Consider the following 72089-nt stretch of genomic DNA (forward strand, 5'->3'; position numbering starts at 1 on the left):
AAAGAGAAAAGTTTGTCAGGGACATCTTTGTTTGTTTCACTCTTTGATTATTGGCTTAACTGCTGCCAAACTTGTGTTTTGAGCCTCCAAGCTTTCATGCTTCAAAATCAGCATCACTGGCTTCATCTCATACTTTTTCAACATTACAAGTAAACAACTCCAGTTTTCAAACTAAGCAGAAACAGCATAAAAAAAGAGAGAAAGAATCTAAACTACGATGATAATCTGCTGACACAAACTGCTTTCCTCTTCAGGAACAAAGACAAAGCTTTAATTGCATGCTGTACATTTCAGGCATTATATTTTTTATGGGTTTTGCCAGAATAATTACCAAGAAGGGCAAAGCTCAAAACCGCACTCAGACAAAAGATGTGACTAATATTCTTGCGCCCTGAAGATGTCCAAGCTTAAAGTTCTTTATAAGAATTCATCACATTCCTACACTCCCACATTAATAAACTGTTTTAGCTTAAAAAACACATGAAACTGAAGTGTAAAAATGCACAGGGAGAGAGAGAACAAACTGTGTGTCCTTACACATTTTGCACTATAGAAAGTGTGAAACACAATGTGGGTGTGAAACCCAAGTGCGTTGTATTTACTAAATTACTAACCGCCTTTCTAGAGAACATTTACTGCATGTTTTTCCACCATGAGGTGATTTGTTTCTTGCTGTTTTGTCTTTATTTTTGACAGGACTGGTGAACAGTGAAGGCACGCAGCAAAGGCCCTCGGGTTGAATCTGAACCGTTGCAGTTATCATCAGTCATCCTCAGGAAAGGATGGATTTTAACTGAGGTTGGATCAGAGCGTTGGACGCATCCGACCCTGAACTCTGGAAAAACAAGGCCTTGTTTTCCTGCTGAGAGCACTCATTACAAGACAGTATGAGAGCTTCCCACAAGCAAGCACAACTCCTTGACCTCAGATGGGAGTGAATGGAGGACCAGAACTCGAGCCAAGCCACAGAGGCAGACTCTGAACCTCGCCAACAAGCACCAGCCCCGTGAGTGTCAGCTTGGGACACAGATGTATGTTGTTTTTTCTCCTTTCTCCATCCACAGCACACGGGCCCTCAATACAAAGAGAGCCGCCACAGCTGCTCTGCTGTGGAGTCTTACTTTATGGTGAACACAACAAATTTAGAAGAAATCTTTACATAACTACATAAAGAGTGTCTCTCTTGTGTACTCATCACCGCTCTGGGAATCACACAACAGGACATAAAAAGGTAACAGAAGTACTTTTCTTTTGCGAGGTCTCTGTAAAGCTGCAGGTGGTGAACAGAGCATCAGCTGTCTTTACTTTTGCAGGTATTCGGTTGTAGTATTGGTGAAATTTTAACCTGATAATTGCGGTAAAATAAAAGTCAAAGGCATGAGAGTGCACCATGACTGCCTGCACCAAGTTTCATGACAATAAATCCAGTAGTCGTGGAGAAATTGCACTCAAAACCCCAAATGTCTCGTGGTGGCCAGAGAAAAAGTCAGGGGACTCACCATAGCCATGAGTCTTGTTGCAGGTCAAATTTAAAACAACTATGCAACCTTGGGACTTTTGTTCAGGGATTACATTAATTCAGTACACTTAGTGCAGAGTTTGGGTTTAATTTGGCTTAATTTCAAAACAAGAGGGTCCCCATCAGCAGCGGTGCTCAAACAGGGACGTGAAGTTTGAACAACCAGTAAACAAGGTTTATTTTTGATCAGTGGGTTATCTTTAACATCAACATTATGGAGATTCATTTTTAATGACACATAGTATGTGACCATGAAAATATCAGGCGATTTACATGTGTTGCAGTGCATCAGCGAACAGGTACGTACTTATCAGTATATTTCTCTGAACTGGTGCTTGCAGCTCCATTTTTTGCCACACGTCATGTCACTAAATGAACACATTTCGGTATTTGAGTTAAACTCTAAGCTTGCATGCTTTACATCTTAATTTCATTTTGACTCTACATCGCCCCATTCTGCAGCATCTCCAGTGGCAAACATGCAGTTAAGCAGTCACTGAGGTATGCTGAATTGCCATTGAGTGTATAATCTCTGAGACATTTGGGGTTAACCTTTGTCTGCTGAGGTTATATACAACAGACATGACTGCGGTGGACCAGTGCACTTTGTCAAGTGAGCACCTAACACTAAACTGAGTAATGACACAGGCAGGGAGGGCAGGAAGAAACCATGGAAATGTATGGTCCTCGTTTAACTTTCTGTCTTTTGACAGCTGTGGAAGACGCAATGTTCCGCGATGGAAAATTTCTCGGTCAAGACTCAAAGAGTGTCTCTTTTGTCTCTCAAACTGCTTAAAGAATACTAACTATACTGCTTATTAAATATAACGCGTTTCTGAAAACCTTTTCTGGCTCCTTTTGTAAGGTTTCACATCCCAGTCGTCAAAATAAAATGTCGGCGCTGAACATTTCTGCAAACCACGGATACGTTCAGTTTGGTTTTGTGTATATTTTATCAGCATTTCTACACTTTGTATCCTATCAGACGTATGAGCTGTCCTCCATGTCAGGAGGAGGGTGGCATTGTGGTGATGTGTGTGTGTGTGTGTGTGTGATATGCAAGGCAGCTGACATTTCAACATTTGTAAGAGTGAGTCCACTGGTTGAGACGAAATTTCAGCCTCCCCTCTTTGTATCAACAACACAGGATATTTTTAACGAGACACTGGGACATGTTGCAGCCCTGTTTGTGTGCAAAAAACATGATCTTTTCCAAACCATAACCAAGCCTTTTTTCGTGTCCAACCAGCCCTCAACCACTGTGTCGTCACAACAGAAAGTTTCACTATATCCGTATGATACATACTGTAGAAATGTTATGAAATGTACAAATGTAACTTATCCATGGTTTGCAGAAAGATACAATGCCAACATGTGTTCTGGCTATTGGGTTGCTCTTTTGCTTGTTAGATAAGTTCATAGCTCTTCCCTCTTTAGGTCAAAAAATATTGTTCTACGTTGATCTAAAAAATCATACATTTTGCAGTCAAAAGGCTGCATCACTTCATCTGATTCTACTTTAAGGAGTAAAAAAAAAAAAACTCCCAGAAATCCTGTGTTTGATATTTGAATTGAAAGTAGTCATGGAATTGTTTAATTGCCCTCACTTGTAGAGTGAGTCACACGAAAGACAGAAACCCAGTGACGAGAGCAGTGTGGAGAGACAAATCCTGCACCCCTGACTGCCTGTTTTTCAGCTTTTGTTGAGTCACTGCTGATAACTGGGCTGTGGACTCTCACACTTCCAGTTATAGTCCTTGTGGTTGGATTAATACGGACTTTATATGAAACTCCAGCTGATGGAGCTTCCAGTAGACCTCATATTTACGGGAATTACAGTGACAAGTACGTTTTTTCTTGAGTCATCTTCAGTGATTAAACTGTAGTCTCAGGAATGTTTGCTCAGCCTTTCATAGTCCTTCCTCACCTATCAGAAACAAAGGAGCCATCTTAACTTTTTGTGGCTGGAGAGTCACAAAAAAATTCTGGGGAAGGAAAGAGGAAGATGTTAAATCTCAATCCAGCATGTATTGTTGGAGCGAAATTACATAGTGATGAAAAGAGATTTGGACCTGGTGTGTTTTTAGTACGGATTTAACAGTCAAATTATGACTGAGATTTAAAGTATTAAATGTTGACTGCAATTTGTCATCACGCCCCAGACTTTAATCTTGCATGAGGAATCCAACTTTCAACAGTTCTAATGATACACCACAGTTTGAAGTGTTGCCCAATGGACCAAACTTTCAAAACTCTGCTGTCAAAAACCACATCAAAGAGCGTTTGCTCAGAAAATAACTTCTTCACAGCCACACTGAATGTTCTCAAGCAGCAAGAAGAACAAATGACACACCCTGTTATATATATATACACACACACACACACACACACGCACACGCCACATCACTCACACAAGCGTGTTTCCCAATCAGTAATCAGGAGGTGAGACACACTCAGCACAATTATTGCTCCCACCAGGTGTGTCAGATTCCACCTATTCAGCCTTGAATGCAATGCTGTAAATAAGTGATTCTGAAATGAACAAACGAGTGCTTAAAGGTGCCAATACACGGGATCCTATCAATAAAACTGATGAGGTGTGTCGCCTGCGGTACGCATGAGGTAAAGCAGGCGGCAATGCGAACGGTAACATTATAAAACCTGACTCACGCTACTGTGTGCTTGTCGAGACGCTGAGCAGGACGTGACCTCAGGTTGCTGCAGCACTCACCTCTGCTGGTTTAAGCATGATGAAGCTTCTCTGATTACGGCTGCAGGAAAACAACGCGGAAAGACAGCAGGACGATCACTCATTCATACACATTTTTACTAATGGAAAATCAAAAATATCCCACAATTTTAAAGACAGGTTATGGTGATAATAAAGGGAATAGATGTCAAGGGAAAAGATTTATTTTAAACCCAAGTGCAGACTTTTCATACACACTCTTACTTTGTTTAACAAAGTATAAATCAAAGTATACAGAAGTATAAAAGGCTTTCTTTTCTTAAAAAAAAAAGGCACATCTCACTAGAGCTTAGCGTATTTTTCAAATTAAATCTAAATCACAAGCAGAATGAACGAATAAATAAAGAAAGAAAGAATTGCTCAAAATCACAGCTCGGTTTGTGTATTTTCTAAGATTTCTGAAGTACCTGGGGTAATAGTATACCGAGAACGTAGTGCAGTTAATGGACAAAGGTTTGTTGGAACAGAAGGCTTATTTGGACACAGTATCTCCCACACCCAGACAGGTGTTTTCACTTGCTGGAGCTCATTAGGTCTCTGCTCAGGTCAACACTGGGTGCAGCCTTTCTGGGAGTTTCGAAGGTTCCTGTCCCAGCAGGTGCAGGAAAACTGAAAGGTGGTCAGGACAAAGAGCAAAACAAATTGCTCACTGTTATTGATCACTGTCTGACATAGTTCCTCCTGCTTCTACCACCTCATGCCATCTGCCTCCATGCACCTACACACACCTGTACTCCTTCCTCTGACTCCTGGCCACCCGGGAGGCTGAACTTGTAGATTTCCTCAGAACTGTGACCCCAATTGAAATATCAGCGTGAAATTGACAAACCTCATCTGTTCCTGCCAGTACGCAGGAACCAGACCCTATCGAGGCTGTTTTCAGCGTATCTAGTAAATCTGTCCTGATACTGTACACATGGATTCAGTTTGAATTCATTTAATCACACAATCATGAAAGTGAATGACATGGATTAAGCAAACTACTTTCTCATATCATGTCAGGCATCTGTTCAGTTTGACTCCAGCCTGATGTGCGCTGAAAGGAACTGGATTAGTTTTTTGTTTTCAGAAAGCTTACGAAACGGTTACACACACACACACACACACACAGAGTGTTGTATAAAGCTTCTGTCAAACAAATAGATAATACTGTGATGCAGTTGTTGTACAAGTACAAAATTCATTTAAATCTTGAATTCACAGTTAAACACCAGTCTGACAATTTATATATAAAGACTATTTTCATATTCCACGTTTTCCAAACTCTTCAAGAGGATTGTTAAACTGACTGCACTCCTATCACCTTTACCTTGGCTCCTGAGGATTTACTTCTCTCTGAAACCGGGATAGATTATTGTGATTTTGGGCTGAAAACCGATCCAGCTGGGTGAAAAGAGGGCAGCGCGGACATCTGGGAGCGATATGGATGGGGTCTGTGCTAATCATCTCTCACTGCTGTTTTTACCTGAGCCTGTATTTACATGATCCTATCAACCTCACTAAGTCTAAGTTGGTGGGCGCTTCCTTTTAAGTACCTATTCAGAAGTGGAGATTCATGATATGTTTTATGACTGTAATCTGGAATTATTTAAAGGCCTGCTGATGTATGGAGGTAGCAAAGATCAGAAGGTATTTATTCACCCCTTTAATAAGTAGGTTTTGCTTTGGTGGAATGAGGTTCATTGTCTTCTCAAAAGCATTAAAATAGATAAATTAAGTATGGGTTGAATAGGCAAGACATCATACTGAGCAACAAATGACCACAAGCAGTAGCTGCATGTCTGACTTGACCTTAAACCCATAAATCCTCTAAGATGGTGTCTGTGTGAACCATACAGCAAATATAAGTATTTTATTTATAATTTGATATTATTAAATTTAAGTCTCGATTAGGATAAAGTGAAGTTCCACTTTGTGATTCCAGCTGATGAGATCAATTTTACATAACGGCGTTAGGTTTCGCATGTGAAGCTTTGATTAAACTGAGCTGTTATTAGTGTGCAAGCCACACCCGAGTCTCTTCATGGGGAAGTTGTAAATGACATTACTGGGCAAACAGCTTAACATCCTCAATCAGCTATAGATGGCTGAATGAGTCCTGTTAGGTCTACTGGTGTTAGTCTTGTCATGTTCGAGCCCAAGTAAAAGTCACACTGTTCCTTTTTACATCGAGCATGGACATTTTAGGCCCGGCGGTAAAATAGTGAGCCTAATATCTTTTGTGTGAAGTGACAAGCCTCTTGCAAGAGAGTGTGAGAAGCCAGCTGTGCAGCTGTTTGCACACTTCAGGCCAAGGGAAAGGCCATACTCTCTCAGACATGTCCTGTCTTTCAGGAACTTCTGTTGCTCAGACTGGATTCTGGGCGACAGTGATAACAGAGACGTGGGACAGACAACACACTGTTGCTGAAAATACAGACTGTGAGACAGCTTCTCAGATCTATAAGTACGTTTCCGTTCTCACTGGTCATAACTGTTAAGGCTGGACCTGTTCATAGGGTGCATGTACCATGTGATACACTAAACATCGCAGCAGGTCTTAGTTTGACCCTCGCCGCTGGCCATCACTTCCCTGCCCGTCGCCTCCGTCCAATAAATCCAGAAGGGTCCATGACCCCTGAGTGAAAGTGCCATGGAGCAGCTCCAGATGTGAACGTCCTCCCTCTCTTTCTCTCTCCCACAGTCTTTTCTCTCCCACTTCCACCACCAGTCATCCCACTCCCTCCCTCCCTCCCCCATGCAGCTACGAGTTTTCCATTTCCTTTTTTGGTGAAAAAATCTCAAACGGGCGTGAGAGAGAGAGAGAGAGAAAGAGAGAGAGGACATTTCACCAGTGCCGACAGGAGAGTGTATTTGGCAGTCTGTGCATGTGTGTTTCATCAAGGCGATGAAACAGTCAACTCAGCATAAACAACAGTGTATACACAGCATATACACATTCAGGCACACACACACACGTGAGCTTACTCTCTCTTTTACTCTCACAAACACAAAAATATGTGAGACCTACAGAAACACACACACAGTTTTGACGCTCTTTTATTATCCACGCATGGTTTCTCTCTCTAACACTTTCTCACACTCACACACACTTTCATGCCCTTCACCCTGTGCACTCACTCAGTCGCTCTCACACACACTAATCTTTCCTAGAAAGACTTTTTAAACACACCAGAAGGGTTTTCTTTGGCTTAGCCAGTAAACACAAGTCCACAGAAAGTTATGACCTCATAAATAAGTAATGGATATTTCACTATAACCACAGACACACACAGAATATAAAAACTGCCCAGCAAAGATCAGTCAGTGTAAATTTATTTAATAAGCCTTCACAAATAAAACTAAACATGTAGCAATTACCTTTTATTTTCTTTTTACAGTCAGTTCATACTGTTATTGCCTCATCTTTAAAGGTATATTTGCCAACTCTGACTCACCAGCATCAAAGCTGAAATAATGAAAAATAAGTATTTGTCTCATGATTTTTTGACATATACGTTACAACCTAACAATGCAAAACAAAACGCTAACAGCGTTAACAGCAACAAAACAACAACAACATGCATGCTCTCCCAATACACAACAGTATTACATTGCATTTCAGCTTCTTTTGGGTTATAAATGCTGGCTCTTTGAGCAATGGTGATAAAAGGATTCATTACAACAAATGAAAAAAAGACATAGAAATAAGGAGAAACTTTACGTAAAAAATAAGTGTCATTGCAAAGTTCAACAAAAGCAGATACATGACAGAAAAAAGTGGTCTGTGTGCCATGGTTTTTAAATTGTGTCATCATGTGCATATAATGTTGTAGTAAAAGAATATCTTATCCAAAGTGCAAACGACTTTTTTTTTTTAAATCCGAACTACCATAAACTGACTACCTCATTTTTTTTTGTTTTTTACTTTCTGACATATTGTAATTAAGATGCTTAAAACTGCAGCTGTAAGAACATTACAACAGCATAAGATACCGTATCAGTGTTCTGTGCCTTCTAATCAGAGACTGAACCCTACCTGCAGCTTTTTAATATAAAATATGAAGGAATTATTTTGCAAAGTGACTAGCATTTTGCATTTCTTTGGTTCAATAGCACATAACATATCAGTGATGTTATTTTTTAAGGCACTCCATTCACAAAATCCTTAGCATTTTTGGCTAAAGAGGAAATTTATTTTCATTCAAACAATGCAGCATTTAAAATAAAAAAAAGGATTTAGCGCATTATCTCCTGGATGAAAATCTGACCCAGACAGGAATCACGAGGAACTGATTTCCTAATACAAAAACAACCTGAGAGGCAGCGTCTGTTATCCTGCGCTACCTTCCTCGCCAATGACTCGGGCTTCTTGAAATGACGAAGGGTGGAAGGTAAAGTCAAGGGAAGGGTGAGAATCTGGCGAACGACTGCTCTATAGGTTGCTGTTGCAGTCGCGGCACAGGATCCTGTCACCGTCGGGGAAAAAGCCGGCACCTACCAGTGAAACAGAGCACTGGGAGCAGGTGAAGCACGGCTGATGCCACTGACGATCCTCAAATGAGATGTACTTTCCTCCCCCGAAACCTGGGACAAGAAGAGCAATGAAGGATGAAACTCTGACTTTGAATTCAGCACGACTCAAGTTGCAACTCACGTCTAATTCGGACAAAAAAATGTGTGAATCAATATTATCATGTACAACAAATTGACGTGATCTTGCCTGTGATTGGTTTGCTGCAGGCCTCGCACTTTTTGGCATACAGGTTTCCAAAGCACTTGAGGCAGTAAGGGCTGTCGTCTCTGGAGGTGAAGTGCTGACCCGCCAGCTGCGTCTTACAGTTGGTGCACACAAAACACTCCTTATGCCACGGCTCATCACGATAGGTCACACCGCCTTTGGCCAGGGTCTGGAGAAAGGTCATGCAGAGGTCCTTATAATTCACTTCCTAAATCTATACTGATGCATGTTCCTGCAGACGAAGGATTCCTCATGCTGCCCATGTGTTTGCATGTAGCATGCAAGGTGGACTTCAACTAACAACTCTGGCAGTTACCTGATAACTTCACTGACCTTTTTACAACGTGTGCAGCGTGGAGCGAACTTGTCCTCATAGCAGGACACACAGTAGTGTTCATCCTTGTCGGGGATGAAGGACTTGGAGCCAATTGGCTGCTCGCAGCTGTGACAGATGAAACAGCCTTCGTGCCATGTAGAGCCTGCGTACTCCAACTTCCTCGTGCCTAACAGAAAGAAAGTGACATGACAAGAGAAAAGATGAAGAGAACGACAGAGAGCAGAGGGTGACATAACTTTTTTTGTGCGTGGAATGAATATTTTACCATTCTCCCAAGGGACTGTTATGGCCATTTTTGGTGGTGATTATACTGAACTATAAAATAATACATTTTCTTTGCATGAAGGCATATAAAACTCATATTGTTTCACAAAAATTTGTTCTATTTTAAAACAAAATACCACAGGCCCCACACTTCTTTCCTACTGCTGGAAACTGGCAGCAGGCCGTACAGAAAGGAATAATGCCATTTTCCCCCTCTGTGTCCCCGACCATCCATCTTCAGTCCCTTGGCTGTTGAGTTTTTTATTATACTGGTAGGTTTATCCTATGTTGACAAAGCGGTTAGTGCGGGGTCGGCGTTTTGTAATACTGCTGTCTGCAGGATGTTTCTCTGCTTCAGGCTCTATGCTGTGGTGTTCTTTAATCAAAACCGCAAAAATCTGCTGCAAAAACATTCCAGGTTAGAAGCGTACAGGAATTACAGCGGCTCAAGGGGGACAACAGCAGCATTTAGTTATGAATATTTGACAAATAAGAGTACACAATTTGAAATTCTTATGTTTAACTTTTGGGGCAGTTTTACTCAAATTCAGACAAGTTTAAACATCTTTGACAGTAATTTGAAATTATTAAACAGGTGTAAAACAAAGAAGGATGTCAACAAAACAAAATCTCTGCAGGGACAGCAGAGCCTTTGCACATTTATTCTGCTCACAAATTTATTTCATCAAATCCATCTGCTAGATGCTTCAGTCCTGAAATTGTAAATCCCTCTACTACAGTTTGCATATAATCTGCTGTCAAAATGCTTTTGAACTGTCTCTGTCTCCTACAGGTCCTCTTGTCCTGGCACCGCATGCCACTATGTAATCCGTTGCTACAGCATGTATTGGAGGTTTGCCTTTTAATCAATAGATTACTTATATATATGTACACTTGGCAAATAAACTGTTTCAGACTTCAAAGGAAGCTAAAACAAGATGCTGAAACTCAATAACAGACATGTTGTTGTAAACCTGAGAGACAAAGACAAGACCATCCTGCAAGACCATTTCTGGCAATGAGAACATCGCTGCAGTTTTATCAGACAAATCTTTTTAACCAAATCATCTCCAGAAATCCGTTTACATGGTGTTGCGATGAAGCTTCTTCTCTAACGCACTTAAAGCCAAGCATCCAGTTGTTTAAACAAAGACAAGTCTCCATTTTTGAGGGTGCACATACTTGAGGCTGTCAGTTCCTTTGTTGGAGCAGAGGAAACACGATGCAGACTTGCAGTTATGTTCAAGAGTCTGCGCACTGTGTACAACTAAGTCACTTGGGCTTCCCTGGTTTCCTTCTCAGGATGACTCACTTGAGCATAACGTATGCTAAACGCTATAATGCAAATATGATTTTAATAAGAAGGCTCGATGTTGCCTGCAGTAAAAATACTCTCTCTGCAATCATTTGCTGCTTCATGAGGAGTGTGTAAAAGTTGCTACAGGGCCGCTGGAATTACTGACTTGCTTATCTCTTCATTTCATCAGCCTGCTGGCAGCCCACCAGTCCCGGGGATCTGGCTTACAGACAACAAGTCGAGCAGACTGTCAATTACTGTGTCACATTCAGCTCTGGCTGCTGCTCAGTGGCGGACCTCCGCTTTTGTGTGTCTCTCTCTCATCTCCTTCTTATTTTCTAAAACCTCTTTCCTTTCTGTGTCTGCTCACTCCATTACATCATTTGTCCCTTCCTCCTGGAGTTTATTAACACGTCGTCATTTTCCAAAGTCACGTGCGTATCTGTCTGGAAATTTGAATTTGCATACTACATGGAAAACAAAATGTGGGGCTGTGAAATGTTTAGCGAGTACAGTGAAGTAGTGAAGCACGATAATATATGGCAGTGTCGAATGCGTCACGTGCCACATACAGTATTTCACAAGTCACTCCCTCTCTCTTCTTGGATTTCAAGTTAAGTTGTTCAAGGTACAAAAAGGTGAGTGGTGGAATGAGTGCTGAATCTCAGCACCTAAACCCGTCCACCTTTACCTGGCATGACGATCTTGTCGCAGGCTACACACTTGGAGGAGAACTCATTACAGTAGCAGTCGTTGCAGAGCAACGCGTCATCCTGGCTGGTGAAAGGCTCATCCGCCAGCGAGCGATCGCAGCGGAAACAGCGGAAGCAGTGCTCGTGATAATGCCGGTCCTCATAGAAGAGCTCCTGTGGGCGGAAGAGGAACTGGAGGTCATTTTACAAATACATCACAAAAAGAGTCTCTACCAAATTTATTTTCATGTTTTACAGTTTCAGAATTGCGACAATTCTATGGAAAGAAAATAAAGAAAAGACTACATGGCTAAACACCAACAACAGTTTCTGGTTACGACAGGAGCAGAGAGGAGAGTACAACTGACAAATGTAATGTCTGTTAGGCAGTAAGGAGTATGTGGTTGCTCTGTATGTGTACATACAGTACTGTACTTGCACACTTCTGTTTAAAAAAGCTCTCACGAGGATGTTGAACTGATTGTCTACAGGGCAACGAGCCAAGGAAATGCAGGCTTTATTTATCATCCACTGCCCACAAAGGTGTTGATAATTCATTGGCCTTCTTAGCTAAACAAACTACTAAGCACCGTGGCCTGCCCCATTCTGTAAACTCCGCTAAGTAGCATATGTCAGTCTTAAATGATCCACTTCATGTCAGTGTTTTCCATTAAGGGCAGATTAAATTTTAACTTGATTGTGGACAAGAGGGAGACATTCCCTCATGCTGCATTTTTTACAGTCTTAGACAAAATTAGCCCACTGGCACGTGTGGACTTTGTGGAAATTGCCTGTATAATTGTATGTTAAATTAGGCTTTACTGTGTCTTGCCACATGAAATATATAGAACACGCCTCATTTAGCATGAATTATGCATCATTCGCATGACATAACCCCTGGTTTAACCATCCAAGGCCATGTCAAAACATGGTAAAAAATGACTTAAAGTTAATTAGGGCAGATGTTTGATGTGCTTTGTCTTTGTTTTAACTGTTAATGTGTAGCTCAGAGTGTGGAAAGACTACAGTCACATGTGGGATTCATTCTCATGCATGTATCACAGAAAATAAATGTGACCAGAAGTATTTTGGTATCTTTTTTCTTTTAATCAAATCTAAAAATGATGTTTCAATTGAAATGATGTACTGTTGTGCGGCAGAGAGCTGATTGCATGTCTGATCATGTTAAAGTGGAGGCCTCACCCTTGCATCATGGCCGATCAGCTCTTTGCACTCATCGCACGTGTTTGAGAAAAGGCTGTCGTAGCAGGGGATGCAGTAGGGGCTGTCATCTGATTGGATGTACTTGCGGCCATACAAGGACTCCTTGCAGTTGTCACAGTCAAAACGGTCAGCCATTGTAATATTCTGCAAGCCTGGAAGAGAGAAAGGAGACATTTGGGGCATCAGCATTTAAAGAAAACAAAAAAAAAAATCAAAAGAAAAAAATTCACAAGAGATGAGGACATGAACCATGGCTGTCAAGAAAATGAGGCAGAGTTCTGAAGGATGATTCTCTCACCTTTGCCGGCACAACGGTTAGACATTCACATCAATAAAGACATCCACTGCCAATATTTATGCTATAAATACTTTGACTCGTACCAATAATGAAGCTGAGCTCAAACAAAACACGCAGTGCAAGTAGGAGCAAGTAGAAAAGGAGAGACAGAGAGAAAGAACGAGAGAGCGTGACACGAAAGGCAGTGCGAAATACCTCTTAACTTTTATTGCTGTGTGATGAAAGTGTGATAGATGGAGGAGGGGGGTGAGGCGGCAAGATGTCACTGCGCTTTCTCTCCCTAACTCCCAAACCCCTTCCTGTGGCTGTCAACCGCTCAAAATCTGCAGCCTAAAGACTGAAGCACCAGTACAAACTGAGCAACCACAGTCATGACTAAGATGCACGAGGAGCTCACACGTCACACTCGCTTGTAATGAGACAAAAATCTATTTGTGAGTACAGCGTGGACCAGAAACAGATACAGAAACTGTGAGAGTACGTGTGTGCACAGACACCTGAAGCTGTCTGATTCCTTAACAGGTGGCTTCCTTTCAGCAACTACACTTACATGTCCTGTATACCAATACAGGAGGTATACTGTCAAAGTGCATGGGTTTTGCTTTGCAATAGACCCCTTGATCATGACTGAGCACACAACAAAGTGACAGAATAATATTGTGAGAGCATTGTGGCAACAATATCAGATTGCCAAAACATTACGGCACGGCTGGAGGAAAGCCCAGTGATAAGTAATACAGGCGTATGGCAGGGTGCACAGCTGGCTATTCATTCCTACCACCCAGTAATAATAATCACCTCTGATATAATAATTAATCAAACTTCAGACCGACCCTGTGCTGCCTGTTTTACACCCAAATCCATACATGCAAAGCTTACACATGAACAGCATATGTACAAAGAATATCGGTGGCATGCAAACACACACGCACACTCACACCCCAAAACACAGGGTGACACAGGAAAGGGAACAAAGACAAAAAAACATCAGTCCCAGAGTCTCATGTTTCGTCTGTCTCGGCCCTTTGCCAGACGTCGACAGTTAATCGTTACGAGTCGAGGTGAGAAAGTCGACATTCAGGCGGATATTCAAAAATAAAGAAGAATATGTAAATGGTCAAGCCTTGCAGTCGTGGCTAATGTTACTAGACTGCCATATTTCTCTATCTAATCACTGAATTGATAAATCTTTAGTATCTGATGTCTCATGTTACAGAACTCATATCTGGAGCTCGTGGCAAAGTTTCAGAATAAGCAGATGTGGTTGGCCAGTGTATACAATGTACAGCAAGTCACTATGTACGTGTCTTTTAACATTAAATTCTGTACATTTGACACACAGCCAACTGGTAAACTCCAGCAACCATGCCATCGGCCCACGTAACGTCAACGTAATGATTGGGTCAACAGAGTGTCAGGCTAAAAATGCAGCACTACGACTTTAATGTTATCTGCAGTGCCAGGTAGGTATGCACTGCCTTCGCTTTCCAGGTAGGAGAACGAGACGAGGCATGACTCACAAAGCCGAGAAGCCAGAGCTATGACGTCTAATGTCAGCTTTAATTTCCAAAGCAAATCAGGCAGCTGGCTAGTGCCCTCCCTGAATTCATATGTATCATCCACTACTAAAAGGCTGCGGAAAGTAGGTCATGAACCTCTTTCGAATAGGTGGAAATACAGATGTCTTCTAACAAAATGACGAATATTCAAACAGATTTCTAAAAAAACCAAAGTCCCCGTACCTGAGATGGATCACTCAGGGTGTTCCTGGTTTCATTTCCCCACCATTCCCATGCAACCTTGGCTTGTCTCCCTCTCTACAAGTGTTTTTATGGTCTCCGGAGATGTGTTCTTGAGCCAGAATAGCTACTTTGCCAGCAATCAGGTTAAGATTAAGTAACCGAGAACTCAATAAAGCACAGATGGGAACGTTACACTCAATTGCAGATTCCAAAGCCTTATACAAAAATATGTATTACTTCAGAAGAAGGGCGTGGTTGACCCCCAGATGTTGTGGCGTTTCATTTCAAAAAGATTTTGACTTCTGAGTATCAGTATCTGAGTGGCCAATGCAGAGCCTGAAATGAACTCCTGATGGCACAGGCTCTCACAGAGAGGGCCATGACGTCAGTGCATTGACCCCTGGGGTGGTGGACTAAGACATGACTGTATGCAGACATCGCTGTCCCGAAACCAACTTGAAGAAGAGAGGATGGATCTGGGTCACAGCGCACTCCAGGTCCAGAGGCCAGCTCTCACAGGGCTTTGTATTTACTAGTGTGTATGCTAACTTCCCAGCAAAGGTCCATCTCCTTCATGTCCAGGACTCAGTGACTAAGAACCTAACTGTGGGTTAATAATGTTCCCAAATACCAGAGCTGTGACTTAATTCATCCCCCTGGGAAAAGTGTGGGCTTCAAGGAAATCACCACTGCCTCCACACAGGACAATGGTCCAGAAATATTGAAGTGAGTTTAATTATAGTACTGCAGCACAAAGTAGGGATCTCTGTTTAATATAGGCAACAGTGCATTCCTTTCCTTTTTAATGATCCAGAGGGAGTTCATCTGAGAGACGGCCTAAAATATATTAAAAATAGAAATATAAAATATATTAAATGCAGCTGTATGGGTCAGTCTGAATGACTCTGCAGAAACGTCTTTATCTGCTTTTCTTAACCCTTATGTAACCACCAACAGTAACTGGAAATGCGGACAAATGGCTTCTCAATGAGAACCACGCAACCTCAGTTTCAAATGTGCTCGATATTTGGGTGAATCTGGCTTTCCAATCAACTAACAGTCAAAGAGAGGCCTTTTAAAATACCGTTAGCCAGGGTGAAGCTGGTGGCCTGGGAGAGAACTGGAGGAGAAATGCAACCAAACCCACACAGAAAATAAAAAGATGTAGAAAAGTATGGATGGAGAGATGGAAAAGACAGAAATTCAGTGGATTAGGGACTAAAACTTTCATAGTTTAAAACCTAAAAAGCAAATCGAAATTAGATGTGTTTATAAATTAAAAACTAAAATTTTCTATTTGACTGCATATGTCATTTTGTTGGCAAATGGCCTAACAATAAGAAAGATAATATCCTTCCATGTCCTCTATTACAGTCATAAAACATGCAACTTGCCAGGTTCAACCCTTTACTTAATATTGTGAGTTGTGATGAACTTTGCATCGCAAATTTCCTGTGGCTGCAAACATTTAGACCTTTTATTTGTTTTCACACATCCGACTATAAGATAGCAGAAAAATGCCAAGGTTACATTCTCATTAGTCATCACAACCCTCCCTGACTGGCTTCAGGGGGTGAAGTTCAGGGCCAACTGTGAGACACCACAGAACAACAGACCAGTGCAAGCAAGCAGGCTATATGCTGTTGCCGGGCAACACAGTCACAGTTGGTGACTGAAGGGCTAGCAGACCCGGTGTCCAGTCCAGTTCCACAGGCAGGCCCCGTTAATCCGCAGCCTAAACTTTGCTTACGCTCCGTTAGATTCCAAACGAAGAGTCCGCACAGCCTGCTGGGAACGAGGCTGCCAGTTCTCCCCCCTCTTCCCTGCTGTACACAGTCTGCTTATAAAATATCTGTTTAATTAAGGCTAGACAAAGCACTTGACATCATGTTTCATCAACAGAGGAGGGAGATCGTCTTGACCGCAGCACGCTGCTCAAGCAAAATGTCAACGCAACTGCAAAATGTCTTCATTTTGTACGGTTTCTCACTGCCAGCAAGTTCTACACTACAACAGAGGAGAAACAAGATTATATTACTGTGTGTAGGGTATAAGAAAATCTACTGTGAAATGCAATTTATGAATTCTCACTGTGAATTGAATTTCCCTCGGGATCAATAAAGTATCTATGTATCTACCTATCTATCTAATTTATGAAAAACAGACCGGTTTTATAAGCCATATTGTCTCGAAGCGGCAACATGGGCTGGAAACTGAAACTAATGCTCGAGAGCAAAAACAGCAGTTCCTCAAACAGCCACTTGAAGCTGGCTCAGAAAGAGTCCGTCCCCATAGGGCAGCCCGTTAAAGTACAGCACAAATAAACATGTTTACAGTCTGGTACAAAACAGTTTGGGTCCAGGAAGGCAGGTAGTAGGTAATTTTTCAGTTCATGACAATTGCACAGGGGTGAATTTCAATATAACTGCCTTGTTTAATTTATATATAATAAAGTGCATGGCTGCTTTGAGTGACAGCTAGCAGCGAGCTGTGTGTGTGAGGCGTGACAGCTCAGCTAGCGTGAGCTACTGAACTTGACTTCTTGGCCTGTTTTTGTGCTGTTGGCGCCTTTTGGAGAACTTTTCATGCAAATATTGGATAAATGCTGTGTGGTTAATTGTCCCAACAGCCATGAGTGGAGGGACTGAAGATGGCCAGCTGAGAAGTTTCTGGAGGAGCAAACACCCGGAGTCAATGGATTCTGATCCAGAGCCAATTGTCAGCAGGAAGAGAGCACAGAGTTCATTTCTTCAACTTTTAAAAAGTGGATTTATCTTCACTGTTGTTTTTCAGCCTACTTCACTTCTTGAGTATACAGAAAGGAGATGGGAAAAAGACGGTGGAGAACAACAGAAAAAAATGTCTGGTCCCTGGTGGTTGGCGCATGCTGTCACTTGCGAGCTGAGCAAAGTATTGTGGTTATTTACATACATACAGCCCAAAGACAATGCATTATGCACAGTATAAATACAAAGCATGATAGTCAGCATTAGCGGTGCATTCAAAAACACATCACACATTTTGCTAAGAAAATTCGCATATTTTCCTATGATCACGCATTTCTTCTATTTTCAGTTGTCGAACTTCAAATCTACTTAAAGTTATCACTACTGTATTACGTATATATTACATCTAGCAAGGATTAAGGATTTTCCATGAGTCCATTAAGTGAAAGTCAGGGCAGCAGCTGTTGTTTTAGTCACTAGTTGACAATGTGTTAGTACGAGACAACAGCTAAGTCTGTTTTTTTTCTTCTTTAGAACAACAACAAAAACATTTTGAGGCTACGACAGCGCAGGGACCGATGTAGGAATAGGCGACCATATCTCCAACATAAAAATGTGACAGTGCGGAAGGGGTGCAACTGTATCCACCCTGATAAGACAACATGACCATTGATGGAAACAGCATCAGAGCCTGCCAGTGATACCTTGGCAGACAATTTTAAAAGGTTTAGTTTATTGCCAAGTGGGAAATGGTATAAAAGTTGTGCTGCAGTATGAGGCCTGCAAGCAATAGAGTTAAGAAGAAACTATTCAACACCAGGGCAGCTGCCGTATTTGTAAGGCTTGTGTTTATAGCCCCATTGTGACTGGTGTGCTTTTGTTTCTGAGTAGATACTTTAAGAAGTGTGGTTTTTACTGTGCATACTAAGGTCTGATTTACTTTTTAAAAAGTAGCGGTTACAAAAGCCACTCGGTCACCTTTAACTGTCTGCTCTTTGGGCAGCAAAAAGACTTACACACCAGAGGAAGGAGTGTGTTGTTGAGCAGTTCCCCTTAAAGTACACATAACTCTGTTTCCTTTTATACAGGTCCCAGGGAGAGCGGTGAAGGAAAACCGAAGAAATCAAACAACAGGACAACAAAAAAATGTGAAGGATAAAGCTGAAGAAGGTGGCATTTAGAGGCAAGAAATTAAACCTGTGACAATTAAATTAAATCAAATTAGAGGAAAAGTGAAACGGCTGTGTTTGGATGAACACATACCGTTACATTGTCCTTTGGTGCCTGGACATCTTCCACACACAGTAAAGCTCCTTGGCTGGCTCGGAGATGGGAAAAAAGTACAGCACTGGAAGCTTAAATATATCATTTGAGGGCCTGGTTGAGCGTATCAAAAATAAAGCACAATGTCAAAAGCACACTTCAGAAAGATCATTTGTGTCTCAGTCCAGTGGCCACTTGAAAGCAGCCCGATGGAGACGTCTGATCTTATTTATTTCAGCGTCTTGTAGCCATGGAAGAGTTTCTGTTTGGTGACTAATGCAGAAAGGCAGAAGAATGAATTGCACAAGACTTTCTTTTTTTTTTAACAAAAATATTTCAGAACTTATGTTATGTTATGACACAATGTCAGGGGGGTTACATTAAGGTTTTGTTTTTTCAAGGACATGGAAACAGAGGTTGTGTCCTTCGGGAGAAGCTTCCAGATTCACGAGACTGTGTGAGGCTACACGAGACGTGACATGAACATGACTAATTTGTGCATATCATCTGCAGTGGTCAGAACCATTCAGGTCACGATAACGCAACGCAAGAGATGGACACTGAAATATATTTCTTACAGAACAGCCTGATGTGCAGCTCCTGCTGGCTTTCACTGCATCAGATAAATGAAGTCCAGTAATCGAAAGGACACACTGAGGCAATGAATCTTATCACAGGAAGAGGAGGAAATTGCTCATGAAGGGGAGATAGTGCTGCAGCCTTGTTCATAAACAGATGTGCTTATTTGGACACACTCACAAGTGATGGTGATGGAAATACATACATTTTAATTATGATGTTAAGAAAGAGTTTTGTTTGCTTAAAAGGTAATAAACTAAATAAATAAAATCCACAATGGCATTTTGGTAAACCATCATGTTGTTTAGTGTAGCTGTCACATCGATTCTGTTCCAGGAATCCAAAAGTGCAATCATCATCATGACAGTGAAGCAATCTGTGGTCGTCAAAGTTTACAGGATGGGGTCTGCATGGTGCTGTGGGGGGGCAACAGAGACTGCTCTCCTGTGGGAGCCTGGGTCAGACTTGACGATAGAGTACAGGCTGTGGGACCAGACACTGGAGCGCAAACCTGTTATTGTCCCTGAGCATTTAAACACCGCCTGGTGTGGAGTGGGAGTTAACGGAGGGCTCAAATGAAAGCCAGAATCATAAACATAAAGGAGGAAAATGACTACCTGCAAGAGAAAATGTCACCGTGGCCTTTGTAATTTGTCTCTTCTTGGCAACTTTTAATGACCATGCAAGTGTATATGACTTGATGTCTTTTAATATTAGCCTTGTTTATGTTGTGTAGCACACACTGCAGCTTTAGAGGAAAGCTACGAGTAAGCAGCAGCTGGCCCGAAAGAACCGTAAGTCAAACCTTCTGAACTCAATCATTAAAAGGATTTGATACGGTGATTTAAACACATAGAAAAGATAAACAACAGCACAGCACAAGCCTGCGCTGATGTATGTTTAGTTAAACTTACTTAAAACACAGATTTGTCATAATCTGACAGCCACTTGGCACGCCGAGACCTGAAGACGTGCTGGCGAGGAGGACTCCATGTGCATATGGATGACAAAAACTCTCTGGAGAAAAGTGCAGCTGAAAGCTCAATTGTCACATCTTATCTGTTGTCTTTCATGAGCCAATCCTGATGGTCCACAATACTTTACCAACACTAAACAATAACATCGCAATTATTTTAAATCATACAGTACTGTCCCAACCACCACGGGGGAAAGTTTGGAACTCAAGAATGAATCCGAATTTATTTTTATAACACTGTGCACGGATGGCCAAAAGACTACATTTTTGGCCTACATTTGTCTTCCTTTGAAGAAAAAAATGCTGCCATACATTAGTGCTTCACATCTGGTTTGCATTGGGGAAACTATGCAGTCAACTCCTGTGTGCCAGTGGAGGTTTTGGAGAGTCATTGCCTGGAGAATGCAAGAAAGGTCGTCTTTTTTTTCCTCTTTTTCTCTCTCTCTCTCTCTGCCGGTATTTGCCAGTAAATGTTTAGATGGCAGAAGGAAAACTAAAGCAAGAGTGAGAAAAGAGAAAAGCAAATCTCAAAAGCAAAGAAAAAAAAAATCCTGACAGTCTGCCAGCTGATTTTTGGAGGTGGTAAACAGTGTGGGGACAGAAGAGGAAAGGTAAGGATTCTGAAAATAATGGAGTTTAAAAGAATGTGTGATAAATAACAATTAAACAAAAGGATTAAAAGCTGCTGCCTACTGAACAGTCACACAGATAAACATAGTGTATATAGTAAAAGGAAAACTGAGAAAGGTGCTGAAAGATCTGAGGCTAACAGTTACATTTTCTGGGGTTCTCACTCTGTGCTTTGGTGTGGCTGCTGGTTTTAGAATAAATAAGTTGAGGAGGGTTGTTCTAAAAACTCTGGACAGCAAGAGTACATTATTTCTCTTTAAACAAATACAGTCATTAATCCCAGAAAACCCTTTACTTCAAAGTTTCCCAGGGCAGATTTGTGCCCAAAAATGGTTATCTTAGCCACTGTCCTGATACTCCATATCCTCCCTGTCATGTGATCCAAGGGATAGGGCATCCCTTTGAAATCTAAAGCCTTCACTGTTTAGTGGAGACCCATCTCAGTTTTGACACCTGCTTTGCTTTGCTCTACAGGACTGCACATTGTTAAAATAAATGTACTCGATTTTTAAGCACCCTGCCTTACGCACATACTGTACTAAACACACGTAACACGGCCCAGTCTCCATTCGAATCTGAGCAGAACGAGAAGTATGCAGAAGTGAGGTCAGGGTACTTTCACTTGCAAGCTGGGTGATTCAGTTACTGGTTTGCGAGCCCCTGGAGAGGATGTTGTTTTCACAAGATCAACCTCCAGAGGGGAACAGAAAGAGCCCTTGTGATGCAATATCTTCAATGGCAAAACAGAAATGTCAGCTTTTGTCTGTGTCTTTGTGACTTTGCTACAGACCAGGCAGGCACAGAACAAATGTCTTGCATGGCACCACAATGGAAAATTGACTATGGAATATTCCGATAAATAAAACAAACTTCTTTAAACTGCCAGAGCCAAGAGATTTAGGGGCCAATTTGGCCTCCTTTGATTTATACAGGTCCTAATGCGGATTTGAAGCATATGCCTTTGAGCTGTTGGGTTAAGAATATTGAGATGCTTTGACTTGGTTGCTTTAGATATGATAACAAATCAGTCATGGATGTTTCTCTTGTCTTTCTGCTATGGCTAAATGTCTTTCTTGCGGAACATGCAGAAGTGTGTTTGTGTCCTTGATACAACTATCAGTGGTCTGTTTCAATTATTCGTATGCTTTATCAGTGGAAAATGGGGGGTTTCACTGCCATTTCACGCTACAAAGAATTACAAAAAAAAAAGGCTCACAATCTCCGTTCCAGTTCATCCCAAAGGTGTTAGATGGGGTTGAGGTCAGGACTCCGTGTGGGCCAGTCAAGTTCTTCCACACCAAACTCATCCAACCATGTCTTTATGGAGCTTTGTTTTGTGCACTGGGGCACAGTCATGCTGGAATAGAAAAGGGCCTTCCCCAGCTGTTGCCACAAAGTTGGAAGCATAGCATTGTCCAAAATGTCTTGGTATGATGAAGCATTAAGATTTCCCTTTACTGGAAGTCAGGGGCCGAGCACAACCCCTGAAAAACTGCCCTTTAAGAAAAAACCCCTCACAATCTGCTCTTTTAGCTCAGTCGATTACCTTTGCGCATAGAATGCAAATTAAAGTCATTCTGGTTTTCCAACACTGTATCAAAATTGGGTCATTAGATAATTTTATACATATATATAATTATATGTATAATTTAAAATCCTTTAGTTAAACGTAACAAAACAGCTGAGTCAAGGTAAGCATGGTGATAATGACTGCGCCATCATGTTGACATCCTGACCACTGCTGTTTATGTGCTGCTTTCATGGCTCTTAGTAACCCACAGGGACTGAACAGCAAGGCCAACACTGAGCCCAAACACACAAAATGGCTCCCACAGGCTGGTCATTCCCAGGTGGTCTCCTAATGTTGCTGAGTCAGCGCAACCAGCCCGGACATCAAGCAGCAGGGTTAAGGTTTCGCAGGCTGCACCATCAGCAATCTAAGCATGCCACACACACACACACAACTGTACAGTACACACCCACAACTGCTAGCAATTATTTATAACTCATTCAGACTTGTGGCTCGTGGCTGCAGTGACGGCACCTGACCCTGAGGTTAATGCCCAGACGAGAACGGTATGTTTTTAAGCACACATCCCAACATCCCCAGACATGAATATTCAGCATGCTGTTATAAGCAGGTGGATGTTTCCAATCACTGGGTGTCGAGGGCTTTCATGCGCATTATCAGCAGCGAGAACAAACTACATTCTTGACAACAGCTGCGCAAATTATCGACCGCAACCGCAACAGACCAAAATACTCACCTCTCTCCCTGTCCGACTCCGTAACCCTGAGAAGATTCATACGACCGGTTCATATGAAGGGGAAAGAAAGCATTACGTTAGCTCAGAAAACCGAGGGGCGCCAGCCAAATGTGAAACGACTGGGATGAATATCTAAGAAGTCATTTCCAGTATATGCAGCCATTTTTTCCCCTTCTCAGACACGTCTCCCTGGCAACATGTAAACAGTGCCCTCATTCCCCTGGACCATAAAACTCTCAGCAATGACGTTCAGCTCTCATTTCACCCTGCATAGCGTTGACTGAGGGCACAACCCAGCGTTTTATTTGGGATGCTGTGGCAATGAAAAAAATCAATGTGAAGGAAGTGAGACACTATATTAATGCATCCCAAACTTAGATCATTCAGCGAGATTTCAGACTTCTCGAGTGGAAACTCTAATACATATGTAGAAAATCAGGTCAGACTTGACTAAAATAAACGTGACAGTTCACCAGTGCATACCGAAAAAAGTTGTTATGTGTGTTTTTAAATCACCACACAGCATAAAACCAAAGATCTAAAAATAAATGTGATAATGTGGGTTGACCTCTGAATCGTCCATGTGAACCATTTTCCTGTCATAAAAACATAATGTAGCATAATGTCTTCTTCCCTTACTCTGGTATGTGCTGTGGGAACCAAATGCAGGTTCATTTCCTACTGGGCAACAACCCCTTTCACCAATGTGGTGCTGATAACAAAGAGGAGTCCAAAGCCAGAACACACACACACACACACACACTCACACACACTGTGCTTCTTCCTGTTACCCCAAACAGAGACATCTCTGGGACTTCTCAGAACCAAAGTCACACACATTTGCCACAAACATTTGCGAACACTCAGTCACAATGAAAAACAGGCGCACTACGTCTAAACACACTGACACAATCCTGCACAAAAGGACAAAGTCGCACATACGCAGACAAGGACGCACCTGCCGGCCACGCGCAGGAGTAGTCACCCACCTATGTTAGTACACACACGAACACAAAGCTGAGGGTAGATAGAGGGATCAAACAAAAAATAAACACAGCAGCCATGCTGGAAGACAATGGGTGAGTTGTGCAGGAAGTGCAGACACAGCGAGAAGTTTGTTCAAGTCTCTTTGTGGGTACTTCCTGTCAAGTGTAATTACCCCTCATATTCACAATCCCTGGATTTTTTGCTTACACAAATGACGCTGATATGATCAAACAATTTGATGTATTTAGGAAATGAGTTTCAAACAAAGTGGGAAGATATTGGTTATAATAATCTAAACACATCGAATAGATGGTGATTTCAAATCAGACTGACGCACTGCGACTGACTGCTGCCAAGCAACCCTCCTTAGTCCTCAATCCTCATCAGCAGAACAGAAGATGGAGGCTTTACTTATTCAAACAATGATGTCATCACGGGGGAGACTACCAGAGAGAGAGAGAGAGAGAGAGATTTAAACTGCAAAGGATGATAAAAGTCAGTTTCCATTCAGCCTCTACTGGAGATACCATAAATTTCGCCCGATAATTCTGCACACTGTAGCAAAAAAAGGAAAACTAGCTGGATGCTGTAGGAACATCTCTCTCTTGACCTAATTTTTATGATCCCAGAGAGAGACCACCTCCTTTTCCTCTTTGTAACTCCCCCCATTTGCTTTGACCTCTAAGTAGGTTGCTGAGGAATGAGTCATGTGTCCATCAGGTCGTTTTTGCTCGCTGGAACCCAAACACACACTGATGAATTGCAGCATAATCAGGAAGTGCATATGTGAGTGGTACACTAGTGGAGGTGAGAGACCTCAGGGTCATTAATCCCCCCTCGCTACACCACCAGGAGAATGTCCCTGTTCTGAAATGCAGCAGGCAGGCCGTGTGGCTGGAATGAGCTCACTTCAAAAGGCGTCCATAAATCATGCTGCCGTGCATCCCAGCACAGCCTCCACCCCCCCACCCCACCAAGTCACTCACCCACCTACCATTTTCTCTTTTTTCCTGCAGTCCTTCAGTCCAGGTTCAGTGCCTTTGTGCGTTATTAGTTCTTACTTGTCATTTGTGTTTTAGTCTTTTGTATCTACCCACACTGCCGGGATAGCTGAATTTAATGATGTGGTAACCTAATGGTGTGCAAGTCATGTAGAAATCAGTCATAACAAAGGAACCGGTGACTGGAGAAGTGGTAGTGATAGATGTAAACATGTACTCACCTAAAAGCGATTTGCATTTGTATTAAAAAAAAGCAGCACTCCCTTTGGTAAACAATGGATTAATCTGAGGTTCGTTCATCAAGTCTGCAGGAGAGCTGCAAGTTCAGAAATCCTAGCAGTAGTAGCTAGTTTCTCGACTTTGCCAGAACAGGGCTGCAATCCGTCAGGTTCTTATCTCCTAGTGTCACACATTGGGGTCTCTTTATCATGCAGCCATGCAAAACACCATTCATCTTCCACACCTAATTCATTATCAGTGATAAAATGCAAAGTCCCAGCTGCAGCTGTTAAATGGAGAGATGACGTTAAAACAGGTGCTTCGGTAAACTCTGATAGCGTGGTTGAATTATGTTGCTTCCAAAGCAGACCTGTCTATCTCTGTCAATCTATTAACCACAACACTCGCCCGACTCTTGTCCGACCTCATTCTGCCTCTGTCCTGCTTCTCTTTCCTGCATAGGCGTATTCCTGGCTTTGAGGGCTGTGGTAACGGTGATCAACACAAAACAGACACAAACAAAGGGGGAAGCCAGTTGGAGTCACAAGGTTCTTGTCACGACTCCATGGCCTCTTCATCGATCAAGTTAGGGTGTAAATATGTGTCTCATGTCGATTAATGTAACAGATACTCGGCTCTGTCGTGATTACTGGACTCTTTGAATCCAGTAGCGCTGGTAATATGAATGTTAAACTCACACACAGTGCTGTGCAGAGGCACTGTAATACTCCCCTGATAGGTCACCTCAAGCATGACCAATGAGCATCATCCTGCATGACTTCTTATACCATAGCACACTTCCATTTTTTTCCCTTCAGCAATCATTAAACCCTAAACAGTTTCCACTCACCACCGTTGAGAGGGCGTGCAATGAGATGAGGGATGCGGGGTTTTTAAGGGGGGTTGAATACTTCCACAGTGAAGTCATGATGCTTGTGTCACTAGCCTTCTGCTTTGCTCACCGTCTGGCCCCCATTTTACCCATTGATCTAATTTCCATGGCCAACATTGGATGTGGTTCTGTTTGAAGCTGCATGTTTAGGCCTATTAAAGTGTGACAGAATTGCAAACGGATGGTGAACCTTAGGAGAAGTAAAGAAGACAAAAATGTTTGCCATAGTTTTGAGAGGATTTGATTAAACAGAGTGTATAGTTCAGTGAGGTGGGGAAAAAAAAATCGTGTTTAACCCCTGGGGATTAACAAGCTTCTTGCGTCCTACCTGAGCTGATTTTCATTCACGTTTGTCATGAGAATGTGACAAAATCTGAAGTCTCTTTCCCTCAGGAAATGACACCAATTAGCTCTCACTATATTTAAAACGGAGAGTTCATCTGGTTTGTCTGAAAATCTTGATTTTATCTTAATGCCTGGCTGCTTTTGCTTCTCGCTGGGTTCGCATGCAGCAGTTAATGACCATTTATATATCACCTATATGTGGACTGGCGGCAGAGATGTGTTACATTTGCACATTGCTGCTGCTAATGTGGTCAAGCGCCATCTCTATAGGTGGTTTTGGCGGAATGCCTGAGATATACACACTACATCAAGCTGCCAGTTGTAATGGGGGTCTGTATCTGTCACATAAGTCATCCAACATCACAGACACAGTTTAATTTCTGGGTATAACTGCACAGAACTCTTAATGCTCAGATAAGACGAAACCCACGACGCTATCGTTAGACCTGACCGGCTGACTTCTTTAAGCGCCTGTTGTTTCTAAGGCAGGATCAAAGACTTGTCCAGAGACACAAAAATACATTTCTTTTAAGGCCGAGTGTACCATTGATGACAATGGGCCCCGACATCTGTAGCATTTCCCCATTAAATGAAATAGCTACAAAAGCACACCAAGTCACTGTTCTTCTACTTCACTGTACCATCTGTGTAATATATGATTTTTCCAGCTGTGGAAGAGAGACAGGAGGCTATGGCATCTGATAAAAATAATTATAATTACGCATGTGTTTTTGTAATCTCTGGGACCTGCGGTAGCAGCAGAACCACAGAATGGTGGCATCACAGGACTGTATGTGGCTAAAAACACTGAATATATTTTAAAAATATGTTTTAAAAAATCTTTACTGGTTTCTGAATTTGTGCTACCTTTCAGCCTTAGTTAAGTCCACAGAATAGAGGCTTCTATATGCAATTTTAGGGAAATATACAGATTATAAAACTGTCTTCTCCGGCAGATATCTCAGATACATAGAGATACTATTTAAAATGATTGAGGTTGTCCTCCATGCTCAGTGCTGCATGTGAGGACTTTTGAAGCTTGGTTAAAAAAAAACAAGAAAACTGTCCAGCTACGGCCCCAATGTCTTTTGTACCTCCATGGGTCTACCAACACCAGATGATTATGCTAAGTTAAAGTCAAGCAAAGCAACAACACTATTCTCTGGCACTGAAGGTCTGTGAATCATTTGGTAATTATGCTGAAAGTTAAAGCTCTGATCTCCCTCTGGACTGAGTTATGTCCGATTATGCCAAACATCCTGAGCTCAATAAGATCTGCTAGTTTTGAGCATGCTGTCAAACAAAGCAGTACTTCACTGCAATGATCTCACTGCACTACTTTCAAGAACTTTAATTGCATGAGGTGAACGAGAGCTGACGCTGGAAGCTTCGACGGAGTCACAACATGTTCTTTCTTTTGTGTACATTTGTTGTGATAAGGGTAAATAGTTGCAGCACGTAACAGAAACTTTTCCAAGGTGGAGAGGTGGTACGCGCAGAGTGATCTACACACAGTAGGGACTTAATTCGTCTTCGATTACACTTTTCTGTGACAGACCGTTGACAGATGCGCCCACAGGCTGTAACAGTGTGCTCGGCCACTCCTCTCTACATCCCATCCTTTCGTTCTCTCTCTTAACTTCAACCGAAGAAGCCAAGAAATCCCTCCTTAGCTCGCTTTTACTTGTCACTGTTGTAAATCACCATCATCTTCTCGTTGAGGAGTTAGCATCCTTTTATAGCCACAGCAAGGACGCTTTCTGCCATTTATGGCTCCTCCGAGGCACCGCAAGAGGGCCGATTAGTATCCCATGAAGGTGAGAGAACACAGTGAAGCACAAAAAAAGGCCAAGAAACATCCCTCTTCCTTCCTACTCCAATGCAATGATAGCTTTACAAACAAGTGCCATAGTGTACCCAAGCAGTGCCAAGTTCACTCTTCTCTGTGACCAACATAAATCCACACCTCACTTTATACGTGTGTGACAAATCTGGTTTGTCTCAGCCTGTCTCCACTGCAGAGACTACTGTCTCTTCAACAGAGCCATAGGGACAAAAGTGAACTGTGTGTGTGTGTGTGTGTGTGTGTGTGTGTGTGTGTGAATACTGGTGAGCAAAAGACAGAGAGAAGGAACAATGATTAAAGAGAGATGGTGTAAGACATTCTGGGCAAAGAGTCACATTCTTGATCGCTCGCTTGTTTCATCATGCAGAGCAGGCATTTTAGTGTTTACTTACAGCAAGGGGAATGCTCTCGCTCACAGCTGCACTCCAAATAAACAGTCCTGGATTTATCAGTGACAAGATATTGCACATCTAATCTGAACAAGTAACAGCTTTTCATGCAGTCCCAACAAGTCAGGTCATTCTGGTTCTTCCCAGGAAGACAGTTGTGCAACAGAGAGAACATTTTGCACACATTTGAATAAAAATGTGCACATGCTAAACACAAACACCTTGCCATACACCCACACTCTAATGAGTGTACTTCCTCTGCCATGATGTCACAGTCTGGGCTCATTCTTTGCAGATGTGGGAGCCAAGCCTATTAAGTGTTTGGGAAGCAATCAATACTGATGCAGTTGGCATTGCGGCAAACTGAAGTTACTAGCCATATAAAGACACAACTACCACAGCAGCGGGGGGTGAACAAGGGGATAGAGTAGTGGCATGGTGGAACAAACAACACACGTACTCAATGCCAAGGCTAAATTACCCCTGCAAGACAACTGTTATGAGAACAGAGTCCTGCGAGCAAATACTCTGTTAACGGCCCACTCGCTCTGGGTTTACAGTATTTTGAAAGGTGACATTTTGAGCCCCGGGCATTGTTGCCTTGTTTGAGGCCTGCTGTGTATTACTGCGTGGTTAAGGACTGCTTGCCACATGGTCTCAAATTATTGCCCAATTAAGCCAGTATGCAGGAACATCCAATGGGAAGGATGACGACATCGCTCTTCCCATCGAAATAAAACCACCCTGTCAGTAATAGTTTCTGTTGAAGACTCGCGGGCTCATACTACAGCTATGTTTTTATTACAGGTTCCAATTCAAAGATGCCAGGATGGGTTGAGTTGTCAGCCAGTGTCGAAGATTTGATAATTCTACTATTAGTAAAGCACATGGCAATTGAATAGTGATCCACGTCTGACAGAAGCCATGACTGTAACTGTAGATCAGGGGGGCCAGTGATTACCTCACAACATCACCCGAAATTAGATCCCCTTCCGATGCCAGATATGAAGATGTTATCTTACACTTTGACATTAAATGTGGCTCTTTGTTGTACTCTTTGTTGTCATCTCTCTTAATGGAGAGCATCCTTGCATGCTGGAGAAATTCTCTTCACCCAACATTCTTCTCCTCAAGTGTCTCCATTAACTATAGCTCATCCTGTGATTTAGCCATTAGCCACAGCCCAACATAACCATTAGTTATATGAATTCATGATAACTATCATATTACCAGTTGTATAAAAACCACTGCAATTTGTCCACAGACTTTAAATTGGTGCTTGCCCCTCAATTCTCCCTTCTCCCTGCTACTTGATGTGACTTGCTTAGTTGGTTTTGGAGGCCAGTGTTGCTGACAAAATATATCCAGCTGTCTGTTCTTATTTATGGCCTTCTTTGCAACACTTATTCCCTGGGTATACATGTACTGTTTTCCCAGGATAACATCTTCTAATGGAAGCCAATGTATTGGGCAAATAGTAACACTGAGCAATCCTCGATGGCATAGCACACTTTCTTTGGCCGCCTTCCAACCCACGGCAGAGGTGAAGGAGTTCCAAAGAAATACAGACAGGTTTATCTTGGATATGACCGTGCACATGATCGTCATGCTGTGGAGGAGTTGCTAACCGTCGTTATAGCATTTCACTCATCAAATCCTGTGAATTTGTACATGCCATCCACTTCTGCTGCCGTTTGACCCTACCCTCCTACCTTTAGGCGAGGGTGCAGGGAAACAGTCATGGCTGACTCACTTGGTCACGGCATACATTCACAACAGACATAATGGGATGATGTAGCAGTGAATCGACAAGCTTCCTGCACCCAAATAACATCTGTTTCTTGTGAGACATGAAAAGGAAACTCTGATAAGGTAGAGGGGGTACCATTAACTCTATGTATAATAAATATAACAGACAGTAATTACGCAAGACCTTTACTTTAGTATTTTCTTTTCATTCCGCTTTCTACTACTCTGCTAAATTTCAGAGGGAAATATTGTACTTTTATTGACAGATTTAGTAGATAGTAACTTTACTTATTATTTTTTAGCAAAACACACAAAGAGCTTGTAAAATGGGATGTTTTATTTTAAATAAAACAAGAGATTAGTTGAATAATAAATTAGTTGAAAATGAATTGGCAGCTATGTTGATCATTGTTTACATTTTTTTTTTCCCATTTAAAGTGGATTAATGAAGTAAATAATCAGCAGAGTAATGAAATTTATTAGCTACAATCCCATACAGAATAGTTCAAAATGAGTTCCACCTCAGCCAACTACAACAGTAAAATCCTGTTTTTACATTAATGCATGAATAATAATATTTTTTTTTACTGCACTTAATACTTTAACTTTAAATATTTTGAGTACATTTTCCTGATTGTACCTGCATACTTTTACTTTAGTGCAGAACTTGACAGAGTATTTATACAGTGTGGTATTAGTACTTTTACTTAAGCAAAGGATCTGGATACTTCCTCCACTACTGAGTGAGGCAAGGTCTAGTTTTAACATAACATATAATTAGTTTGTATTAAACCAGTAAGTGTGCAATTCTGTGCTTACAATTTGGTATTTCCTTTGAAAACAGCACTTCCTTTGAGAGTAACAGGTAAGTGCTAGGTGTAGACCTGTAATTGTATGCCTACAAGATGTAATTACCCCATTAGCACAGAGTCAGTTACCTTTTGCACTCCTTAGCTGCCTTTTATAAAGTTTATGTTTACTTTACATAAAATGTCACATGGAGTGAACACTGCGGCAGAGAGTGTTCAGAGAGTGAGATAGAAACAGAGTGTGTGTGTGTGTGTGTGTGTGTGTGTGTGTGTTGGGGGGGGTATTGCCTCCCACAGAGCTCCTGTCTCAGAGGATCAAGTTTCAGACGTTTACCAACAAAGCATCCATGGAGGAAGTCTTGTGCCCCTCACAATAACACCACAGCACCTGGCCATCCCCACACAGGAAACCTGAGGTCACTTCCCCCCTCTCAGGGAATCCAGACACACTCCTGCTGCCAGCCACGCGCCCCCACAGCCTACTGAAGAGGCTGATTACTAGGAGGAAAGGACTTGGAAACACATATACAACAAACTAAGAAGAGCATCAAAGAAAATACGCAGTTGAAGACATACGAGTTCATAAGTTTAAAAGAGTTTAAGTTCCCCTTTTCGGTTTTACATGTATCACAGATGTGATGTGTTTTAATCAGTATCAACAGCTAAAAGCTGGATTGGGCTGCACAGTGCAATTCTGGTTGGAACCACATGAATGAGAGGTTGAAAACCAGGTATGCACCCTAATAGCTGCGCTGGAATGATCAGATCAAAATGAACATGTGATCAATGATCAGATGCCAGCTTTTAAACCAAGGTGAGGATACAAACAGACAGAAAAGAAAAAAAGTAAGCAAACAAGTTCTAGAGAGAGAGAGAGACCCCATATCTGTTAGAATTTGACAAACAGGCCTTGAACAAATGTGCCTGAAGCACACGCGTGGCGTTAGAGTCTAAAAGTAAAAATCATCAGATGTGACCATCAGTTTTGGTCTTTCTGTCAAGGAACGTGACAGAAAGTGATGGGAAAAGTACAAACTATGTCCAGTGTAGGGACAGACTGCTGCAGAATGCTGAACGAGAACTGCTTCAACACAAATCTAAATTCTGCTCCCTAACCACCTGCAACCACTTGACCGCTGGTTCTCCATCATTATCGTTGGCTTGGTTTCAAACGATGCCAACCCATAAAACCAGCCACAACCAGTCCGAGTCATTTAGCTGCAGTCCCACTGCAGTCTGCAGCTGGCCGCGGTCCAAACACCACGCGGGGCTAACCTTTGGAAAACACCGAGACCTCCGAAGAATGTGACCATGGTCAATGCAACAGGGAGGGCGGGAGGAAGAGGAAGAAAGCAAACAAATACATTATACAGCCTGTGGGCTCCGTCAAGGCAAACTTCCCAGATGTTAAATGGGACAGAATGACAGGATTTTGGCGGAATAATTTCTGCTCGTTACTGTGACAAACAGTTTGTGTAAAAACAACCTATCAATGGTGGAGTTTTGGTCTTTTCCGCCGGGGTGTCACTTATGTGGTAACAGGCAGAAAAGACATGAGGGCAAATTCTGCTTTTGTGATTGGAGGACTTGAAGCCTTTGATATTCCAGTCATAATTTCAGCAACGAGGAATCGAGTGGTTGTAAATCAGAAATGCTCTAAATCAAACCTGTCTAAAATCTGTATGTTGAAGATCAATCAAAGCTTGACTAATCATGTTTTATACTAACAAAGACTCATAATTATCAGCTTACTTTTCCTTTCCCTCTCACCCCATTTAGCATCTTTCAACTCGGTGTTGAGATGCTCGCTGCATCGATACTTTTGTCGGTCTCAGCGTTCTTGTCAACCTCATTTCCAGCAGCAGCAGCATGCAGCTGTTTGCAGCTGAAGAAATGCCTTAATAAATCCAGTGTAGGCCACAACAAGCTGGTGGATGATTAAAAAAAACTAAAGAGCCACGTATTTCCCTTAGGAGTTGGTAGAGACCGAAAACCGAGCTAACAGGACTGACGACTTACGTTTGCCAAAATCACCCAAAAATAATGATAATGTTGCTCAGTGACTGGATAAATAAGCAAACATTTGCAGACAATTTTAGATTACATACAAACAGTGTTACTGCAAAAAAGAAGAGTTACTACAGGTGAACAGAAACAATGGGGGGTACTATAAGGCTTAATAAAATATTAAAAAGCAAAAATAAATACTTTCTTTATCCGACATAATATTCTATTTGCGCGTCTGAGAGCCCAGAAAAGCATTCTGATGTCAAAGATCCTTCCAATCTTCATCTCTATTCTTCTATCCTCTCCGAGCGCATTGAAAGAAACACGTAAGATCTCGATCAGATTATCCTTTTTGGCAACCTCCAACACTTTCCTTTCCCACGGGTGACCACTGCACCCAGATGACGCAACAGGTGAGGCAACAAGCCATCATCACGAGGATGACACTACTACTGTGCGCTGCGATGTGATGATGCACGTCCAAAACAAACCTAGAAGCTGCAGCACAGACACACCCTTCGCAGACACATGGCTGCCATAGCCCACTTCCTGGGGCCGAGTGGCCAAAGAAAAGACAAGTTTAGCTTCACACACACACACACACACACGCTGGTCATCTGGCAGCTTCTGTGACACAACAGTTGTTCCTTAATCCGTCATCCCACACAGTTCAGAGGGCCACATTGCTCAATACAGTCGGTCCCTCCACTGCTGAAGATGCTGTTTATTTGATTTGCTGCCTTACATCTCTGTGGGTGTACATTATATTACATAAGGGCATGTGTGCAGGTGCGACACTGTGATTAAAGAGGAAACAGCAGAAAACAAAGAAAGCAGAAAAGCACACAGGCAGACAGAAAGCAGACAGAAAACATCCAGCCCCCCCCCCTCAAACTTGTCACAGTGAAGTGGCTCCTCTTTTGTCAGACTTTTAACTTTGCAGATTTCTCCCCAGGCAGCTTGTTTGACTAAGGTGTGAACTATTAAGGTTTGTCATGATGTCAAGCCCACGCCTGCTTTAATCTTTACACTCACAGATTTTTTTTTTTTTTTTACCGAACAGCCAAAACTCTGAAACTGAAAAGAGTAATCATGATCTTAAGGTGTTAAATTAGGATATGTTTACAGATCACAATTACAGGGCAACTCACCATGCTATTGCAAGTTGGCATAATGACAATAATAATAATGATGATCATCATCATCATTATTATTATTGTTGTTTTTAAACCATTCACCTTGGAAACTTTGGCCAAAGGGAACAGGGTTTGTCTCTAAAAACTTTCATTTCCATTGATTACAGACAGTTATGCTATTCCTGGTAACCACAACGGCTGCAGTTAACAGACTTCGGTGGCTCCTTGTGTCATTCATTCTCCTTTGAAAAGCTCAGTCACAGCTGCTGTCGCGCTTCAGATGCCATTTGGGATAAACATTTCCGAGTTATTTCCTAACTCAGGTCGTAGAGGTGAACAGTGAAAACGCACAAAGGTCTAGATAGGTATGGAAAGAAAAAAAGAAGTGGTGTCCTACCAGGAGTTATGTCTGGAGGTCTGCAGGCACCTTGAACAACTGTTGTAAGCCGCACCTCTCTGTCAGCAGACGCTCGTTCAGATCTGAGATCAGTTTGCAGGAGCGTCGCCCTCCAGCAGGAAAACTTCTTGCGTTTCTTCTGACAGTAGTCAAATCTCTGCGACCGGGGGTGTTTCAGCTCGCCGGCTACATTTGTTCTACTACTGAGGAAGTTGCCTGTGAGTCACAAGATCCCGCCCTCCCACAGAAAAAAAACATTCCTCCCTCCCCTTTTCCAGCGACTTCAAACGAAACTTAAGGGAAAAGTCCAGGCAGTGGAGGGCGATGGGAGTTCCCAGCAAGGTCCTCTGTGTCTGTTCTCCGCTGCCGCTTATTTTCAGCCTGCTCTAATGCAGTTCACTTTATTGGTGAAGTAATAGTGGACAGTCCACGTCTGTGTTTAATTTAGTCAAGTTAAATTACGTTTTGACAACCAGACAATCAATAAATCATCCAAGATAGACGGTGAAAAACGAAAAGTTTGATATTTTTAGTTTAGTATCTGCAAACAAACTAGATTTTAAAAATAAAATTCTTTTTTTTAATGTCTGTCTGATGACAGTCTGTCATGGTGGTGGAGCTTACACTTTCCTGATCTACAGCCACATTAAAACCAACGTGGTGCATGGTCTACAGTGTAATTACAATGGGTTTTGGCCACGCTGCTTGGAAAATCTAAATCTTTTACTGTCAAGTGAATACTGTATGTCAGTAAAATGTTAAAAACCTGAGCACTTCCCTGTAGAAATACATTGTGCAGAAGTTGAAGGATCAGCACAAGTTAAGGTCAGGGTCAGAGTTACATATTTAGTCAAGAATACACTTAGTCAGCCAATGGTGGAGCATATGGAGCCCTTCTTTGCGGAAGTTAACGTCATGGATCTCCAGAAAATGGTCCACAGCAGCGATAACATCATCATCATCAAAGCCTGTCAAGATCACATCTTGGATCTTGACTGTGGTCTCCTGAGTGAACAGCCTTCCAGGACAAGGGTCACCTTCCAGGCTCTATGACACGTTTGATTTCGGCAGCCCGCTGTACGAAGGGGCACCCTCAACTAAAGAGCAATTAAAACAGAAATACCACAAATGTTATTAACCTCAAACTCTCTGCATGATTTTTCAAAGAACTGTACTGCAGGTGCCAGGAATGAGAGCTGAATGATCCATCTCCTTCTACCTTAGGCCACAAATCTACCAATCATTTGTCACTCAATATTTTTGCCATTTATCTTTAATGTTTTAAGGTTTTAATGTTCTTTAGTCTAACTGCTTCAGACAAGATAAATATTCCAGGGCAAACATTGATAACGTGCAGATTTTTTAAGCATTAAAGTGAATTGCAGACTAATAGTAATAAAACAGCGTAGCATCATTCAAACTTTCATATCAGTTGCATCTCCCTGCATTCTGTATGTACTTTACTGTTGGGTGACCTTTCTTGACTATCCTTTGTGTACTCTGACATTACCAAACAGGGTAAAAGCCAGCTGTTAAATTTCACTTCCCTATGTTTTACAGTGCAGCTCTGTTTTTTCAGTCCTGATGTTTCATTTGTTATGACTCAACAAGTGGGAGTGACGTTTAGCCTGGCCACAGCTGGCTGCCATTTTGTCATACATGGAATGTGTTCTTTCATCTGATCATTTGAGTCATTACTGCTAATCAGCCTGTGCCCACCCAGTTAGAACACAGTACTGTAATCAGAGGTGCCACCCTGTAAGATAACATTGTTCTGAGCCTGAGGATTCGGCCACCTGCATCCAGCTTACCGGTCAAAATGCACTTCCTGTGGTCGATCTTCTCAGCATTATATGCTCTAACTCAAACATAATAAGACCTTCACACTAGAGTTTGGTTGGTATGAGATGTTGTAAGCAGATACCAAGTAACCCAGAGGAAATATTTTGTGTTGCACTTAACAAGAAAATGACAGGAATTCAGATCATAACTGTGTCCATGACGATAAGAGAAGAACATCTACAGGCCAGTCTGACTTTCTGCGAACACCTAGAGGCGGGTTTCTGCTGAAAACAAACTAACTCCTATGACGTGTCGTCTGACCAGGAACAAATGTTCACAGGTACTCAGAAAAACCTGAAAGGAAGGCCAGGTGAAAAGCTGTCACGGGGGGGGGCGGGGGAGTGACACAGCAATAGTTTATAAATCGGGATGACACTGCACATTTAGATAGTCGCTCCATAATCCAATCCATCCGTCCATAATTAAATCAAATTCTCTTCTCTGAGTGTTATTAAAATGTTTTTTTGGAAAGCAAAAGCTGCCCCAACATGTGACTCTTATCTGTCATGATCCTGTGACAACTGAATGAGAACTTCTCTGATCCATATATTACCCACAAACCCCCTAATTATAAATTCTAATTTTACACGCTGAGGCGTGGTCCCGTCAGACTGCGTGAAACAAATTAGAGGATAGACGCCTGTCAATCGATCGTGATGAATGCCTCACTGTTTCTTTAATCGTAAAAAGGTTAAGGGTTGCGCTTCTGGACTACTACATGAAACACCTCACTGTTTCAGCTGTGATAAACAACTTAAAAAGTGAACTGTGGATAAGTGAGTTATCACTTTAAAGAAGGGATATTTACAGTGAAGAGAAGACACAGCACGAAAAAATGCAGAAAATGAAAGACTTCTAGTATGGAAAAGCTAATCAAATCACCCTTTATTTATTTAATTCTACTCTCGGTGAAGAATGCAGTACAACACAATTTAAAACGTACTTAAACGTCTGAATCAGTGTGTGAACAGCGATGTCTCAAGTGACTGTCATGCTCTGCTAAATGAAACTAAAGCTGGTGTGACACTGTAAACCTTTAAACTCTTTTTCTTGGATGTGTGATTTGGAACATCTGAGTGAAATTAACTCTAATGAGCATCACGGCTCTGTGCAGCCGACTAATGAGGCAATTAAACTGTTAAAGGTCCCACTCAGTAAAAGGTAAGTATGACTTGTAAGAGTATATGTCTGTTTTAACCACAAACAGGATATCCAGTGGAAATTGAGAGTTGCTGCTATTACTTAACAAAAACATTACTTCATAAAGTGGCGTGATGCACGAAACATCATGTTAGAAATGGGAGCATGAACACAGGAAATGTATTTGTGATGTCTATTTGTAGCTTTAACATTTGAGGGTATTGCAGAGAAATGTAGCTTCTCTGCAACAGAGATGTGTAGATTTTAAAACAAAGCTTTCCAAAAAAAAATCATCTAAAGACCAACTACTCAAAGACCCTTTTGATGATACTGAAGATGATAGTTTTTACAGAACACCTCATCTGAAACCCAACCACTTCACCGCCGTGATCCCCTCAAGTATAAAACACATTACGCAACAATATACACTTCAAAACTCAGGGAAGATAAGTACTGTATTGGCACTTAATTGTAGACAATTTTTGTTTTACAAGAGTTTTGTGGTTAAGGGACTATGATGAGAATCCCACCCAGGAGTGCACCTACTGTATGGCTGAGGCATCGAGAAGTGAGGCTGGGAATGAAAGAAGTATTCAGACTTTTTACTTAAGTAAAAGCAGTAATAGCACAATGTGAAAATACTCAACTACACGTTAAAGTTCTCCAAAGTCAGGGTATATGTTCTACAGAAAAACGGTCCCTCAATGTTGCTTTACTTTAATGATGCATTAATACATAAATTAGACTTTTATTGTTGTGGGTGTAGCTAGTTTTAGTTGCTTCATATACAGTACAGTTCAGTGTCAAAAACACACTTTTCTCTAATCTTTCTGTGAAGTATTGGGTATTTTTACCTGTTTCGAGTAGGAAAACAGTCTTGGCTGAACCGCTAACAACATGGACACATCTGAAATGTGACACGGGGGAACAACTAGACGCTGCTGCTGAAAAGATAACGTCATAATCTACAAGACATAAGTAACTGTGCCTGAAAAATAAATATAATAGAGTAAAAAGTCCAATAATTTCTAATGAATTGTATCAAATTATGAAGCAGCAGAAATGACATGACTTAACTATTAGTATCTAAAAACTGGACTTTAATACAATACTTAAATAACTGTACTTTCTTACAGTCAACCACTGCCAATAAAGACTTATTTAACAAGCAACGTGTTGTTTTTCTGCCTTGTATGAATTTTAGGAGATGCAACTAAATAATCACATTGGAAGAATTTTTGGCTCATGCATTTTTCAACAGGGCCGGCCTGGCGGCTCGCTGCAGATGAGGACCAACCATGGTCAGGGGAGACATACCAAAGCCCTGAGCTCATCCCAACTGCAGCAGTCTTACAATATGTCAGCAGTGTTATTTTTACAGGGTCTTTTTTGAAAACCAAATGGATCTGCATCTGCACCACAAGGGCATTCCTCCATTGCTGACCCTGCGCAAACCCACAACCTCTTGTCCTCCTGCTCTTGCATCAGCTTGTTACAATCCCCCAATTTCCAAAGTAGCGTTTACCCCTGCCGCGGCTCACTAGGAATTTCTCTTGTAATGATAGATACTCCATGAATTAAACAGCGAGGAGTCAACTAAGTCATAACGCAGACATTTAACCCGTAAATGCTGGTTGCCTTCTGTGTCTGCCTAGTTAAACACATTAGTGGTGGAGTGGATCGGTCGGGCCTTGGGCTGAAATCTTCACAGGAATCAGGGTCATTAGCCATCAGACTGACAAACAAGCCTGTGACATAATGTGGAAACACTGATCCCATTCATAGGTCTAATCACCTGCTAAACGTCCTGCATGCCGTGCAAATCTCACACATATAAAACAAATTCCTTGTGGTTGGGGGGATAGTGAACTGACATGGGGGGGTTGCTGTGAAGTGAAATATCTGTCCTACGACCTCTTCTTATATTCAGAAAGAGATGGGAGTCTGGATGAATGAGATGAGGGGACTGGTGCCGTTGCGGCTTTGTTTTTGTCCTCTCTCTACCCAAAGTATCACGTCAGGAAGCGGACAGTCTTTTCCCCCAGAGAAGAGTGATGACCCCTTCATTTTCCAAGTTCCTCCAGCACATTTTTTTCAGAGTGGAGAGAAAAAAAACAACAACTGTTCGTTCATATATCTATTGCCTTTGCAAGAGAAGTAAAATCGTTGTCTGACAGTTCTGTCTGTGGGACACAAACAGCAAAATGTTACAGTTTAAGGGTTGTTTTATTTCCTGTTTGGGTGTATGTGAATGTTTTAAGAAAAAATAGAGTCTGTGAAATCTCTTTTACGTCTATTGGTCCAGACATAAATCAAAAGATGGGCCTGGAACCTCAACAGAAACATGCAATAAATGTCCCTGTTGGAAAAACATAAACTTGTTACCAATTAGTGTTAACTGTGCGCTCTGGCAAATGTAAGTCCTCATTATAATGACCAAAGTCATTTGGTGTATGAACACTGAAGGCAAAACATATTAAGTCAGCAGCACTGTGATAACCCTTACTTGTGGTTTCAGTGCCAAGGCAGGCTTGTATATGACTTGAAAATGGCAGAAACCAATTGTATTGGTCTTCTACTTGAATAAATATAATTAAATTCTTTTCCCTTTGCCAGTAAACCCTATAACACAACTTCTGTGGTCTTGATTATTTAAAGCCACTTGAAAGATTACAGGGATTTGAACTTAAATGACATGAAGTTATTAAATAAGAAACATTATGAAGGAAATTGAGTGATTAAGTTGTTCAAATGTCATCATATTTCTACAAATGTATTTATTTTAAAATGACGTGTTCATATAATACAAGTGGTGGAAGAAATTTTCAGTTTCTTAACCAAGAGTTAAAGTAACAGAAAACAAAACGTAAATGAGCTTAGTTAGTTTCCACATATACATTATCCCTTACTATGATCCCACAGTCAAGGCTCACACAGCAGCAGCGTGCAACATTTTTAAAATGTGTGCAACAGCGCCACCTATTGTTTGATATTTGCTTCTACAAGAAGTAGTATGAAATTCATTTGCACTTTTATTATATTAAAAAATAATTAATTTGCTTCTTGGGAAATAACAAAATGTACTCAAATGACTTTTACTGTAGATAAATTATCCGCATCCGTCATATTTTCTAACTACTCTGATGTTTTTGGTGGGAGTTGAGTTGCGAATCTGCGGCCGGGAAATGAAAAACACGCTCTGAGTGCAGCAGGAACCCACGTGTTCAGCTACCAGGGAAGCACTAAATCCTGAAGCTGCTGGGAGCGTTCAAGTGTTTACAGCCTACTTATACCTGCTCTGACTAAACACTTTTGTTTTATTATACTCGGGGAGACTTTCCAAAATGTCGTCCTTCAGAAAAGCGTTGAAGTCTCGACAGAGAAACCACCATGAAAGATCTCAGGTGAGCATTTCTGCGTTTTGTTGGCTAGCTTGTTAGCTTGCTAGCCTGTTATGAGGTATGAGAGATGCAGTGACACTTTAGAGACGTCATGTCATCATCATATTTCCCTATGATACACACGGTATTACTGCATATGTTTTCCCGACTTAATCATTTTGTTCCAACAGCCTGGTTTTAGGAAACATTTGGGATTGCTGGAGAAGAAGAAAGACTACAAACTTCGTGCAGAGTGAGTTGAACAGATGCTTTGTGTTTCCAGGCTTTGGATCGAGAATCATAAAACTTCTAATATCAAACGTGTTTGGGCAGTAAGTCTTTTAATGAGCTTGTTTTGCACTTTTTGTTTTATAGTGACTACCACAAGAAACAAAACACTCTTTCTGCTCTGCGAAAGAAAGCTCTGGATAAGAACCCAGATGAGTTTTACTTTAACATGATCAGCTCTCAGCTGCAGGTAAGACTGTTAAAATGACAACATGACCATCTTTATTTTAAAAAATAATTTACTTACGTTGTGTGAATCTCTGTGAGTGTATTATTGAATATGTGTGACTTATTTTGTGGCATGTTAACAGGATGGAGTTCATGTAGCAAGAAAAGGAGAGGCGGAAGAGATGACTGAGGAGCAGAAGAAAGTGATGAGGACACGGGATATCAAATATGTGGAGATGAAAAGACTTGCAGAGGCTAAGGTAGGTTTATTTTTCTGTAGGCAATCATGCACTGGGAACCTCTTGTGCCTGAGTTCATTTTGAGCTCTTAAGCTGGACAATTACCTTCAAAAAAGAATTTCAAGTGTTAAGAGAGTGTTGGCTAACATTACAACATGTCTACAAGAGCAAAGAAAACTGGCACTCTGAAATACATTTTTGCTGATATCACACACATTTTCACTTATCCACGCTCGTATAATATAAGTTGTTTGCCCCCGTTGATAACACAGTAAATGAAATTACAGATGAAGTGATTAATTTACTGTAAAATGAATCCTGTCTAAATTGCACTTTGTTTGTTCATCATTTGCTGTCAGAAAATTGAAAGGCTGAAAGGAGAGCTCCATCTTCTGGATGCAGACAGAAAACAAGAAAACAAGCACACATTTTTTGTGGATACCAAGAAAGACGGTAAATATAAATGTCTAGTAGATAATTTATTGGCTTTTTATACTAAGCTACCTGACAGCTTTAATGAAGGTTTTATTGTGTGTCTTCAGTGGAATCATTTGACCTGGCAAACCACCTCAACACGGCACCAGAGCTCGTAGACCGAGTGTACAACAGACCAACTCTGGAGACTCTGGAGACTAAGACCATTCAGGGAGCTGTAGATCTTCACAGTATGAAGGTCTGTGTATCTAATGCATGTAGATCAGCCTCATTTGGTGTATGACCATCCTGGGACCCTGCAGTCAGTCTGATGTATCTAAATTGAAAAGCCTAAATGAAAAAAAGTTCATCTTTCCTATTATGGTGGCATAAGGTTTTCAGTTTAATCTGCCTCACTGATGGTTCATGTTTGCTCCTCACTCTACCTGTAGAAGTTTGGCAGGCAGAGGAAACACCAGTATAAGATCCTGTCCCAGAGGATTGACAGGGAAAAGAAAATGTTTGTAATCACCCAGAAGATTCAGACCCGCAAGGACCTACAGGTGAGAGGAAGATGTCTTTCAGCTTCACATTATCGTCATTGCTGTTCATTTCTGTTTCCTGAACTCCCTTCTCTGTGCACCAGGATAAGAACAAGAAAGTGAAGGTCAAAAATGAGACCACCAACACTGCAGCTATCTACAAGTTTGAGGCCAAGAGAAAACGCTGAGGGGGAAAAAAAAATCACTTTGCCAAGGAGATACTGACGAAATAATGGACTTTCAGATCACACCACCTGATGACCTGAATTTCCCCACTGTGGGACAAATAAAAGAAATTCTTATTCTTATTCAGACTATGGACATGGGATCATTTTCATTCCATCAAATACTTCTGTAGCTGTGCAATTTTGTACATATTTATGTAAGGCTTTTAGTTTCTTTCAAATAAATATCAGAAGAACATACTGATTTCTTCTGTGTGATTTCTTGGCTTGCACTCAGGTATACTGAAGTTGACCCCTTTTTTTCTGAAGGAACTGATTTTAGTTTTTTATGGGTTTATTGCCAGTGAAGAGACTTGGCAATAGACTGTTGTATGTAGATGTAGACTGTAATTTGGCCTTGTACCAGTAGGTGGCATTAGTGTTCTTTGTCACACTGTTTGGAGAAAAAAACCCGTTTGGTGGCTAAAGATGTTGGATATGATAGAGAGTAGATTAAACTGGATGTAACTAGTATGACCTAACATTTGGATCTCACAGCTTGATTGTGGTTGTGATGTTTCCTGTAAGATGACACTGACATGTTCTCTCGCTATGTGTGTCACAAACAGCTTTCTAGCCTCATAGGCTGCGATCTCAGAAGCTCATTTCAAACCTATCATAATAGACCGCAATGTTCCCTTTCAGAGGCTTTTCTCCAAAAGCAGCTAAAAATTGCATTCCTCCCCTGGCAGAATTTGAAGGACACAACTTTTGCATCCCAAAGATCATTGCGGGTAAGTCAGTGGTATTCTGGTTGTCCTCGTCAACTCGGAAAACCAGGAAATCTTGCATGTCCATGCCATATTAATCAGGTATTCATCAGTCACTGGTAGAAGCCAAGATGTGAACTGATGAAAAGGTCACTTCAAGGTGTGAATAACTGAAGCCAGGCATAAACTGTTTGTTAGCAGCCATGATATGTTAATCACAGGATGCTTAAATTTAATATACAGAAACTGAAGCAGTTCATCAGTCATTTGAGGGTTCCTGGTGATAAACTCAAGAATTTTTGTTATTAATATAATAACAAATATAGGATGAGGAGCCCACAAACAGACTTTTAGTTTAGGAGTCTGTGAGACTGGACTGGACTTCTGTAGAGGAGATTCAGCATACACCGTTCGTTGTGGCCACAGACTGAGGATGCAGCACACACCTCCAACCCTTTTCAGGGTAGACACAGCTGCAGCTAATAAAATTAAGAATGATTTAGGTGTCAGTTAGCAAGCATTGATAGTAATAACAGTATTGTCAATGCTTGCTCATTAGCTCACTTTAATCAAAATTACCCATTATTAATTTTATTAGCTGCAGCTGTGCGTGTGCCACAACACCTCTGTTAAAAGGCTCCCCTGAGAGGCAAATAATGCTATTGTTCCTTGCTGCATCTGTTTTTATAGTTTATTCTCTGCCTTTGGTCAGATATCCCAGTTTTTATTAACCAAATCAATGACTACACTCAGGTTCACAGTATTGTGATCAGCCTTTCTTACAGCAAAGGTCTTACTAAGGAACGTAACGATGCCTCCGTCATACACGGGTGTCCCAGCATGCACAATACCACCACCCAGAAGATGAAGCTAAACAGAATTCAGCCATTATCCATTTTATTAATAAACACCTTTTGCTTGTGCTTATTATCATATCTCAAAATGTCTTCCATGAGAAAGGCCTATGAGGGCTGTCCCTTTCTGGGTCCTCCTCACTTCTTTCTGCTTTCACAAGACTCTCCATCTGACACAGGTTTATGGTCTCTGGCTTATTAGACTTCTCAGAAACATGTGTGCGCTGATCAGTTTTGCATAGTAGAGTGTGGATCAGCTCTGATTCCTCATCACAAGCTCCCCGGCTGTCACTAAGTCCAGCTGATCCTCTTGCCATGAGTCCTTGCTATGTCCCTCTCCTGACAACTGAAGTCAAGACTTCTTGGCTCTCTGACATGTACTGAAGCACCATATATCAGGTGAGGCAAACACACACAAATCTTCTTGCATCCTTTTGTAGTTCTTAACAACGCTGTCTGTCTCCATCAGAATCTATGTGACCACGTATGCACCTGCAATGAGCACTAACAAACTGTATGTGTGGTTCCTCCAGCCAGCAGCGTGAAATAGACTGAAGATCTGGCACCCAGCAGCAGATCATTGTGACCCACGTTTGATTGATCATTGTGGTGGCAGCAGCTTCATAAACAGGGCCCATCCATCAGCCTCTCCTGGGAGTCACCGGAGGGGAAGAGGGGAGAGAGGGAGACAGGCAGAAATGTCACCAGGCGCAGTGAGAGGTGGAGGGGCTGGAGGAGAGGGACTACAGGCTTTGGCCCAAACACTGCTGACCAGAGCAAAGGTGAGCCAATACCTCAGGATGGGCCAAAACAGGTGAAGAGTGATGGTGGGTGTCCACTTGGACTTTTTGCTCTCATTTAAAATACAGTTGAGAGCTAATAGCAGTTTCCTAATTGTAGTAGAAATGTTGATGAAATAAACAAATGTGTATAAAACTATGTATATATTAATGTAGTGCAGTTTTAAATCTACACTTTATGCACGTTTGGCTTTCACTGTATACCACACAAGCACGCGCAAGACCTGGCAAGGTCCCCCGGTGGCACTTCAGTGTTCATTCATGTCAGAATTGTGTTGTGCCCAGTAAGAGTGACTGACGTCCTCGGCCAACTCTCCCTCCCTTCCCTCCTTCCTTCCTCACGCCTTCCTCCCACCCTCCCTGCCCTCTGCTACTGCGTCACATTGCTGAGAGAGCGTGCGTGTATCGGGACCCCGGGGCCCAGCGTCCATAAGCGGAGGGGGTGGAGGTCGTTGAGGAGAGCCCAGGGGTCAAAACAGTATGTGCGCAGTTCCGGGACCCCTATCTGACTGTGCAACCCAAGCACAGACAAGCCACTGTTCCTGCTCAAGCTCTCCTTTCATTCCCCCCAGCAACGGGACTCTTACGCCGGGGTGCAGTGGCAGGGCTCAGGGGTGGGCAGTGGGTGACCTTCTGATTTTAAAGATATAGACAGACATTTCTCTATTGTCGAAAGCCTCGTAATTCATTTGACGACTCGCACAGGCCATCCTGTCCCCCCAAACGTCATCTCAAGTTAATGACCCTGGCGGTTAGCTAACAAATAGTCATTTTTGGAATGGCGGGGTGCCTAGGAGTGCAGTGCTATGTGGTAGTCACAGAGCTGCAGGGTATGACATTGACCCCAATAGTAAGTGTTAAAGAGTAAAAGTGTAGCCTGGTTAAGAAGGGGTACAATACCGTGTTTTGTTTTCCAAGTTTAGCCATAAGCATATTATGAGGAAAAAACACAACAGGAACATTTTGTGATCAGTTTCTTTGATCCCAATATTTAATATTCTACACAGTGCATGTGCAATAAACTTTTTCCAAAAATATTTTCCTGTTTTTTTTTTTTTAGTAGTGGCATGAGGTGCCAGTTATAGCAAAAATAAATCTTAATATGTAAGAGTTTTTGATTACACCCCGTCTTATCGGTTTCATTTAAAGGGTGAGTTTACCCAAACTGCAGAAAACATGTATTTCTCACTTCCTATTGAATTACACGTACATTTGGTTTGAAACCTTTTGACAGTAATATAATATTTCAATGTGTTTGATTTGAGGTGGCGGCAGAAATCTCAAAGACCGATCAAACCTGGGTGTCTGGGTGAATTTTGGTGAACTAATCCTTATTTTTAATGCAATAGCAGGTGATTTTGTGGTCACATTGTCTTTATTATTAGATGATACGGATTACAATCTAGTCACAAACCACCATCACATCCCCACATGGTTTTCACCTGGCACTTGATCTTTGCAAATCACAAGTGCTGCACCTCCACCCACCATGTTCACCAACACAGCTCTGCCCTGCTCCAAAGCCAGCGTGAAGGGCCGAGGTTAAGGATGGTTAAGGACAATACTAATCGATCCCCCAATTACGGAGAGCTGGAGAGCAAGAGGTGGGGAGAAGAGAGAGGTAGCCTGGGGATTGAGTGTTGGGAGGGTGTCTCAGAATGCGACGGGTGGGTGGGGTGGGGGGATCAGAGGTAGTCTTTATCTTCGGATCCCTCTCTCCTTTAACTTGAAGCTGGGTGTCATGGGGCTTTTGAAGTAGTGGATAGAGAGGAGGGACAGAAAAGGGGGAGGAAGAGGGGAGGAGAAGGGGGTTCGGCTGCCGTGCAGACAGAGTCTCTCTCCATGCCAGGGGGAAGACGTCTGAAGGAAAATCTTTACAGCCTTGACAGTGCCCCTGATGTGCCTGTGTGTGTGTGTGTGTGTGTGTGTATTTTTGTGGGTATTTGTGTGGGAGTATTTGGATATGTGTATTTTAGCATGTTTGTGTGTGCATGTGTGTCTGTGTGCATGTGTGCCTAAGCTGAATGTCTGGCTCGTGCAATGAGGTGGGGATCACAGAGCCCCCTTTTTAAATTGCTGCTAATGAGCCCTGGCTGGCGAGAGGTACTCGAATTGATTAAATTTGCATGGGAGCCTAAATCATGACGGGGGCCTCATGCTTGTGCCCCCCCCTCCCACCTCTAGGTGCACACACACACACATACACACACTCACAACATACACAGCACCTCTGGCCCCCCTCCCACCTCCACATCAGACCTACAGGGGGTATCAGTCTCTTCAGGAGAAAGGGACAGGATAGAACAGGGGGAGGGTGTGTGTACATGTGTGTGTGTGTGTTGAACAGGGCGTGGAGGGCACCCATCTGCCCCGGTATTACTGTCAGTCCATCATTCAAGGGAATGCCAGTCGCGCGCCTCGGGGACGTGTTCATTACGCTTTAACTACCGGATCTGTCCTTGTCTTGCAGCCTCCCCATGTCATTGTCTGCCTGAGATTGCGTGTGTGTTTATATTTATGCATGTGTCTGCTTGCATCACAATTGAATGCACCCAATTCGTGTGTATTGGCGGGGGTTTGATACTCTAGGTGGATAAGTTTTTACTCCTTTTACCAGTTTCTTTCACTTCATTATAACATTCGTAGTATGTCAAACTCTAGTCGAATCTGTGACAAAAAAAACGCACCCCGTGCCCGCCGTGCGCGTTCTTACCTCTAATGGCAACTGTGTGACGATGCATGATGAGTGCTACTTTTTTGTGTACTTGTGCGCCTCAAATCTGCTCAACAGTTTTGGAGCGAGTGTGCACGTGTGTGTGCGCTGGTGGGGGACAGTGCTTGTGCGTGGTTAGCCTGGGTGATTGCAGTAATCAGATTGGGGGGGGTGTTAATCAGAGTTTGTTCGTCAGTGGCCTGATGAGGGGCGATGAGGGCCGCTGATTGTAATGCGACGCTTCAATCGGTCTCTCTGCCGACTACAGAGACAAACCGCCAAGAGAATCATTATCATGGCGTGCACTTTTTTTCCCCACCACTTTTGGAACACCAAGACAGTGTAAACAAACAAGCAAAACACCACACCTCTATACACATTGAAGTATGTCACTGAGAAGATGCAGACTCAATTATTATTATACAGGATGTTTTCATTCCAGTGGACATAATGAAGCACTGAGACACGATGGGTTATATATCACTATTTAGGTGTCAGTGTCGCTCCTATTGAATAACAAGGGCAGGGGGAAGGGATGTGTTGGGGTTAGAGGGGAGAAAAGACGTAGTCGACAAAAAGGTTGGGGGTTGGGAGGTGAATGTGACACCGTGGTTTATAGTCCTGTCTTGTCACACACAGGCTTGCATCAGATCTTTTTTTCCCCCCGATTTCTTTTCTTTTTTTTTTTGAAGGGAGGGGGGCACAATCGTCGATGCTATTATGGCTGCCTCATCAGCCAAGTCCCTACAAGGGCTGATACAAATTAATTAACCTAATTAGGGGCTGCGATTGCGGGTGTGATTATAGGGGCTGGAAGGGGAGGGAGGGATGGTTCATGGAGGTGGGGGCGCACTGGCAGCCAGGGCCCAGGCAATGATGAGCCGGGAGGTGTGGGAGAGGAGCCAAGACGCTCTGCATGGCTAATGAGGAAAGCTAGCTAGCTTCAGCCTTTCCTCCCCTTTCTTCTTTCACTAGTCCATTTACTATTTGCTCCTGTCTTCTCCTTTTTTTAACTTCTGGTTTTTATAGTGAATGTCTGTCATGCTTCATCTTCCTCCTGCTTTGCTTAAGTGTAATTTTATATTACTGCATACATTGCTCTTAACTTCTGATGTATTTCTGCTGAATTATGTATGTTTCTTTTTTTTATCATTGCTGTCTCCCTGTTTAGTTCCTGCGTTTCTGTTTTGATGACTGACATAAGCTACAACAAACTGCCCAATGGACCTGTTGCAGTGCACAGTTAAACTGACTATTCAGTTGTCTTTTCTAAGTAGAGAGTCAAAGCCGCTGGACAATCTGATCCGACTACTCAACCCACATTTTGCCATCGATATTCAAGAACTTTGTGGCTTAAAGCTCGTGACATTTTGGACTGTTTCCAAAAGTGAAATAAGGTTCCAGATTCCTCTACAAAGCTGTCGTTTGCCTTTTGTCGATGTTCTGTACGATCACGTTGCTTAAGGTGCAGTGCATCACTGCCTATTGTTCACTTTAACTGTACTCCACGCAAGGAACAGAAACACCCTCTGGGAGCACACAGTGTCTCTCTCTCGCACACACACACACACACACAATCTCACTCAATTTCTCACCCTTTCGCATGCACAACCAATCGTGGCTCCACACACAGATGCACACAGTACACTCAAACTTTCTCTCTCAGCCTCCCTGTCTTACACAGCCACACCGGCACACTCCAGAGGAGCAATATTTAAATCTTCTTCTATTTGTATTGGAAACAGAACAAAGATATTCTTCAGACCGAAGCAAAATGTGTTTTCTTGCCGGCATCAGCAATTCTAATGTTTCTAATGAGCTGGAGGAGAAGAGGAGCGACTGGAAGCAGTTAGGTATCAGTAAATAAAAAAAAAGAAAGAAGAAAAATCAAAAGCAAAGAAAAGAAGCAGCAGCAAAAGTTCCTCAGAAGTGCTGTTTTGGGTCTTCTACCTTCCATGCCAGTATTGTCCACTGATTGCAATGTCACCTTTGAATGTTGTATGCCAAATGCTTGTGGCATTTGATTACCAAGATTGTGGCTTTAGCTGCCTCTCTTTCTCTCTGTCTCTCATTTCTCTTCTTCTTGCTCACCCTCCCTCTCATGTTCTGTTTCTGCCTCAGTATCAGTTGCAGGGATGTGATTAGGAAGTCACTACCAGTCAGTGAGAGGGAGGTGCTCATATCACCGTTCTAATCTGGAGCCTCAGGAAAAAGAAAAAAAGGCCCCTTCTGTTTTCCCTCTGCTAAGGACTCTGCATTGTAAATGGCTGCGAGGCTCCTCTTCATGTATGGAAAAATGCAAGATGGATTTCTATCAAGAAAAAAAGGCAAAAAAAAAAAAAAAGGTAAAATAAAGCTATAGACTTAAATCTGCTCTAATCGATATTTTTACATTAGCATTGAATGAAATTAATCCAAGAGGGAAAGCTCATAGTGAAGAACCCACAGCAAATTACCATCTGACAGTTTCGCAGGTCTCAGTTCTACAGAGCGTTTTGGTGTCTTCCAGCTCGTTGTTTTGCTTTTGCAGAGCACAGTTTTGTTTCAGTCTCAGACTTGTTTGCTCAGATACCTGCCCAGAGACAAACTTCAGACAGTTTGGGACTAGCTGGTGAACACGGTGGAATGTGTACCTGCTGAAGAACCAGATGCTTCCCTCAGCACTTGGTTAAGCAAAAGGATCGTGAATATAGGACTTACTACATATTTAGTATATTCCAAGTTTGATGTAAAACAGTCAGACAGTTTCAGCACCTAAAGTTATATTTCTATAGAGTATCATTTCTACAGAAAATATATGTCAGGTAAAGTAATATATATTGGTTATTCTACTTCAGTTTTGCCCCCTGTTCTGCCTGACAATCCCGCTACCCCATCTCGCACACCACGCTTATCCTCAGTCTTTATTGCATTGCCTTTTCACTTGCTATTCCACAGAACAATGTGATTCAAACTGATACAGGTTTCAATGGCTTTTACACTCTCTGTTCTAAACACTTGGGTGTTGCTTTCATGGGAGAAAATCCTCTGGCACACATGAAGTGGATTCCTGTCTCCAGCAGCAGAAAAAAGACTTTATTTGGAATTAACAGAAAAATAATTAGCACAAATCACTACAGCCACAGAACCGAACAAAAGAAATTCCCCCTCCATACACCGTTGTGTTGTTTTGTTTTGTCTTAATGAGGTGTTTTGAATGTTGCTTTAGTTAAGCTCTTTGTACTTACTGTATGTTTCATTAGATCATTTAAATTGCAGAAATTGATGAAAAATAAGTATTTGTATTCCACATGCACGCAAACACGGAGAGAGGCGTCACAACATGGGTGATGCTCAGGTGTGTGTGTGTGTGTGTGTGTGTGTGTGTGTGTTTAGGGAGAGGGTCCTGAGCGATTACTCAGGCCGTTGAGAAGTCCCTGTCTCTTGGCTCCACTCTCGCCTCACTGATAAGCATGCGGCCTGTCAGAGGGAAGGTAAATACGGCACTTAAGGATTCCTCTCTCATTTTGTAGTCACACTTACACTTTAATTAAAGACAGAGACAGAGAGAGAGAGTAAGAGAGAGAGCGATAGCCCTGCAATGAGCCGATGCTATCAGCGGGCCAGGCAGGCACAACCACTGGGAGATGTGGGGCCGATATCTGTCCTCCGACTAGTGTGTGTGTGTGAAAGAGAGAACAACACAGTACGTGCTTAAGCAAGTACGTATGTGCATATGCGTGCACAAGTTGGGAAAATGTTTGTTTGTGTGTCTATGTGTGTGTGATGCGCTCTGCGTTGCTCTCCCAGCTAAACAGCTGTAGCGAGGCTGCTATCAGATATTTATAAGCGACTCATGAATATGGATGGGCGGTGAGATGGGACTGATGTTTGTCCTCTAAGAGGGGATGAAAGGAGAATGTGCTCTCTTCCCTGAGAGACGCAGTCAGGGCCGCTCATAGAGCAGGAGTGGGGAGCTCTGGATTGGGTGTAAGGCAGCTATTGGGGTGGGTGCTGGTGCTATCGGGACAGATGGTAAAATGTAATGAAAATGTGATTTGGATACTCCGGGCAAAGAATTTCCTTTATGGATTTGGGCTTGTAGTGAAGTACGCTTATTAATACTCTCATCAGTATAATGAGTAACATATCCTCCATTGTTTGCATCTGTAACAATAAAATAAGACCAAGACACTGTCCAGGTTATGCTGACATGTAGTAGCCAGACGTGTGCACCATGTGGATAAGAAAATCAGGATGTATTCTGGGAAATGTAGTATTTTTTGGGACACCGGCAATCTGTAATGCAGCATGGAAATCTTTTGAAAGCTCTCACGGGCCACATAATAACGTTCTGGGCCTGATTTAGCCCATGGGCCTTGACTCTGACATGTGCAGCAGAGGATCAGACTATCCAGGACATACAGTTTCTACATTTACACGCACATCAGATTAGTTTTTAACTACATCATGTTCTTCCAAGTGTATTTTTCAGCTCAAGGGGAAATAAAAGACATAAAATTTCTTTGTTACTGTCATAGTGGATAACAAATGTCCTTGTATGTAGTAGTCACGCTGATTCCCAGCAGCAAACATTTGTTCAGGGACGTGCATTACTGACCGAAGTTTCCACAGGAGAGGTCACCACATTGAGAGACGGGATCAGAGGATGGTAAGCACAGGGGCAAGCTGCAGTTCTGTTCTACAATGTACCTTTCCAATGCTAATCACTGACTCATCTATCAGACCTAATAAATGGGCGCTAAGCAACCTGTACATGCATTAGACCTCTCCAATTACCGTAATGGGTTGGGTTTTAATGTGGCTAATAGGCTGGCACGACCTTGCCCATTCAGTCAGCAGGTACACGCACCCAGCCGATGTGAAATGGACATATTTAGAGACGAAATGACCATTAGGGACTTTTAGCTGTTATGGGTCCACAGTTATGTATCTGAAAATGGAAGGACAGATGGATGGGCGGATGGATAGATGACAAACAGGAACATTTGTGGGCAAAAGACAATAAGATTAGAGGAAAAAAGCTGAAATGGTGATTTATGCAGAAGAGTACAAAACACAAAATGACTATTTTATGGGGCAGTATTTTGACCAAGCAGCCTTCTTCATCTCTAAATTGCGCCGCTGTAGATGTGCCCTGTGGGCACTGCTGGGAAGTACGTCAGTGTGGGCACACTGTGGTGCTGGGAGGGCGGATGGGTAGAGAGGAGGAGAAGGGGCAGAATCTGAAAAATGTGCCTCCGCAAAACCCTGGGGGGTTAACATTTTGGTTTTCTCTGAGTCTTTGTGGTAGTGGACAAATGATCCCAGGAGTCGGACAATAATGTTTTTATGGGACTCTAAATGTTGAGCTCAACAAGGTCATTGTGGGAGTGTAATGGCCAACACGTGGCCAGGCTTGAACTCCAACAGTCTTGCAGTTGGTCTGGGGGCCAGAGGGGAGGAGAGGAGGTGGGAGGAGAGCAGGGACTCACCCCTCTGGGTTTCTCCAACAAGCCTGCACTTTGTTCTTATGGGAGACAAGAGCCACTCAGAACAGAAAGTACCTAGACAACCAAACTATGCCTGGCTAGGCCAGACTGGTCTTATAAACTGGCCCAGAGAGATAATGTTTCCCTGTAGCTAATCTGTGCCTGGATGCCCACGCCTTGGCATCTAGTGAACAATAACCCCTTCCTGCTTCAAACAAGAATCCTTTTCTTAGTCTCTCTTGGGACATGTTGGACTTTTACTGTCTGTCGCTCCCCTGTGTGAGTGAGTGAGTGAGTGGGCAAGAGCTGAGTGATTTATCTCTTTGTTGCTCAGGATAAAGGACTTCACTGTAGTCTTCCTGTTTGCTTCACTGTCAATAATAAAAAGGAGATGGGAGCTGTGTGTACCTCAATTGGAGAAAAAAAAGGTTTAGATATATCATGGCATCAAACGGAACTTTCAAATGGTCTTTGACAATTTTCTCTTGTGTAAATACTAACAAACATTTGCGTGGTTTCAGTTGTGTCTATGTTCAGTATTGTTGATTATTGTACGCGGATGACATGTTTAGTTACCTGCCATCTCCACTACTATGATGTTTTCTCTCCTATGCATTTGTGCTTACTCTAACATATTTGATCATCTCACATACATCATATAGACAAAAGTACTGGGGCACTTGACCATTACACTAACAGGGACTTTAAAGACATTACATGATACATTACTAGATACACAAACAGCTTTGGAGCTAAAACAGCTTCAACTCTTTTGGGAAGGCTTTCCGCAAGATTTTGGAGTGTTTCTGTGGGAATTTTTGCCCATTCATGCAGTAGAGCATTTATGAGGTCAGGCACTGATGTTGGGCGAAAAGTCCTGGCTCACAATCTCCATTCCAGTTGTTGGATGGGGTTGAGGTCAGGGTTCTGTGTGGACTAGTCAAGTTCTTTCACACTAAACTCATCCATCTATGTCTTTATGGAACCTGCTTTGTGTACTGGGGCACAGTCATGCTGGAATAGAAAAGGACCTTCCCCAAACTGTTGCACACAACTGTTTGTTGTGGCCATATGGTCCAAAATGTCTTAATCTGATGAGACATTAAGATTTCCCTTCACTGGAAGTAAGGGGCTCAGCCCAACCCCTGAAAAACAGCCCCATAATGTCAAGATGGGTCAGCGTCGCTGACGCAGAAAAAGAGCTGGAAAAGAGCAAAACTAAACAAACATTCCTGGCATGACATGCAGAAAACGCAGACACTCTGACAAAGGTGACTGGGAAGACAAGGACTAAATAGACATCACAACGAGACACAGGTGACACACATCAGGAGGGAGAAAGCAATCAGGAAAACCAAAGCAAAGCTACATGAAAACAGGGCACACAGGGGAAGAGACACTTTCAAAATAAAACAGGACATGACAAAAACCTTGAACATAATACATGGAAACAAGACACACATGGAACATGACACATGGACTCAAAAATCAAAAACAAAGCATAACCAAAAACACCAGGCATGACACATAAAGAGGAAACTTTTGTCTTTATAGTGTATATGATATAGCTGCTGTTAATTCACGTTTGTTGCTTGGTTTAACTAATAGTATAGACAGTGCAAGGATATTCCCGCACTCATGGACAGATACAGATTTTAAAATGTGTGTGCTTTTACACATTTACAAATCTAATATTGACAGCACACTGTAGAGTAAATTTAGGACAAACTGAGAGCATCAGAGAATTTATTCTTCCCTCTGAAAGATGCACGTTCAACTGATAGGCTATCAATTCCCCTTCTGTCTTTTGTCAACTGAGTATCAGTCAAATCATTGCATCTGAAAAATTGTGAAATGTGACGATAAATTCTAAGCTGCCAACAGCCTTTGAGTCACAAAATGTGCCTGACCAAGAATCGACTGGCTGAACAGATGCTGAATAGAAGAGAGCTTTAAGAGACAGCCTCAACTTGTCCCTCCTTTGTCTCATAGTCCTGATAGCAGCATGGTAAATAGATGGACCTGTTCGGCCCTCTGAGGCCTAAGCTTCACGGTCCCCTGAGTGAAGCAGTTATGTGTGCTGTTAAAAAGGGCAGGAGCACCAGACAGCAAATCAATAGATCAATCATAACATTTCCACTTCGAATCAATTATCGTGTGACTTCCCATCCAACTTGCGCCTTTGTTTCAATAGTGTTTGATTTGATGTTTTAAGAATTATTCAATTTGTTTTTATTTAGATATTAATATACAGTACTCGCCGGTGCTCAACAATTTTACAGGTACCAAGAGCCAGAGGTATCAGAGTGAAAAAGTCAACACAATGAAAATTACAGCTACATTTACAGAGGGCGGATGATTCAAAGTCAAAGAAGAAAGAGCGAGAGTGATGAGAGAGATAGAGAAAAAGTAATAAAGAGGACGCATTGTTTCCAGTCTGCACGCATAAGCTTGTCTCTTCGTCTGTGCTGAATTCCAGCCATTCAGATGACCGGAGTGCGTAGGAAAGGCCTCCAACGCGTTTCCCCGTCACCATCACAACAGTTGCCATTCATGAGGCTCCACTGGCTGTGGGGACATCTGCACATCTGCACCACAATTCTTGTCACCTCAGACCCCCCCCTCCCTTCCTTCTGCACACAGCCCCACTGAAACAACCACATACACTGACACACGTATACACACACAAACGTCTTCAGCCAAATGCCAGTGGCGAGAATCAGAAGGGCATCAGAGATGGCTGTTGTCTGCGTACGCCCATGTGTGGGTTTGTGTGAATGGGACCCAAGGGTGGGGAGGTCTCTGATACCACGGGGTGCACATTGCTTGGCCCGCTTGGGTGTGTCACGATGGTTGGAGGATTGAGCGGGTGACAAACCCAAGGTTTTCAACCACAACGACCCCCTGGCATTCCATGCAGGCTTGTTGCACCACAGTGACGTGGGTGGGCCAGGTGACCTTTGATCCTATGGAGCTCTCTCTTATGTGTCCATTGTGCCATGGATTCTGTATCAATTTCACACATTTACACAGTATGGATCTCACTGGGTTCCAATACAAAGTGTTCAAACTCAACACAAGGCACTCTGGATACAACCAAAACTAAAAGTTATTAGCATGACTCTTGAGTTCTGTGTCATTTCATGGTCAATATGCACGGTCAATAATTTCTGATCAGTAATTGTTTTAAGTGTTTAGAGTTAAAATTGCTGTCTTATGCCTCAATAAAAGAATCCATCAAGTCCCCATTCATGATATTCCCAAGCTGGCTCCTCTGCTGGTATTTCACACCATTGGACACTGGGCGTCAACACAGGGGTTTGTTGGATAAACATCCAACGCTGAGTAGGAGCGCCAAGCATCACTGTTATTGTTCCTGCTTAATGCCATGCTCTGGCATTGTTGTTTTGCAGCAATCAACACATACATATGTAATAAAGCTGAGAGGCAGTGGGACAATACAAGCTATTGTAACGCCAAACTCAGATCCGCACAAAGGCCCCCACCAGTCTAGGTCGAAGCTGACACTAGCTTTGCATAACTGTTTTCTAAGAGTGGAAATGACTGTTTTCTGGCTGAGAGTGCAAACAAACGTGGTTGGTCCCTGTTGGGAGTTACCTGGCATTTGTCATCATATTGGTTCGGAGCCATCTGTTGAGCGTGTTGGCATTTTTGTGAATGATGAGGGTTGATGGATGGTGATGAGAGTTCAATGAAGGGAGGGACAAGAGGTGACGGGACATTTTGGAGTGACTGCAAAGATGTTGTGGATTTTTTTTTTTGTTTTGTGCTTCAGTATCATTGTGTGTGTGTGTGTGTGCGTGTGTGCGTGTGCGTGCGTGCGTGCACATAAGGGAAAACGTCGATGCCTGTGTCAGGGGTGAGTGATAACCGTGGTCTTTTCAGCACTGCGGGGCGGGTCAGACGGTTGTGATGGATGGTTAGCAGTCTGGCCCCCTTCTTCACGCCTCTCTCCAGCCCAGTGACTGGAGATGTGGGCTGGGGTGAAGGGTTGTAGAGGCTGGGCTGCTGGGTGGTTTGGGGGGGGTGAACGTGTCTGGCCCTCATTAGACAAAGGTTGTCTGAACTCCAAAAATAAAAAAAAAGCTTATTCAGTGGTTCTTTCAAGGCTAAATTGTATTTGACAGAACAAATTCTATTAACCACTTGAATTTTGACTGTCTGTTACTCACTATAGCACCCAGAATTGCACTCAGTTTTGACATTGACGGCTAACAGATCAGAGCAGCTTTATATATAGAAGTGTTTTCTCTCTCTTGGTTTTAGCGCTGATTAGAGACGGCTAACTGCTAAATCTACAACATAGCTAGCTATGAAAAACAAACTCATAATTGAAAGTATAAGTGGTGATCTTGTCACAGCTGAAATAGAATATTTCTTTTCATTTCCTCTCATTCACCTTCCACCTTCCACTTTTTCTTTCACCTCCTTGTCTCCATCCTTATCAGCTACCCTGCTTTTGTTGTAGCATATTTCTTCAATTTCTCCTCTTCCTTCTCCTCCTTCAGCTACACCTTCTACAAACATCCAACAATATACATATTCTGTATGTCCACATCCCGAGGGTCATTCGTCTTCCAGCACTAGTAGGAGTGACAATGTATCTGACAAAGTCATCCTTTTCTAATGGAGGTTGGCTTTCCATGGCCAGGCTTGTGTTTGAAGGCTCTGTGGACACTGTGGCTTGCTGCTTCAGGCGTACGCAGGTTTGCCGAGCGGCAGACAGCAACCAACACCCCAGAGAGGCACTACAGTAACCTGCCTTGTGTCTTTTCTCAATCTTCAAACACGGGGGAGACAGGGAGAGGGAGAAAAAGAGAGGCAACAAAGGCTCATGAGAAGGAGCACAAGGCCTTCGCACACCCAGGCTCACTAATTGACGGCTGCAGGGAGTGGGGGAGATAAGAAAGCCTCCAGACCCTGTTTACACTCACTTGCACACAGCACATTCAAATGTCCATGCAGAAAGACATGGACACATATATGCAACATATGCACATAGCACAAATTTTAAATAATGTATGCTTAAAATCGCTATGATCCCCATCATTAATCTTCCCTATGTGTCTGATGCTGCCATACCTGTAGACCGTTTCCCCAGTTTTCACACCTCTCCTAAAACAAGTTCTGCAGACACATGCAAGAATTTGTTTCATCTCTCAGACATATGCACTCATATGTGGGCACAAGGCCCAATTTGCTGCTTTGTCACTGGTTAGTAATGGCAAACTGAAGGCCTAGGGCCACTATTTAATTGCTTTGGCCATGTGCACGAAAGAGGTGCCACACCAATTAATCCCCTCGATGGCAAAGTGTCCTATTCCGCCTCTGCACCCCCGGTAGAGCTGTCCCACAGGGGAAGGGGTGGGTGGGGTGGAGTGGGTGGAGAGGCACATGGGAACCCCCTACCAACAATGGGTACCTAATCCATATCCTCTGCTCCACTTCACCACCATCCCCCCTTCAACATCAGTGAATCACCTTACATCTTGTATATGCAATATAATATAAACTCATTGGTGTGAGTGATCCCTAAATCACACATCACGCAGCTGCATCAATCATGTTTGAATCACGGTAAATATGAATTCTTTAGAAGAAAGTTTGTCCTTTTATATAAATTGTTAACAATATGGAAAAAATATTCAGACTGGAGATGACAAAATGACCTCCAACAACACCATCCAGTGGGATGTTAATGGCCTGGTGATTCCTCTACACCATCCTTTCCCTGTCTACCCATGGATCATGAGTCTTTACCCCAACAAAGGACGTGTCACCCCAAACCCCCCCTCCCAATCCCAGGCCCCGTTACTGTGACTGAAGAGGGTAACCTGATCACTGCAGGGGGAGCAGCAGGTGGACAGACCAACATAAAGAGATACAGAGAGAGGCAGGTTTGAAGGAAAGAGACAGTGGATTGGAGAGAACTGTTTATTTTGCTCTCTACATAGGGAGGAAAGCATGAGGAGATGGAGAGGGGAAAAGGGGGGTTTAAGAGAAGAGGAGGGCTGTGGGTGGATGCAGCATCTGGCTGATATGCAGCCATGTACTGAGGCCATGAGGCGCCTCCAGCCCAGAAGGAGGTAGGGGAGTTTGTAAGGGGCCAACACAGATAGCCAAACAGATAGACAGTGACAACAATAGCCTCCTGTAGCCCACAGCACCAGTCATTTGTGCCACTGACAAACTCTCCTGACCATATCATTCACATTTCCTTTACATCTTACCTAAAACTTTGCTCATCCTTCATTCAGTTTGCAGCAACAAGACAGAAATTAGGATCCATCATGAATAAAGAAGAACCATCACGTACAGGGAGGGAGACTGCGAGGACAGGTCGGGACGCGGACTGACCTTTCGTCTTATTTAAAAATCAAAGGGGTGCCACTGCTGGCCCGTCGGGGAATAGAGGTGGGTAAGTTGGAGAAAGGTGCTAATCCATGGGACCATCAATGACCCTTGACCCCGGGGGCATGGGGTTGGGCTCTTCCAAAATGTGTCTGTGAAAGTCAGGCCTTCCCTCTGCGCTTCAAGCAAAGCAGACCCTTCCAAGCCCTCCTCCCTGTAATGATTTATGGGGCAGGGTACGATCGACACACGCTCAGCCTTAGGGAGGATCCTAAATGGTAGTTTTGACACCACTGAGAGACAGGGTTAAAGGTGATCAATAACAAGCCACTGGAGAAGGAAAGACAGAAGGACAGATCGAGCAAGGAGGAGAAAGGGAGGTGGTAGATGAGGAGGAGGAGGGAACAGCTCTTTTTAATTGGCCTCCGCTCATTACTCAGGTCTTTGAAGACCATCGCTTCTTTTGTGTATGTCTCGGCCTCTAGCTCCAGGGCACATATGTGTCGGGGTTTTAGGTGTTTTTGTTCAATTCTTCTTGATTTGACCTCAAAATGCGCTGCGCTCAAAAGACTGGTTTGAAGTTTGACCTAAGAGCTACACAGAGCAGAACAGTAAAACAGTAAATCTCTTTCATGATACTCTTGAATCCTACTTCTAGTCAAGTATATTACATCTCACTAACTATGCTTGTCTCAGAAAAACTGCATGATGTGGGTTCCTGCCAACTTCTCCTCCTCCATCTCTCTTTTCATTCGCCCCTTAATGTATTTCTCTTTCCTATACTATGTATACGGTACCCTCAGTTCCTCTCATTCGCTATGTGTTTTCATCATTGCAAGTCTTTGACACTGGCTCAGGAACAAAGGCTCATAAAACATACAGTACATGTAGTTACGGCACCCTCTTCTATCAATGGTGGACCTGATTCTCGTCATAAACACATCTCTGTAGCGCACCCTCCCAGAGTTTGTAGTGAGCGGCGAGATGCCTAGTAGTGTCACACCCTACTTCTACCATAAACACACACACACACACACCCACACACCAGCAGTCTTGGAGTATCTCTCAGAAGTGAGCTGATTAGGCCTAAGACTGGGAACTGCTTTGCCTAATCATATCCCTGCATCCAAATCATCTGTGTACATTTCTAATTACACAGTGGCATGCGGTGTCCTTGAGCACAGTGGCAGGTCTCCATTTCATCTCTGTGCTGTGTCTAACCAACCCCCCCTCCACCCCTCCACTTGCCTTATTTTTTCCCTCTCCTCTCTCCTCCATCCTTATTTATTTATTTCCATCAGCCTTATCTTTTTGTTGTTGTTTCAGTTGACTTCAGTGTGCTGAGTAACAGCATTCATTTGGCCAACCATCTTCGTCCTTTGAGCTCAGCATCACAGGGCAGCGGGATCATCCTTGATGATCTGTTTATTGTCCGGCTCCAATTTGCAGGGGTTCACGATATAATATCCATTCCGGCATGCATAACACGAAGAATCAGTCATGGGTAAAGGACAACAGCAAAGAATATTGTTTGGCTTTGGATTATAGGGCTGGGACGCTAACAGTGTAGAGCAGAGCTGGAACTTCCCCTGTTACTTTTGTAATGCCAAGATCTGTTTGAGAATTCTATGCGATCCTTTCCTAGATTGTCCATATGTCTTTTTAAAGAAAACAATAAAACTGCTAAGTGTATGCAGAAAGATGAGCTGCTGTGCCTATACATTTGTGAACTCTGAATAGCCCTGTTTTTTATCTTTTTCAATATCCTAGATGAAGGAAGGCCCTGAACATCTTGGTGTGCTCTCGGTTAAGATGACCTTCCTATTGTTCATCGGTGTGTGTCTCTCTACTGCAAGGCCTTGTCTTTTCTTTCCCTTTCCTCTTCTCTGCAGTGAACCTTGTTATTGAACAGGAGGCACTGCAACGCCATGCACTTGACAAAAGCCAGGCTTGAAGGTGAAGAGAGGGGACAACCTTTAACATGGGAATGTCATATCCTTTTAGGTTCTACAATTAACTTTGCAACCTTGTGTAGCAGTTTAGAAGGCCCCCTCAACAGCTGTGCTGATTTCAGGTGTGTTGTCCTGAAAAGACCAAAAAAAAAGATAAAACCACTATTATTACTGCTTTGTTGGGTTAGTGTATTATCCCTAATACGCTTCCCCAGGCTATTTGCAACCTTTTATCAGACATCCTACAAACTGAAGGCAGCTTGTGCACTACAGATGATTGCATTTATCTTGCCTTTCCCACTGTGTTTTTATCACCTGTCACAGCCATTGTTTAATACCAACCAGCTCACTGAATCAGTAGTAATTGCTGCTGCTGAACGCCTCTAAGTATGACTTTCTTCTCATTGTATGCCACCAACGGTAACATCTATGTGCTGCTGCCTGCAGGCAAGTTCCTGAGATATTAGTTCTCCACTCTCAGAACTGTTAGTCACACTGACAGACACCTGAGGCAATATAAAATGTCCCTCAAAGCCATGAAAGTGCGAGACGGACTACTTCTCTTCTTCAATACCTCCGAGTGAGGGTCAAAGGGATGCGGAGAGGAGGGGAGAGCAACTTTCTAAAGCTGCACTTAAACCCCTTCGCATATGGGGGCCATACCTTGGAGTAGACATGAAGGGGAACCCATATAGCTACAAGGCCCAGTATCATAAATAACACAAGACTTCTCCTCTGCCGTCTCTGTCTCCTCCAGTTCACCGCTGGAGTGTTTCATATGGTAACTAGGTGTTCACTGTGTGGCCACATTGTTGCCCATCTTTCAAGTGGCTCAGAGGAGGAAACCTTGAGGTAGAGGAAGAGAAGGAATATTTGATGAAAAAATGCATTATTCTGTTCTTTTTCCAGTCCCCATCCCCCCTTTCTCTGCCACTCACTGTGGGAATGGAGTATTTATTACATAAACGGCAAAAAGAGGAGAGGAGAACTCGGCTGGAGGAAGAGGTAGTAATAGAGAGTAGGAAAGCCACAGGCTCTTTCACCTGTCAGGTTGAAAATGTGGGTTAGATGGAAGAACGAGCACTTTTTTCCTCCTTCAGACTCTATCTACAGAAAGCGGATGTATATTGTAACTGCCCTTTCTAGAAATGTAATCCATGTCAGTTATATCACTAGTGCTACTCTATCTCCCGTAAATTGAAAATGATGCATATGTTAAAAGAGAAAGTGTTTTTTTTTTTGAGCCTGCACTGATTTATTAACAGAGTCTAAATGATGCGCCACATTTTTTCAAGTGCTTTTTTGCCGAGCTTGCCATCTGTCGCATCAAGCTAATAAGCACTTCTTAGTAAGGTACACTGTTTTGTCTTTATTGATGGGTAATAAATCATTCATTAATACTTCACAGCTCAGGACAAAGTAATAAATTATGGCAGTTCTTGGGTTGCAAGGATATGGACTTCCGAGTTGAACACTTGTTGGGTTATTGTTGAGTGAATGAAACACTGATAAAGACTTCTTTTATTACAGTAATCTAATAAGTCTGGAGTTTTTCATCACTGATTCTTTCTACCCGGTGCTCTTTGGCTTTCTTTCTCCTTAGTGTTAAGTAATCAAATCATCCATTTGAGGGTGGAGGAGAATATACGCCAACCAAAGGGGTATTTCACAGCCTGGCAACCCGAAACTTACAAATGACTTATTACTAATCTATAAAGCAGCCGCATGTTTTATTAAATATTAAATAAGCCATCAACGACATAAAGTGTGCCTTATTGGAAAGCGGTCCCCAAAAACTGGATGCCTCTCTGCTTCCCAGTAGCTTGGCTCCCCAGCATCTCCCCGTATATCTGTACATGAGGATGATCTGGAATCCCAAGAATCCCAACCAAGTAAATTATTCAGCTGCTCCCATTATTTCCATAATTGCCAGCATTGTAGTGGTGTTTGTAATGTCATTAATAACAGGCGTTGGCGTATAATACGCTTAATGTTATTTATCTGTTGGCAGATAGCTTGATGCTGCTAATCCTCATTCATTTGCTGTGGATCAATGCAAATCCGCTAGCGTGAGTGAAATCCCCTCCCCCTCTCAGAGCCGATGGTTCCTAATGTATTTTCCCACCATTAACCAGCCATAATCCCTGCTAATCATCGCTAATCCACATCTCCTGTGTGTGACGATACTTCCCTGATGAAGGGAGGCATCAGTGTTCACGAGCGCCTGGGCACTGCTGAGGCTGGAGCTCCTCTGCGAGTGCTGCCGAGGGCCCACTCAGTGCAGGGGGACAGAGTGCAGAGAAGGGAAGAGGAGGACAGGAGTGAACTGTGGTGATTCATAGGTCAAATAGTGGGGTTTTGCCGTTTTGAGATGAGTTCTGCTCATGTATTATTGATTTACAGGCATAATGGAGGTTGTGTCCCTCCATATGGTACAGAACAAAAATTGCATATCATCAAAAAACAACAGTTGGTACGAGTCACCACAATCTCCCATCTTTGGTCAGCTATAGACTCCGTCTGTTTCCTGGCCTATGTTCACTCTGTGGGCCTCTGTGCTTTGCGCTGCATGTTATTCCACTTCTGCTGGTTACTTTAAGATCGCTTCCACTGGCTGCATGGCTCTCCTGATGTTGATCCCTGACTGAATCACATTTAAAATCTATGAAAATGTAATCTGATGTCCCTTTATTTGGCTTTGTACAGTGAGGCAGAGACAGACTGTGGACAAGGGCAATCCTCTGCAAACAAGAGCAGCGTCATACACCTAAATCCTAATCAGACTTATTTATTAGCTCGTTATTTGATAAATAATAAAAAATACAGCTTCTGTAAAGGTGCAGAATACTGTAATTATACAGGTGCATGTTTGCGTTGACTGTCCTGTACATGAACATAAATAGATACTTGAAATAGTGATTAGAATATTTTAGCATTAAAATGTTTGATATTTTTGTTATGATTGTTCATTTCTGTCAAAGTTTGTGACTTTGATGCTGCAGTACCCAGGTGCTACCAGCAGGGGGCGCCTGTGATCCGCTGTTCTCTCTGGTTTGCTCCTTAATGTTGGCCTCTTCTGCCACAGTTTGACCACCTCAGCCAGTGCAAAGACACTTTTTTTTATCCACTTGCACCGTAACAGCACAAAAAAGACGATTTCAGCTGTTGTGTCTTAATTACAGTTAAGCATATAATGTGATGCTTATAGTTGCTTTAACGTATGATACAGCTGCACACTGCATCCTTTGTAAAAACTGAAATTACGCTAAAAATGAAAGAAAACATCCGTGGATATGAAGTGTCAGAGTTGTGTAAATGGAACAGAAATTAACGACTCTCTCCAAAATCTGAGCTGAGGTTTGTTAAGAACCTGAACGCTACTTCAAACTTTACACTGCGTGTTCATGTTTGATGGCGGCGCACACAGAGTGGGACAGCAGCCCTAATAAAACACAGATGCGCAACTGTCAACTGATCTTTTACTAACAATTAAAATAATGGCCTGAGTAGACAAGTTCACGCCTCTCCGACAAACACAGACTCGGAAACTGGAAGCTTGGTGGACGCAGGATTTCACTGCTGCCGTACATTCACGCTTTGGGTTTTAACTTGTCAGGGTGATTTAGAAAATTTCGACATACCTAAAACAGTCGACGTGGTGGGAAGGAATCAAAACCGATCAGCGCCTCCAGTGCATCCTTCACTCGCATCCTGCGCGCTGCCGCTGCGGCCCGCGACTGCACGGAGGGCCCAACATTTAATATGGGCCCGCAGCTTATAGACACTGGATATTCATTTAGGTGCTACAAAACGTTAAAACACGCTTCCTGTGAACTCGGGCCTGCCTTTACTCTTGTTAAAGTTTAGGTTTATCGTATGTGTGTTGTTTTTTTTACCCCACCACCACCACCACCTCTCTCTGTCTTTGGAAATGAGGCTGATTTTTGCCTGGGGGCACCTCTGTCTCAGATCAAAGATTTGTCACAATTCGCCCTTTAAATTCTCTGAACACGACAAGAGACGGTCGCTGGTTTATGTAAGGACAAGAGCTCAGATTTGAACATGACTGAGGAAGGCCTAGTGAGGCTACTCTGCACAAGTGAGTCACCAGGATCATGTTAGTAACAATAAAAATAAAAAATAAAGATGATGATGATAGCAGAAATTAAAAAAAAGTAACCACCACTCAATGAAAAGACAGTAATTCCGTATTAATATTGCACAATTTAATACTGCGATTATTACACAAAGATGTGAACAACGTCAGAGACTGTGTGAACTTAGCAGGGAACGCCTGAGGTAAAATACTGTTGTCTATTCCCTTTAACAGCACATGTACACAGCTTCTGATTTAAACGACCCCCCCACCCTGTTACATAACGAATCACTGCTATTTAAAGTGAACACACGGTGTGCTGACCACTTCGCGATGCTCTGCACACTGAACAGCATTAAACTTTATGATCAGCTTCATCTTGTTTGCCTGGTGATGCCACAACGGACAGCAACAAAAGGACGAGTGGTTTGGATCTTAATGAAGACAAAAGACCATTTCTTGTATATATGTTTTATGTAAGTAATAAAATATTACTATAACATAAATATAAATGTGACTTTGCAGTCTACATTTAGCAATCAACATACAACCAATGTAGTAAATAAAAAGAAAAAAAAAAACAGACTGAAATCCACTGCAACATAACCATTAACAGAGCTAAACAAAAAGCTCCAAACACGTTTAAGAAATAAATATATATATATAAATGGTCAGATTCATAAATGAAATCATATTAAAATATCTTCTTGGAATTAGTAAGTGTACAAAACTGCCCGGAAAGAAACAAAAACAAAACAATATCTCAGAACAAATACAAGTTTACATATTGGACATATTTACATATTGGAAATAATCCTGGCAACATTTTCTCTAAAATCTTTTTTTTTATTAGTATTATTTTTTTTCTTGGAAAAAAAAAAACAACAAAACAAAACAAAACAAAAACGCTTCCCTCATCTGTAGTGAATAGCACTGCTGTAGGCTTTTGGGCTGGTCCAGCATTAATAAATGACACACAACGCATGAGATTTTCAGATTTTACCTTCAGGTCAGAAAAAAAAACCCAAAACATTTCTAAAGTTAAGTCACTTCATCGCTTTCCCTAAAGGAATCATTATTTTTCTTTTCTCCGAATCCAGCGTTTTAATATAATACAATGGATACATGGGACAAAGGAAAACGGTGTGACTGTAACCAGATTTAAACATCTAAAAACACAAGAGGAAAAAAAAATAATTATATTAATATCAGTCATGTACAGGCGTGATATTCCGACATGGGGCACTGAAGTTACCTGAGTTATTATTACTTTTCATTTCGTATTGGACCAATCTCTCTCGAAATGTTTGGAATACGACAGGGTGGCAGGCAGTAAGCAGTGTGAGCTGACAAGCAGGAACCTGTAAACATGGGATTTATTGTGTTTAAGCCAATGGAGATTAGCTCCACTATTTTATTAACACCTATAAAATTGCAATAATAATATCAACGAAAGAATAAGTGCTCCATGCAAAGAAAACAATAATTTGAAAGCAACCCCCCCTCCCATTGAAATAAAAGAAAATGCGTTTGTTTGTTTTTTTTAATTGCCCTTTTAGCGTCTGGTGCTGTTTGCAAATTTCGACGTGGTCAGCTGCTAAGCTTTAAATATCTTTTTCTTATTTTTCTTATTTTTTTTTTTTAAGGCGTGCAAGTCGGGACTTAAACGTCCTGCTGCATTGGACATTTTCTGAAATGTGTCTGACCTTAATTATATGAGTGTTTTCGGGTGCCATAATTTCCATCACTTTTCCACCATCAACTCCCACTGAGTAAACAATAAACAAAAAAAAATAATAATAATAAAATAAACGTAGAGGCTTGCTCTGATGAGTTACAGTACCTATAGCAAATAATGAACGAAATCATAGACAGTCTGCAGAAAGAGAGACACTGAAGTTAAAAGTATTTTCCAAACCAAAACATCACACTTAATATAACAAAGAAAGTATACACTAATATTCAGAAATCTGGTTAATCAGTTTAAGCCTGAAAAAGCAAAATGTTCATTCAGTGTAGGCTATTCGTCTCCAGTGTTGATCATTTTTTTAGGCAAACCACCTCATTCTGGTGAGCGCCAACAGTTCATGGTACACCAGGAGGAGATGGCCTCAGTTGCCACATTTAATTACTCCCCACTTGAAACAGCCATGGGATTTCAAAATTTACTTTATATGCATGTCTCCTCCATATAATTTTGGTAAATAAAGATCTTTGTTTCACTTTAAATGCGCACGGAATCAGTAATATCGAATATTTTTTTTTCTTTTTTTTTCTTGATTTTTTTATTTTTTCCCCCCTCAACATTTTCCCTCTTGCCATCTATTTGTTGGACATGTCGATCTCCGAATACTAAGGGCAAAACACATCTGTTCAACTTCTCCATGTCTCTTTTCTCTCAGGAAAAAACAAAAGCCAAACTTAAATACTGTAAACTCCGTAGTCCCTTTTGCCTTTTCTATCCCCATGCGGAAATGCTGGGATTGTTCATGAAAACAGTCACTGCACAGGACTCTGTAGTGTGCGGTGTAGAGGAGGGGTCTCTGCTTGGGAATATACGTCCTCCATATTCGGGTGAGGGACCCCCACTGGTGTCATTCTTTTCTCTTTTTGTCTTCTGTTGCAAAACCAAACACGCACAACCTCTTTTTCCAACTGCAGAGTGCCGGCTAAAGTGCTGATTTCGTGAGCAGACGGCTTTGGGCATTTTAAGAAATGATTTTCCAGTGCCCCTTTCACCCCCACTTCAATGGAGGTCCTCTTCTTTCGTTTCCTGCCCTGCGCAGCGATCTTGTCCAAATTGGTGGGACTGCCCGTGTTTGAGTCTGTCTCCTCCAGCCACTTGTTTAGGAGCGGCTTAAGTTTGCACATGTTCTTGAAGCTGAGCTGCAGCGCTTCAAACCTGCAGATTGTGGTTTGGGAAAAGACGTTTCCATACAGGGTGCCCAAGGCCAAGCCCACGTCCGCCTGCGTAAAGCCCAGTTTGATCCGCCGCTGCTTGAACTGCTTGGCGAACTGCTCCAGGTCGTCGGAGCTGGGCGCGTCCTCGTCCGAGTGGTCCTGGTGGTGGCTGAACGCCTGCTGGGGCGACTCCATCTGGTTGTCGTGGCTGCCCGAATCGTCGTGGAGCGGGTCCCGCATGCCATGGTGCAGGGAGCCAGGCTGGGGACTCAGCATTGCGTTGAGGTTTGTGTATCCAGGCTGGGAGTAGACCAGCGACTGGTGGCCGTTGGATGCTGGGGACAGCGGGGATAAGTGGTGGGTCGTTGTGGGCGCCCACGAACCATGGTGGCCACTCTGCGTCTGCTGGTGCACCAGGTGAGATCTGTGGTGAAAGCCGCTGCTCAGGTCCTCCCGGGTCGCCTGCACGCTGGCTTTGTGCTCCTGCTGTCCGATGTGGGTGCCGCTGGACCAGTCGGTGTTGGAGGTGGGCAGCCACTGGTGGTGCGTCAGGCTCATCGGATGTCCCGTGTTGGTAGCCGCAAGCCCTTGCAAGTACTCGTGGTGCATCATTTTCTGCACCTCTCTGTAGGTCGTCCCCTGGTGCATCCTATCCGAATCCGGATGCATGAGTGGGTTAGACGGTAAGGAGTTATTCCTCGGAATATACTGAGCTGTTGTCGCCATGGCTCCTACTTCGAAAACTGACGAGCACTTCGGAGGTCTCCAGGCTTTAGAGCCAAAACGCAACAACCTGCTCTGGGAGGTCTTGGGGAAGAGCGAAGACACGCCTCCCTTCCGCTTGTATTGGCTCCTCTCCGATTCAAGCCCACTGGGGACATATTCAATAGGCGCAGGGCTTCAGAGCGTGGAACAGCGCATTTTTCGCACAGGACTCGACAGAGCTCCGATCTTACATATGTTATAGAAAAAACATATGTTCTATTTATTAAATGTCTCTTTCGAGTCTTAACAGCAAAACCCTCTCATTTCTATACTCGCGCTGAGGATAAAAAAAACAAACTTCCGTTAGTCTGTTAGATTTCTTCTCTCCAGTGAAGGTGAAGCGGGGCTGCAGAGGGGTTTGATTAGGTTTCCCTGAGTTTAGATCGGTTGTTTTGCAAATAACCACGTGGGGGAGTACGGAGATCTTTTTGAAGGGTTACCCCCCCCTCACACACACACACACACACACCCTCCCCAAAACCTCCTCCTCCTCCTCCTCCAACAGACACGCATGCACTCACACACACACCCGAGCACCTTTTATAATAGGTCACTGATGATTATAGCGCTCCTCATTTTAAACAGATTATAAGGCGCGATGCTCCAGCTTCGCAGCCACCCACACGACGAGAGGCGTGTAAATAAGTCATGTGTCTGTGAATGCTGCTGGAAATGTGTGACAAATGTTGAAAGTATTTGCTCTATTTCAAAGCCTCCGCGTATGTCATTTATTTGTATTGTCTCGGTAATTTTCAATGTTGTATGATCTCATCATCACCACCCACTTATGATAGGCCAAGATACGCTCGTTCTCTCTCTCTCTCTCTCTCTCTCCACACACACACACACGCGCGCGCGCACACACACGCACACAGTGCAGGTGACAGATATTACACACAATTTATTCACATCATTCAGTATCTTACTTTAAAATCCTGAACGCAATCACATAGCCGTTAGCAAAGGTTTAGTGCCATATCCGATAATAATCATTCATAATTTATCACTGAGCAGTCTAATTTAATTTTTATATGACACTGCATCCTCGCTGTCAAGCTGCTGCAGTTGTTCTGGATCTCCTCAGTCCTGTAAATGTACATTGAACCGTTTCAAGAAAATAAAATTGGCTATATTCTTATATCATTTACCTCTCGAAGCATTTTACTAAGCAGCAACTTGGAGAGAGAAACCTTGTGTTTCTTCCTTCTGGCTCCTTCCTCACTACCTCTCCCGCTTGATCTGATTATTTTTCCCTTCACGTTTTGTCCCAATAGCAAATTACCAATTCTATGAATTGCAAAGCAGCCTCAGAGACGCTGAGGGGTAGGGAGAGTGGGGGGAGATGCGAAGATTGAAAGGGATCTTTGCAAACACAATCACGTTCTTAAATGGAAATGCGGGGCTTTAAACAAATCTTACATCTCTCCCGTTCCATTCGCCTAAAACTCTGCAATCAGGCACATGTTCCACTCCTTCTAAAACAGGAGCTTTTTGGAAGGTTTTTCAGGCGCAACACTCCCATTTTAATCATTTACCTGAAAGCAATGTTTTGCCTTTTTATCTCTGCCGCGTGTTTGTTTGTTGTCATCTTCCCCATGCGACTATTTTCTTTCTATTTACAGGACGACTCGGCTCTAGTGTTCATTTTAATCCGGGACTACATGACTAAAAGGTAAGTTGTCTCCTTTCTGCTGTGACCGCGTCCTTGCTGTACCTCTCGTCTCCAGCGTTAACAATGTAGTGAGAGTGTGTGTGTGTGTGTGTGTGTGTGTGGAAAATGTTGTCGGGGTCACAGGTGCTCGTCATCATCTCTTGAAAGGCGTGGTTTTTGTCCACCCATCCTTTATATATTTATTTGGGACGAGTGGGAGACAATCCGCGCGAGTTATCTGAGTGACGTTTGAGGGCGATTCATTAGCAACAAACTCAGATTTGAAGTTATGTGATGATGATTTTAATGCAAATCACCCGATAACAAACGTCCCATTTTAAGAAACACTTGTAATGAACGTGTGCAAATATTGGTTTTCTTGACTTCTCGAGAAACAAATTATTCGCGTGATTAAATCGACTAATTTCAAGATAGAATAGATTGAAGTCATAACCTACCAAAACATGCATTTACTGAACTAAACATTACTTTGTGTAATTAATGACT

The 72089-nt window shown here is 42.5% G+C and overlaps 3 protein-coding genes across 6 annotated transcripts in view; 1 reads left to right on the forward strand and 2 right to left on the reverse strand.

Moving 5' to 3' along the window:
• Window positions 1-7566: 7566 nt before the first annotated feature.
• Window positions 7567-35243, reverse strand: fhl3a (four and a half LIM domains 3a). Of its 4 annotated transcripts, XM_046400860.1 has the most exons (7): window positions 35061-35151; window positions 34019-34076; window positions 12782-12954; window positions 11578-11752; window positions 9322-9491; window positions 8971-9157; window positions 7567-8834 (listed from the first exon to the last, which is right to left on the reverse strand). In XM_046400860.1, exons 3-7 carry the CDS (start codon window positions 12935-12937, stop codon window positions 8683-8685), a joined length of 840 nt encoding a protein of 279 aa, XP_046256816.1. In that variant the 5' UTR covers window positions 12938-12954; window positions 34019-34076; window positions 35061-35151; the 3' UTR covers window positions 7567-8682. The 4 variants fall into 4 exon arrangements, with proteins under 4 accessions (XP_046256816.1, XP_046256817.1, XP_046256815.1 ...); XM_046400861.1 differs by lacking the exon at window positions 34019-34076 and having other exon boundaries at window positions 35061-35243; XM_046400859.1 differs by lacking the exons at window positions 34019-34076; window positions 35061-35151 and adding an exon at window positions 23284-23721.
• Window positions 35244-41233: 5990 nt separating this feature from the next.
• utp11 (UTP11 small subunit processome component) lies at window positions 41234-43265 on the forward strand. Its single transcript, XM_046400862.1, has 8 exons — window positions 41234-41446; window positions 41614-41675; window positions 41798-41900; window positions 42022-42138; window positions 42477-42570; window positions 42660-42790; window positions 42984-43094; window positions 43178-43265. The coding sequence occupies exons 1-8, from the start codon at window positions 41387-41389 to the stop codon at window positions 43259-43261; spliced, it is 762 nt and encodes a 253-aa protein (XP_046256818.1). The 5' UTR covers window positions 41234-41386; the 3' UTR covers window positions 43262-43265.
• A 23142-nt stretch (window positions 43266-66407) lies between these two features.
• Window positions 66408-72089, reverse strand: part of pou3f1 (POU class 3 homeobox 1) — a 6507-nt gene continuing 825 nt past the window's right edge. Inside the window, exon 1 of the mRNA XM_046400857.1 lies at window positions 66408-72089. This exon is cut by the window's right edge and continues 825 nt beyond it. Within this exon, the coding sequence (XP_046256813.1) occupies window positions 68765-69892 (1128 nt within the window). The 5' untranslated portion in view covers window positions 69893-72089 and the 3' untranslated portion in view covers window positions 66408-68764.

The sequence above is a fragment of the Scatophagus argus genome, chromosome 9 (assembly GCF_020382885.2).
Source record: "Scatophagus argus isolate fScaArg1 chromosome 9, fScaArg1.pri, whole genome shotgun sequence".
Taxonomy (NCBI): Eukaryota; Metazoa; Chordata; class Actinopteri; family Scatophagidae; genus Scatophagus; species Scatophagus argus.

Bases quoted from the DNA above. Each gene is read 5' to 3' on its own strand.
- utp11 (XM_046400862.1), top strand. From the start codon at position 41,387: ATGTCGTCCTTCAGAAAAGCGTTGAAGTCTCGACAGAGAAACCACCAT. The intron at 41,447-41,613 runs GTGAGCATTTCT...TTGTTCCAACAG, and splicing joins ACCACCATGAAAGATCTCAG to CCTGGTTTTAGGAAACATTT. The intron at 43,095-43,177 runs GTGAGAGGAAGA...TCTGTGCACCAG, and splicing joins AGACCCGCAAGGACCTACAG to GATAAGAACAAGAAAGTGAA.
- fhl3a (XM_046400859.1), bottom strand. From the start codon at position 23,323: ATGAATCTTCTCAGGGTTACGGAGTCGGACAGGGAGAGAG. The intron at 12,955-23,283 runs GTGAGTATTTTG...TCTCTCTTCCAG, and splicing joins GGAGTCGGACAGGGAGAGAG to GCTTGCAGAATATTACAATG. The intron at 8,835-8,970 runs GCAAGATCACGT...TTCTTGTCCCAG, and splicing joins CTGCAGCAAACCAATCACAG to GTTTCGGGGGAGGAAAGTAC.